This window comes from Lathyrus oleraceus, chromosome 3 (assembly GCF_024323335.1).
Source record: "Lathyrus oleraceus cultivar Zhongwan6 chromosome 3, CAAS_Psat_ZW6_1.0, whole genome shotgun sequence".
NCBI classification, from domain to species: Eukaryota; Viridiplantae; Streptophyta; class Magnoliopsida; order Fabales; family Fabaceae; genus Lathyrus; species Lathyrus oleraceus.
Genome location: NC_066581.1, coordinates 425,774,591 through 425,846,679, shown reverse-complemented (window position 1 = coordinate 425,846,679; position 72,089 = coordinate 425,774,591). Strand labels below are relative to the sequence as shown.

Below are 72,089 nucleotides of genomic sequence, written 5' to 3'. Positions count from 1 at the left end.
CTACGTATCTCATCGGGAATGAGAATCAGAGCAAAACGTAGTTCAGCTAACTACGGGAACAAAAGTCTCGATTGCAACTAGGGCAAGAGAAAGGGAAGGTCTCGATCGCAACGAGGGCGAGAGAAAGGATCGCAACGAGGGCGAAAGCAAACAAGGATTAGTTGTTAGTTGTTAGTCAAACTCGGCAAGACATCGCATCTTGTGCCTACGTATCTCATCTGAACATGAGAATCAGAGTTGCCGTAGTTCGGCTAACACGCACACAAACAAACACTGGCAAAGGCAAACGTGGAGCCTGACTGCCAATCACTGGACTTACATCAGCATCCGAACCAAACACACACAAAAGGGGCAAACGTGGAGCCCGACTGCCAATCACTGGACTTACATCAGCATCCGAACCAAACACACACAAAAGGGGCAAACGTGGAGCCCGACTGCCAATCACTGGACTTACATCAGCATCCGAACCAAACAAACACAAAGGCAAACGTGGAGCCCGAATGCCAATCACTGGACTTACATCAGCATCCGAACCAAACAAACTCACACTGGAACCCGAATGCCACTTGATGGACTTACATCAGCTTCCAAGCACACAACAACCAAACAAGTTAATAGGGAGTCGGGAACTCGAGCCTATAACTGTCAAGCACACACAAAAAGAAAAAAAGAAAGGTGCCCGGAGTGGTCTCGCACGACCACCTGCCTACATACCTCGTCTGGAACAAGGATCAGGGCGATGTAGTTCCCCTACATAGGGGTTGCCATCTGAATATGGACTTAGAAAGGAAGACACCAGTTGTGTCAAAAGAGAGTGGGCAATGTGTTCACATCCTAGCAGTAGGTGTCGCAGCTCGCTGAATCGAGTCTTAGGCAGTTACCTCTTTGCAATAGAACGGACTACATGCCACAAGATCGGAGACGCTAGGAAAGGTCTAGAAGTGGGGGAAGCTCTGCCCTAAAGTTGTCATGCAATATGTACTTAAGTGTTAGGATTTACAAATGGGAATATCTACCTAATGTTAGCATGCAAAGAATATGGGAATTCTACCTATGTTATCATACAAAAGGATATGGGAAACCTACCTATGTTATCATGTAAAAGGATATGGGAATCCTACCTATGTTATCATGCAAAGGGTTCTATCTAATGGGTGCTACCTAATCGGAACAAGAATCGACGAATGGAGCAAGGAGAAGTGTTAGGGATGAAGGTAGATGGCGATGCATGAAGCAATCGACTTACAAGGTTGATGGCGATGCATAAAGCAATCGACTTACAAAAGGGTGGATGAATACGTGCTGGTTCTGTTAGGTTTTGAAAAATGATTACTCGACGTTGGATCGAGGTTTTGGTCTTGTTTTGAAATGGTTATCGGGTGTTCATTTTATTTCTTGTATTAACAGATGAATAAAGAATGAAAGAATATTATACATTTCATGGGAGAGGGACACATTTGTTATGAATGGGGGTTGTCATGGCAATCAAACAATATAAATACATGCCTCATACACCATACAAGTAGGCTACAGTTAATCAAACAATTAAGATATAAACAAGTATATAATCGAATCAAACGATCGAAGAATGAAATAATGAAGCATTAAACAATGTATGAGTGTAAGTGCAAGGGACATGTCTCATTGTAAGAAAGCCCAAGAGTAAGCTATGTGAGGTTGATGGCGATGCTTAAAAAGCAATCGACTTACAAGGGTGTAAAAATGGGCTCGATATTAAATCGAGAAAAGTGTGATTTTTATAGTTTGAAAAAAGATTTTGAACTAAACTAAAATACAACAACTATACATTATCAACAAAATGAACATATGAGTGTAATAAACATAAAAAGATATTAATCAACATACTAAAAGAATAAAAAATGCTAAAGGAAGATAAAATCAAATAAAAAGCAAAAAAAAGTTCCACACATGAGTATCGAACCCTCTCCATTTAATACTATGAAACTAGCTTCTTTCCACTAGACCACTCAACAATATTTGCTACTGATATACTATGCTAAATATATGAACCGGGCTAAAAAAGATTTAAAATAAAAAAAACAAAATAAACATTTTTATGGGTTTTTTATTATCTCTGTTAAAAACAAAATAAACTAAATAAATAAAAGGTAAATAATAATAATAAAAGAAAATAAAAGCATATACTTTTTTTGATTTTTGTGTTAAAAATGAAATAAATTAAATAATAAAAGAAAAATTAAAAAAAAGAAAAAAGAAAAAAAAAGAAAATGGAAACACAGAGGTTCGTCTTCCTCCCTCTCTCTCGCATCGCTCCTCTCACTGGAGACATTCATCTCCCTCCACACTCGAAACAGAGACAAACTCAAAGAGAAAACCAATACCCCTAACCTAAACTAAAATGACCAACATTCGTCTCATCCTATCATCTCCTTCACAACGAAACCGAAACGCAACGACAACAACGACTAAGAAAAACGCTGAACCTTTCCTAGAGCAAAATCAAAAGATGCAAACAAAAGGTCACATGTTATGAGGATGTCGAGAGAAATGTGATGATTACCTCCTCAAACGAAGCTCGGCGCGGTTATGATAGTGGTGCGAAGAACTGGTGCGCTCTCTTCAGGTAACTTCCTTCGCCGTCGAATCCGATCCTAGGGTTTCTCTCGCTTCTGCCTTTTTGCAATCTTGTATTGAAAAAGTTATCTTTAGGGTTTTTGATTCAATTCCGCCTCCAGGGTTTTGTTGTGCTCTAGGGTTTTTTGTTGTCCTCTTTTACTGATTCTACCTTGCTCTTTATACTTCTGTGAAGTAGGGTTACAAATTGGTGCCCTTGTGTTCAAAAGTAACTCTGCAAAGCACTTTGGATGCTCAGAAATTGCATTGCCCTATCCATGTTAGATTCAAGAAAAGGTACCCTTCACAAACTTTCCTCTCTGCTTTGACCTCATACCAATTTGGGATGTTTTTGGACTTTGCCCTCTGACTGTTGGTTAATGGTTTTGCACTGTAGGTTTTGCAAATTGACTGATTAATGTGTGCCTTTTTACCACAGTAAAAATGGTGAGCTTGGTTTGACTTGGGATAATGGATATTTTGAAGAGTGATGGTTTTAATGCATAGACTGGCTGCAGTAGGTGACATGATAAATTGGAATTAGGAGATGAGGTTATCAGATCAAAAGTAATCTGCTGAAATGGTAAGTGTGCTTGTGCTTTGGTTTTCTTTGAATTGTTATGGCTAAAGTTAGTGGTTGAAGAATGATGAATGAAATTGTGGCAGATGGTTTTGTTGTAGGTTTAATGTTGCTCAATTCTGCAGCAAACCTTATCCATGCATTTCCACTCGCCTAAGTTCAACTTTGGTCTGGTTTTACACAGCAGTATTCCCCCAGGTATGTTACTAGGTTGTGGTCAGTCAATTAGCATTGGGTCAGTCTTTGGAATAACACCTGTCCTGGTTTGATAACAGGTTCTAATATAACCGGTCTGGAAGCTATGTAACACTGTCTAAAAGCATAGGCAGAAGCCATTTTAAAGGCAAATTTACTGGAATCAACAACATGAGCAGCACCATCTGTCAAGACAACTCGGAGATTTTCAACTGGATGTCCAATTAATGCACATGAGTTGGCAGCTTTCTCAATTGCAAGGACAAAATTTGATGGAACAGCTTGGCCAACACGCATGCTTTCAAATTCAAGCTTAGTTCCCGACTCAGTAAGAAGTGGTTCAACATACCCAATCACACGTCCATATTGTCCTCGCCCTCCAGATTGCTTCTTATGTAAATAATCCAAATCAGCATGTTGAGTAACAGTTTCTCTGAATTTTACACGGGGCTTTCCATTTGCATCAACCTTGTATTCCCTCACACTGCGTTCATCATAGATATCTAAGTGTGGTTCTCCCATTCCAGAAATGATTGTCTGCCCATTCTCTGGGTCCAAGCCAACACGGAATGTAGGGTCCTCTCTTCGGAAGTAGTTCAAAGCTTTCGGAAATTGCTCTCCAGAATCTTTTGAGACAGGTTGTACAGCTAAAGACATCGCAGGTTTAGGTACATCATAGAAGTCATTGTGTATTTAAACAACCCATCAGTAAAAGTATCTCCTCGGCTTGCTGTTTGTATTAATGTGGAGCTTCTGCGGTTTTTGCAGGTTGCAGTTTTGGGTTTATGTTATACACGTTTGGATTTGGCTTGCAGCAGATACTAGACTTATAGCAGGTGGCGACAACAGAAACGAACCATGTATTCAATGGCATTTCCCTGGCGCACATGGACTCTTGTTCACACTGACGGCACGGTACTGCTGGCTCTTGGATTTGCAGGTCAGAGACTTTGGAAATTTCCTGGTTTGTTGCAAGTTGATATTCCTGCAGATGGTGACTCACATTGGTGTTTGCTTCCTGCTTGTTGTCATGTTGGATGAATGCATGTCGCGTATCCAACCAAAACAGCACCAACAACCGTAAGGATATCTGTGCTGGAAATTGAACTAGATTGGTAATCACAGTCGTCCTGGTCAAGAATAATTTGTCGAAGAGCAGCATTTCCTCTATCAATGACCAACAAGGAACAGGTTGGCCGAACATATACCACATCAAAATCATTCAAGAACTTAGCATCCTCACTAGGCCCGTCCCTGTAGCCAGCTACGTTTGACTTTCCTCCAGCGGTGGTTGTAACACCAGCATCTCCAATCTTTCTAATTGCAAGATTCTGAGTATTAGCAACATAAACATTCCCTTTATCATCCATAGTAATGCCTTTGGGATGATTAAACCGAGCATCACTAGGTTTTACATCAACATGATCAGTGTAGCCCTGAAACGACCCAGCTACCAATCTTCCTCTACTATACTGAGATAATGGTGGGGTAATTCGAACAATGTTGCTATTAGTTTCATCAACAGCAAAGAGTTCACCGTCCTCTGCAAAGACGCGGACCCGATAAGGGATAACCCCAATTTCATTTCCTTCCACAACAGTCTCAACTACATAACCATTCTCAAATTGAAGAACATTCCCATCTGATTGTGGCATCTTGGTGGCAGACCTTGTCCATTTGATAAGTGAAGCAAATGCTTAAACAATGGACCGGCGGGAGCAGCGTGAGCTTGAAAATGGAGAGAGAAAGTGGAAGCAAGTAGAATGAGAGCATAGAAGAGTAGAGAGTGAGTTGTCATGATGAAGAAGCTATGGCAAGTGAACCCTTCTTCTTCTTCTTCAATTGCCACAAACACAGTTGCAAAACACTCTTTGCATCTCTCTCTCTAAAAAGTGCTTATTCTGTGAGTAACTTTTTTTTAACTTTGTTTTAGCATTTACGCGGAAAGTGAGCTTTTCTTTTCTGCAGGATTTATACATGTTGGACTCAGTTGTGCAGGCTGATTCTGTTGATGGATTGCTGCAAGCAAATTTTTCCCTGGCTTGGATAAGTACCATCTATATCTTTCCTCATGGCCTGCCTTCATTTGGGATTCATAACAATGCTGCCAACTGGTTTTGCAGGCTTGGTTATAGTTTCTACAACAAGAGGAATGAACTTGAGGTGCTTTGTAAGGCATCTCTCCTTGCAGCTAATGGATTTGTAACCGATAAATGACGAGAAACAGCAGCTCCTAAAAGTACAGAAGCCATAACAGCATAACTGATACAGTGCCCCCAAATACCAGTATTGCACTCCAAAGCAAATAAGAAACACTCGTGATGTTCCAGCAATGAACAATACGGCAACACGACTATTAAGAAGTTGAAAACCATACAGGCAAGCTCCCATATTCCAGTCAAGAATAATAACAGCAACAGATGTGATTGCACCCAGCCAATTTCCTCCTTTGCCGTCAGACCATACAAGATGGAGCCAACTAACAGAACAGATAGTGAGCCAAGATAGAGAAGAACAAGATGGGAAGCCCTTCTAGATTGCCGAGGATCTAGTTCATTTGGGTCTGGTGGTTCGGGTAAACATGCCACAGGGCCCACCTCAACACCCTCAGAATAAGCAAATTTGTAAGCCTTTCGCACATATTCATCCACATCTAGGCCATTTCCATTAAATACCATTCTGCAAATAAATAGCAAGTTGATTGCTAAAGCAACTGCTGAAACTCCAAAAAAGAAACCAGAAGGAGAATATCGGTCAGATGCCCGTGATCCCGTTGTAACATATACTGCACAAAGCTCATATGCACAAAGGAGAGCAACAGCCAGAAGAAGCAGGATTGCAACAGCGCTTGAACTTTGCCACTGGGTTCTCCACCACAGCATAATTGAATAAAATGCCAATAAGAGAGCCGTTCCAGCCATAATTACAGCCAAACCAATCAGGTGTCGATCCAGTATTACAACCAACCAGGATCCCCAAATGATAAGCACGATAATTGGAGAAACTACAACAGACCATGCTGAAAGATTCAGAAAACCACAGAGTAAATGGAGTTGAGGACCTATTACATTGTGTACTGTTTTTCTTGAACATGTGAATGATTGGCTTTGTAGGTTTTGAACACAAATGGCTTGGAAATGGTATGGCCTTGTCATGTGGTTATGGTCTGCTGCAGGCACTGCAGACTTGGCAAGATTTTTGTAGGGTGTTAGCTGCAATGTTTGAGTAGGGCCATGATGCAAGATTTGCTACGTGCTTGGTGTGTTGTAAGTGGTTTGCATCTGGCTCAATGCAGGTTGATTTTATGGCACTGTCTTATGGTTGCAACCTTGTTTGGTTTAAATTTGACACAGGTTTATGTTTTTTTTTTTTTGCAACTTGGTTATGACATTCAATTGGTTTGGCAGCAGGTACATTGCATGAAGCTGGTTGCACTAGCTTAGAGTATGCTTCATGTGTGTGGTTTATGGCTCCTAGTTCATGGCATGATGGCGTTGAAGATCCTGTGCAAATGGCCAAAACAAGATCAAGATGGAGTTGTAAAATGGGATTAGGACTAGGATTGGACAATTGGTGGTTTAGGGTAGAAAAGAATTCAAGTTGACTTTGGTCAAAGTTGACCAAAAAGTCAATTGTTGACCAAAGTCAACAATTGGTCAAAGTGTCAATTTTTGTATATTTTTGTATGGAATCAAATGTAATGGTTTAAAATTGAAATGGATTAATAAAACGGTTTGAAGTTGGTTTCACAATTGGTTTAATCATAACTTGAATGTTTGACTCTTGAAAAGAAAATAACTTGACTGGTAGTGAACGGAACCATGAAATGAGACCATAAGGTTAGGGTTTTGGCAAAGTGTCCATGCACCAATGGCATGACCAACAAGTGGCTAGAAACACAAGAAACTTGGTTGTTCAGATGACCCAGACCATAGATGTATCCACACTCACAACACCATGACTTTGAATCAAAACCAAACCTCATATAAAACCAAAGCAAGGTTAGGCCAAGCATGCCAAACAAACATGAAAAATTCAGGACCAAAATCGGGGTATGACAGTTGCCCCTATTTAAGCGTCTTCAACTAGAGAATGTGAAGCAAGACGTTCTTCATATGATCATAGTGGGAGATGATTAAATACTAAGAAGACCCGGATTTTGATCCTGAATCCCCATGAAATAGTTAACAATGTCTGTCAGAATCGGCAAAGGAGCAATCTCGAAAGAAGAGTCCGTCCGGTACGGTGAAAATCGGCCTGAGTACCGAAACAGAAAGTTGACCTGGATACCAAAATAAATGGTAACACAGGAATACCCATGGCCTGAACGCCACACATTAGTCTGAACACTAAGCATTGGAATATGAGAGTATCAATGTTGGTCTGATCACCGGAAATCTGGTCTGAACTCCACTTCGATCTGGAAATCGGAAACTGGCTTGAATGCCACTTCGGTCTGGATACCGGGAACTGGCCTGGACGCCACTTCGGTCTGGATACCGGGAAAACTGGCTTGAATGCCACTTCGGTCTGGATACCGGGAACTGGCCTGGACGCCACTTCGGTCTGGATACCGGGAAAACTGGCCTGAATGCCACAAGCTCTTCGTCCTGACTGTTGAGAACTTCTTCGATCTGGAAATCGGGAAAACTGGCTTGAATGCCACTTCGGTCTGGATACCGGGAAAACTGGTCTGAATACCATAAGTTCTTCGTCCTGATTGTTGAGAACTTCTTCGATCTGGAAATCGGGAAAACTGGCTTGAATGCCACTTCGGTCTGGATACCGGGAAAACTGGTCTGAATACCATAAGTTCTTCGTCCTGATTGTTGAGAACTTCTTCGATCTGGAAATCGGAAACTGGCCTGAATGCCACTTCGGTCTGGATACCGGGAACTGGCCTGAATGCCACTTCGGTCTGGATACCGGGAACTGGCCTGGATGCCACTTCGGTCTGAACACCGGAATACTGGCCTGAATACCATAAGTTCTTCGTCCTGATTGTTGAGAACTTCTTCGATCTGGAAATCGGAAACTGGCCTGAATGCCACTTCGGTCTGGATACCGGGAACTGGCCTGAACGCCACTTCGGTCTGGATACCGGGAAAACTGGTCTGAACACCACAAGTTCTTCGTCCTGACTGTTGAGAACTTCTTCGATCTAGAAATCGGAAACTGGCCTGCATGCCACTTCGATCTGGATACCGGGAACTGGCCTGAATGCCACTTCGGTCTGGATACCGCCTCGGTCTGAACACCGGAATACTGGTCTGAATACCATAAGTTCTTCGTCCTGATTGTTGAGAACTTCTTCGATCTGGAAATCGGAAACTGGCCTGCATGCCACTTCGGTCTGGATACCGGGAACTGGCCTGAATGCCACTTCGGTCTGGATACCGCCTCGGTCTGAACACCGGAATACTGGTCTGAATACCATAAGTTCTTCGTCCTGATTGTTGAGAACTTCTTCGATCTGGAAATCGGAAACTGGCCTGCATGCCACTTCGGTCTGGATACCGGGAACTGGCCTGAATGCCACTTCGGTCTGGATACCGGGAAAACTGGCCTGAATGCCACAAGTTCTTCGTCCTGACTGTTGAGAACTTCTTCGATCTGGAAATCGGAAACTGGCCTGAACGCCACTTCGGTCTGAATACCGCCTTGGTCTGAACACCGGAAAATTCTTCATGTCTATCAGCATCGGCGAAGATAACAAAACAGTGATACGTGAGCCGGCACGCATGCCAAGGACCTATGCTGGGGATAACAATCGAAAGATTGACCAAAGAGTGCATGAGATATATTATCTATAGCCGTCAAAACGTAGATAATACACTCGCATGGAAGATTATCCATAACCGGGTTGCAGGTTGTTAAATGAATAATCGACCGAAAAGAAAAACATCAGGGTACCAGGACTAGGCATGCAAAAGATGACCAATCAAAAGAGGATAAAGTTGCTAACTCGGAGCAAATACCCAAAAGGAAGGGGAAGACCCACTGGGGACAATACTGCTTGATCAAGGCAAGTATCCAAAGGGGACAAGACTATCAATACCACAAAGAGGGGATTACATCTACCGGTTTGTAGGCAGAAAACCACAGAAAAGTAACCAGTCCTCGACCAGGATGAGCACAAAGGGTTAACTCTGCTAGGGGATGAAAGTGGGATTTTACAACTACCAGTTAGTAGGTAGAAAACCACAAAGATAGGACTTACAAATACCGGTTTGTAGGTAGAAGCCACAGAAAAGTAACCAGTCATCAATAGGATGAGCACAAAGGGTTAACTCTGCTAGGGAAGGAAAGTGGGATTTTACAACTACCAGCTAGTAGGTAGAAAACCACAAAGATAGGACTTACAACTACCGGTTTGTAGGTAGAAGCCACAAATTCTGCCGAGGATAAGATGAATGAGAGCCGGTTAATGAGCGACTATTCATTTATGCCCCAGGGAAGCACGGGCGACAGCCAACAGGAAGCCAGTTTAGGATCGATCCAAAAAGGCAGACTGAATCAGGACTCATCCTAATGAGGAAAGAACTCAATAGGGAAAACCCATCCCATTAGGGAGGGAACGGAAACAACCGTCATCCACGAGGATGTAACTCAGTGGGGAGCGCAGAAGGAAATGGTAGACACTTTCTGCTTAAGGGGTAGGCTCTACATGGAGAGATCAGACTCACCCACTTCTGCTAGAGGAGGATCTACTGGAGAGATCTGTATCAACAAATAGCAGGAGACAACCATCAACAGATACACGGCAACAGCTGCATCATGAGTATCCGAATGCTATGATTATGCATGTATGCATTATATCTAAAAACAATGTATGATGAATGCTGACAAACAGACATGCTCAACACACAGGTCCGGGAATCAACCATCCGGCACCACTCTTTCAGAGGGAAAACCAAAGTCACCAGAGAGCCAAGAAAATCCACTGGAGACTGGGATATCAGGGAGCAACACCATCCTGCTGGGGAGGAAGGCCACCAGAGGTTTCCGGAGGGATCGTCAGTCATAACCGGAGAAAAGAGTTCAACATACTAGCGGACGCGCCACAACAACTCGTGCTGGAAATCAGAGATACTCAGAAGCAACCAGATCTCTGATGAAGATAGATAGGCCTTAATAAAGCTCCTCATGCTAACAACTCCGCTGGGGATCTATCTGAGGACATGATGGAGTATTGGATGTCAATCCACCAAATACTGAATCTTCCAAGAATAGCACCCATGCTGGGGGAGGGAGGAAGACTGCTCTGCTGGAGAGAGGAAAGTTGAAGTCTTCAATAAACACTCTGCTTGGGAACTGCCCCATAAAAGTGTTCCAACAGCCACCTTGCTGGGAATGCCCCACGGTAGGGCTCAAACAAACCTCTACTAGAGATGCCCCACAATAGGGCTAACAGGGACTTGGAGGAAGGATGTTGTACTGCCGGGAACATGAAGATAAACAACTTCAACTAACACTGCACTGAGCAACCTCACTGAGGAGAAACCAAAAGAGGTTCGACAGGAAAAAGATACAGTTATGCTCGAGATACGAACAAATGTCTTACCTGTTGGTAATCATACCACCCTCGGGAGAGCACTGCGGATCTCCTAAGTATCCTTCCATCATTGTGAATGTTCACTTTGTTTAAGAACAATTTTTTTTGTGAAAGATTTGTTTATTTTGAAAACAATGATACTTTATCAATTAAACATGCAAAACATTTGTTGAGTCGAAACAAATAAGAGTGCAAATAATTGGATAAAAGCTCAAATTGATGTGATGGAATGGTAGTCTGCAAAGGACAAGACTCCATAGATCTGTACAAGTTTGAAATCGGTGATGTATATTGGAGAGGGCTACATTGAACATAATGACCTTTCCTCTACCATTCTGAATTTTCGATGTATTCAAAGCTTCAGTCGACGACGAATCGAGAATCCCTGACGGATGACAGATATAGAGCACAGTCTTGTCAAGATGCAGTTACTTGCCAAATCCCTAATTTTTGCCTAGATTGCCCCAGTGTGAGGTGCTCAATCTAGCGGGATGCAAATTCTTTTTTCAATGTCTCTAACTTTTGCCTGGATCGCCCTTTCGGGTTTTCAATCCACCGAGACGCTCCTTTTTGCCTAAGTCACCCTTTGGGGTGTTCGACTTAGCGAGCTATTCTGCTTTTTTCTTTTAGGCGAAGTATTTCTTGACTGCATCGGAATTCACAGGACGAGTGAACTTCTCCATCCATTGTTGTAAGTGTCAAAGCACCGCCTGAAAAGGCTCCCTTGACAACATATGGACATTCATAGCTTGGAGTTCACTTGCCCCTGGAATCGAGCACGAAAGACAAGACTTTCTTGAGCACAAGGTCACCTTCTCGGAACACACGAGGCTTGACCTTCTTGTTGAATGCTTTTTCACTCTCTGCTGATATGACTGACCATGACACATGGCAGTTGATCTCTTCCTTTCGATCGGATTCACTTGGTCGTAGTGACTCTGAATCCATTCAGCAGCAGTCAACTTGGGACTTTGAGGGTGCTATTTCTCTTTTGTTTCTTTCTTTCTTTTTCTTTCTTTTGATTTGGATTTCTTTTGATTTTGCACCCTCCTCTTTTTTTTTTTTTTTATGTGCCCCAGTTGGCTGTTCTGCTGATTCTCGAGATACAGCTGAGTGATCTTCTTTTCTTGCTCAAGAAGTCGGAAAATCTCGTCAGGAATCCCTTCAACATCATCTTCTTCCGCTTCGAATACAGGGAATTCACAATTGAGAGATGACGTCAGATCATTGTGTTCAATGGGTTTAAGAAACAACCTGCATAATGATTTTGATATGAAAAGCTTTTTGGAAATCAAACAAGACAATCGTTATGCAGATGAAAAGATTGTTTTTATTCCTGTTTTTAGGGTTTTTTGTGATCACCAATTTCATGTAAAAAGTGAAAAAGGAAAACAATTGGAAAAAACAAATGTTTAACATGCATTTATTTGAATGAAAATATCATTGCACAAAATGTTGCCAACAATGTCATCACTTCTCCTTTTGGCATGGGAGAAGGGTTTTTAAACAAAGTGATTATTACTCTGACTTCTGAACAACTGTAGGAACACCCACAGTGACCCATTTGTGATAGATCCCACCAGGGATAACAACTGTCAGTATCCTTTGCATCAGCAACTTCTGCTTTTTAGCAAACCTCTTCGTTGAAGACCTCAGAAGAACAACCATCGCCAACCCGGGACTTGCCGTCTTCAAGCTTGATTAACACGGGGACCTAAGTCTTCAAAGCTCAGAATCCCTGACCTCACAAGGTCTTGAACCTTCATCTTCAGCTGGAAACAACTATCCACATCATGACCAGGAGCACCCGAATGATACACACAATGCTGTTCAGGCCTATACCACCACCGAGGGTTGACGGGTATAGCCGGCGGGTCTCTGGGAGTAATCAAGTTCCGCTCTATCAAAGAGGGATACAACTCTGCATAGGACATAGGGATCGGATCAAAAATGATCTTCTTCCTCTCATTACTCGTACTGGCTTGATTACCATTGGGAGGCCGGTAAGCCTGCTGCTGAGGACGATGTTGTTGATGCTGATATTGCTGAGTTAGTCTTCTCTGTTGTTGTTGAGTTTGAGTGGCTGGAATAGTCACAGCAGCAACTTGACGATACTGTCCTCTGTTCACACTCCTCCGACGGTGCACAGCATTTGTTTCACTTTCTCCCCTTTTGGGTGCCCCAGAGGATGGCTTTTTAGAACTTGAAGGATTTGAAGAGCCAGGATGGCGAACTGGAGCAAGAGTTGCTCTGACATTAACAGTCTCTGTAGCAAGGGGCTGTCCACTGATTATAATACCCCTCAAATCTTCACCCACGGCATAGTTGTTGACGGGAATAGTGACAGCAGTAATTTGATCATTGACAAGGACCCCCTCTGGTGAAGCACGACTGGGCGGCAGAGTCACAGCTTCCTGTCTCTGGGCTAAGGCACGCAGCTCCTCTTGCCCCTGAACAACTCCTTGCATCATGGTCATGAACTGGGCCATGTTCTGCCCTCATCTCAGCCAACTCAGCTTGGACTTGATCCATACTCCTCTGATGATTCAATCTGGTTGCGGTGCGGACGATGATCAACAATCCCGTCTCAGTCAAAACCCAGAGTGAGAAGTCTCTCCCAAGCATGTCCGCAATGCAAGGATGATATGTGCATGATATGCATATGATGCGGATGCTATTTTATCATGAATGATCCTGAAAAGGATATGCACATGCGAGTTAACTTTTTTCATGCATTATTGTTTTTTTTTGGAAAATAAACATGCTATGATGCAAATGATGGAGCCAAGACTGGCAGGCTGTGCATCTCGGCACACAGGATCCGAAACTTCGGCTTGAACTCTGATCACAACCATCTGAAACCCAAAGTCAATCTGATCAACTGGCATCTGAACCCATGTCTGGAGAACTGAGTCACCATCTGAGTGAGCACCCACAAATTCAGCCCAGGGATCCGAAATAAACGGAACCCGCTGATAAACCACGGGCAGAACTCCGGCGTCCCAGAAATAAACGTCCATAAATTTGGCTGAACCAAAGTCACCATCACAGCACCAGCGGCAGAAACCGTATCTGTAGAGATCAAACCCTCCCCTCACTGGTAGGTTCTAAGAACAGAAGTTTGTCAGCTTCAGCCCTTCAGTCGAGAATAATACGTTTACCACTGAAGGTTTGGCATTATTACGGGATAAAAGACCTCTGCTGACTCCCCTCAACAGGATATCCTAAAGCAAGTTCCCAATCTCGGGGTCCTCGGATTGAGCAGCGGGAATGCGCCCACCAGAGCTAACATAAACGCGTCTCGGAGGAGAGGCCTCGACTGAGTTCTCGGGAAATGGTCACCAGAGTCGACAATTTCTAGAGGAACATCATGTCGTTACGGAACATCCGTAGGACATAATATATCCAAGAGAAACCTCGTCTGGGTGTGGTTCTTCACGAACGACTTAACGTAGCAACATGCCACGCAAGCCTCATGAACATCCACTCTAAAACTTATGTGTATGCTCAAGCCTGGGTAGTGGGCTTATCTCTCATAGAACATCCCCCCTCAACAAACAAACAATCCACGGAACCCACAGATACAACAAACATATGTACATGAATGCAATAAGATAAAGCAGGTAAATGCGGAAAATAAATAACTGTACAAAAGAAAAAAACACCCAACAAACAAGAAACCTACAAAAGCTAGGAGGGACCCGCTTAGGGAAACCAGTTCCCCAGCAGAGTCGCCAGCTGTCGCAACCCGAAAAATACGGAAGTGCGAAAAAACAACCGGCGAGAAAGAAATGACAGAAGAGTCGCCACCGTGCGTTATTTATCCCAAAGGAGGGAAAGGGAACGCTCGAAGTAAACCAGGAGAAAGGAAAGGAAAAGACAAGGTCTCGCAACCAAATCTTGGGTTCGGGAGTCGATTATGCGAAGGGAAGGTATTAGCACCCCTACGCATCCGTAGTACTCTACGGGATCCACTCTTGTTTGTTTCTTGTCTAAAGGGTGTATGTTTATCTAATGTACTATTTACTAGAAGAAAGGGTTAAAAGAAAATGACTCGCGCGGATGTCGCATCCACTGCATACGTATCTCATCTGAATATGAGAATCAGAGTCTTCGTAGCTCGGGTACCTATGGGTTGGGGGGATGTGTGCTCGCTAAGACGTCGCGTCTTATGCCTACGTATCTCATCGGGAATGAGAATCAGAGCAAAACGTAGTTCAGCTAACTACGGGAACAAAAGTCTCGATTGCAACTAGGGCAAGAGAAAGGGAAGGTCTCGATCGCAACGAGGGCGAGAGAAAGGATCGCAACGAGGGCGAAAGCAAACAAGGATTAGTTGTTAGTTGTTAGTCAAACTCGGCAAGACATCGCATCTTGTGCCTACGTATCTCATCTGAACATGAGAATCAGAGTTGCCGTAGTTCGGCTAACACGCACACAAACAAACACTGGCAAAGGCAAACGTGGAGCCTGACTGCCAATCACTGGACTTACATCAGCATCCGAACCAAACACACACAAAAGGGGCAAACGTGGAGCCCGACTGCCAATCACTGGACTTACATCAGCATCCGAACCAAACACACACAAAAGGGGCAAACGTGGAGCCCGACTGCCAATCACTGGACTTACATCAGCATCCGAACCAAACAAACACAAAGGCAAATGTGGAGCCCGAATGCCAATCACTGGACTTACATCAGCATCCGAACCAAACAAACTCACACTGGAACCCGAATGCCACTTGATGGACTTACATCAGCTTCCAAGCACACAACAACCAAACAAGTTAATAGGGAGTCGGGAACTCGAGCCTATAACTGTCAAGCACACACAAAAAGAAAAAAAAGAAAGGTGCCCGGAGTGGTCTCGCACGACCACCTGCCTACATACCTCGTCTGGAACAAGGATCAGGGCGATGTAGTTCCCCTACATAGGGGTTGCCATCTGAATATGGACTTAGAAAGGAAGACACCAGTTGTGTCAAAAGAGAGTGGGCAATGTGTTCACATCCTAGCAGTAGGTGTCGCAGCTCGCTGAATCGAGTCTTAGGCAGTTACCTCTTTGCAATAGAACGGACTACATGCCACAAGATCGGAGACGCTAGGAAAGGTCTAGAAGTGGGGGAAGCTCTGCCCTAAAGTTGTCATGCAATATGTACTTAAGTGTTAGGATTTACAAATGGGAATATCTACCTAATGTTAGCATGCAAAGAATATGGGAATTCTACCTATGTTATCATACAAAAGGATATGGGAAACCTACCTATGTTATCATGTAAAAGGATATGGGAATCCTACCTATGTTATCATGCAAAGGGTTCTATCTAATGGGTGCTACCTAATCGGAACAAGAATCGACGAATGGAGCAAGGAGAAGTGTTAGGGATGAAGGTAGATGGCGATGCATGAAGCAATCGACTTACAAGGTTGATGGCGATGCATAAAGCAATCGACTTACAAAAGGGTGGATGAATACGTGCTGGTTCTGTTAGGTTTTGAAAAATGATTACTCGACGTTGGATCGAGGTTTTGGTCTTGTTTTGAAATGGTTATCGGGTGTTCATTTTATTTCTTGTATTAACAGATGAATAAAGAATGAAAGAATATTATACATTTCATGGGAGAGGGACACATTTGTTATGAATGGGGGTTGTCATGGCAATCAAACAATATAAATACATGCCTCATACACCATACAAGTAGGCTACAGTTAATCAAACAATTAAGATATAAACAAGTATATAATCGAATCAAACGATCGAAGAATGAAATAATGAAGCATTAAACAATGTATGAGTGTAAGTGCAAGGGACATGTCTCATTGTAAGAAAGCCCAAGAGTAAGCTATGTGAGGTTGATGGCGATGCTTAAAAAGCAATCGACTTACAAGGGTGTAAAAATGGGCTCGATATTAAATCGAGAAAAGTGTGATTTTTATAGTTTGAAAAAAGATTTTGAACTAAACTAAAATACAACAACTATACATTATCAACAAAATGAACATATGAGTGTAATAAACATAAAAAGATATTAATCAACATACTAAAAGAATAAAAAATGCTAAAGGAAGATAAAATCAAATAAAAAGCAAAAAAAAGTTCCACACATGAGTATCGAACCCTCTCCATTTAATACTATGAAACTAGCTTCTTTCCACTAGACCACTCAACAATATTTGCTACTGATATACTATGCTAAATATATGAACCGGGCTAAAAAAGATTTAAAATAAAAAAAACAAAATAAACATTTTTATGGGTTTTTTATTATCTCTGTTAAAAAACAAAATAAACTAAATAAATAAAAGGTAAATAATAATAATAAAAGAAAATAAAAGCATATACTTTTTTTGATTTTTGTGTTAAAAATGAAATAAATTAAATAATAAAAGAAAAATTAAAAAAAAGAAAAAAGAAAAAAAAAGAAAATGGAAACACAGAGGTTCGTCTTCCTCCCTCTCTCTCGCATCGCTCCTCTCACTGGAGACATTCATCTCCCTCCACACTCGAAACAGAGACAAACTCAAAGAGAAAACCAATACCCCTAACCTAAACTAAAATGACCAACATTCGTCTCATCCTATCATCTCCTTCACAACGAAACCGAAACGCAACGACAACAACGACTAAGAAAAACGCTGAACCTTTCCTAGAGCAAAATCAAAAGATGCAAACAAAAGGTCACATGTTATGAGGATGTCGAGAGAAATGTGATGATTACCTCCTCAAACGAAGCTCGGCGCGGTTATGATAGTGGTGCGAAGAACTGGTGCGCTCTCTTCAGGTAACTTCCTTCGCCGTCGAATCCGATCCTAGGGTTTCTCTCGCTTCTGCCTTTTTGCAATCTTGTATTGAAAAAGTTATCTTTAGGGTTTTTGATTCAATTCCGCCTCCAGGGTTTTGTTGTGCTCTAGGGTTTTTTGTTGTCCTCTTTTACTGATTCTACCTTGCTCTTTATACTTCTGTGAAGTAGGGTTACAAATTGGTGCCCTTGTGTTCAAAAGTAACTCTGCAAAGCACTTTGGATGCTCAGAAATTGCATTGCCCTATCCATGTTAGATTCAAGAAAAGGTACCCTTCACAAACTTTCCTCTCTGCTTTGACCTCATACCAATTTGGGATGTTTTTGGACTTTGCCCTCTGACTGTTGGTTAATGGTTTTGCACTGTAGGTTTTGCAAATTGACTGATTAATGTGTGCCTTTTTACCACAGTAAAAATGGTGAGCTTGGTTTGACTTGGGATAATGGATATTTTGAAGAGTGATGGTTTTAATGCATAGACTGGCTGCAGTAGGTGACATGATAAATTGGAATTAGGAGATGAGGTTATCAGATCAAAAGTAATCTGCTGAAATGGTAAGTGTGCTTGTGCTTTGGTTTTCTTTGAATTGTTATGGCTAAAGTTAGTGGTTGAAGAATGATGAATGAAATTGTGGCAGATGGTTTTGTTGTAGGTTTAATGTTGCTCAATTCTGCAGCAAACCTTATCCATGCATTTCCACTCGCCTAAGTTCAACTTTGGTCTGGTTTTACACAGCAGTATTCCCCCAGGTATGTTACTAGGTTGTGGTCAGTCAATTAGCATTGGGTCAGTCTTTGGAATAACACCTGTCCTGGTTTGATAACAGGTTCTAATATAACCGGTCTGGAAGCTATGTAACACTGTCTAAAAGCATAGGCAGAAGCCATTTTAAAGGCAAATTTACTGGAATCAACAACATGAGCAGCACCATCTGTCAAGACAACTCGGAGATTTTCAACTGGATGTCCAATTAATGCACATGAGTTGGCAGCTTTCTCAATTGCAAGGACAAAATTTGATGGAACAGCTTGGCCAACACGCATGCTTTCAAATTCAAGCTTAGTTCCCGACTCAGTAAGAAGTGGTTCAACATACCCAATCACACGTCCATATTGTCCTCGCCCTCCAGATTGCTTCTTATGTAAATAATCCAAATCAGCATGTTGAGTAACAGTTTCTCTGAATTTTACACGGGGCTTTCCATTTGCATCAACCTTGTATTCCCTCACACTGCGTTCATCATAGATATCTAAGTGTGGTTCTCCCATTCCAGAAATGATTGTCTGCCCATTCTCTGGGTCCAAGCCAACACGGAATGTAGGGTCCTCTCTTCGGAAGTAGTTCAAAGCTTTCGGAAATTGCTCTCCAGAATCTTTTGAGACAGGTTGTACAGCTAAAGACATCGCAGGTTTAGGTACATCATAGAAGTCATTGTGTATTTAAACAACCCATCAGTAAAAGTATCTCCTCGGCTTGCTGTTTGTATTAATGTGGAGCTTCTGCGGTTTTTGCAGGTTGCAGTTTTGGGTTTATGTTATACACGTTTGGATTTGGCTTGCAGCAGATACTAGACTTATAGCAGGTGGCGACAACAGAAACGAACCATGTATTCAATGGCATTTCCCTGGCGCACATGGACTCTTGTTCACACTGACGGCACGGTACTGCTGGCTCTTGGATTTGCAGGTCAGAGACTTTGGAAATTTCCTGGTTTGTTGCAAGTTGATATTCCTGCAGATGGTGACTCACATTGGTGTTTGCTTCCTGCTTGTTGTCATGTTGGATGAATGCATGTCGCGTATCCAACCAAAACAGCACCAACAACCGTAAGGATATCTGTGCTGGAAATTGAACTAGATTGGTAATCACAGTCGTCCTGGTCAAGAATAATTTGTCGAAGAGCAGCATTTCCTCTATCAATGACCAACAAGGAACAGGTTGGCCGAACATATACCACATCAAAATCATTCAAGAACTTAGCATCCTCACTAGGCCCGTCCCTGTAATCAGCTACGTTTGACTTTCCTCCAGCGGTGGTTGTAACACCAGCATCTCCAATCTTTCTAATTGCAAATTCTGAGTATTAGCAACATAAACATTCCCTTTATCATCCATAGTAATGCCTTTGGGATGATTAAACCGAGCATCACTAGGTTTTACATCAACATGATCAGTGTAGCCCTGAAACGACCCAGCTACCAATCTTCCTCTACTATACTGAGATAATGGTGGGGTAATTCGAACAATGTTGCTATTAGTTTCATCAACAGCAAAGAGTTCACCGTCCTCTGCAAAGACGCGGACCCGATAAGGGATAACCCCAATTTCATTTCCTTCCACAACAGTCTCAACTACATAACCATTCTCAAATTGAAGAACATTCCCATCTGATTGTGGCATCTTGGTGGCAGACCTTGTCCATTTGATAAGTGAAGCAAATGCTTAAACAATGGACCGGCGGGAGCAGCGTGAGCTTGAAAATGGAGAGAGAAAGTGGAAGCAAGTAGAATGAGAGCATAGAAGAGTAGAGAGTGAGTTGTCATGATGAAGAAGCTATGGCAAGTGAACCCTTCTTCTTCTTCTTCAATTGCCACAAACACAGTTGCAAAACACTCTTTGCATCTCTCTCTCTAAAAAGTGCTTATTCTGTGAGTAACTTTTTTTTAACTTTGTTTTAGCATTTACGCGGAAAGTGAGCTTTTCTTTTCTGCAGGATTTATACATGTTGGACTCAGTTGTGCAGGCTGATTCTGTTGATGGATTGCTGCAAGCAAATTTTTCCCTGGCTTGGATAAGTACCATCTATATCTTTCCTCATGGCCTGCCTTCATTTGGGATTCATAACAATGCTGCCAACTGGTTTTGCAGGCTTGGTTATAGTTTCTACAACAAGAGGAATGAACTTGAGGTGCTTTGTAAGGCATCTCTCCTTGCAGCTAATGGATTTGTAACCGATAAATGACGAGAAACAGCAGCTCCTAAAAGTACAGAAGCCATAACAGCATAACTGATACAGTGCCCCCAAATACCAGTATTGCACTCCAAAGCAAATAAGAAACACTCGTGATGTTCCAGCAATGAACAATACGGCAACACGACTATTAAGAAGTTGAAAACCATACAGGCAAGCTCCCATATTCCAGTCAAGAATAATAACAGCAACAGATGTGATTGCACCCAGCCAATTTCCTCCTTTGCCGTCAGACCATACAAGATGGAGCCAACTAACAGAACAGATAGTGAGCCAAGATAGAGAAGAACAAGATGGGAAGCCCTTCTAGATTGCCGAGGATCTAGTTCATTTGGGTCTGGTGGTTCGGGTAAACATGCCACAGGGCCCACCTCAACACCCTCAGAATAAGCAAATTTGTAAGCCTTTCGCACATATTCATCCACATCTAGGCCATTTCCATTAAATACCATTCTGCAAATAAATAGCAAGTTGATTGCTAAAGCAACTGCTGAAACTCCAAAAAAGAAACCAGAAGGAGAATATCGGTCAGATGCCCGTGATCCCGTTGTAACATATACTGCACAAAGCTCATATGCACAAAGGAGAGCAACAGCCAGAAGAAGCAGGATTGCAACAGCGCTTGAACTTTGCCACTGGGTTCTCCACCACAGCATAATTGAATAAAATGCCAATAAGAGAGCCGTTCCAGCCATAATTACAGCCAAACCAATCAGGTGTCGATCCAGTATTACAACCAACCAGGATCCCCAAATGATAAGCACGATAATTGGAGAAACTACAACAGACCATGCTGAAAGATTCAGAAAACCACAGAGTAAATGGAGTTGAGGACCTATTACATTGTGTACTGTTTTTCTTGAACATGTGAATGATTGGCTTTGTAGGTTTTGAACACAAATGGCTTGGAAATGGTATGGCCTTGTCATGTGGTTATGGTCTGCTGCAGGCACTGCAGACTTGGCAAGATTTTTGTAGGGTGTTAGCTGCAATGTTTGAGTAGGGCCATGATGCAAGATTTGCTACGTGGTTGGTGTGTTGTAAGTGGTTTGCATCTGGCTCAATGCAGGTTGATTTTATGGCACTGTCTTATGGTTGCAACCTTGTTTGGTTTAAATTTGACACAGGTTTATGTTTTTTTTTTTTGCAACTTGGTTATGACATTCAATTGGTTTGGCAGCAGGTACATTGCATGAAGCTGGTTGCACTAGCTTAGAGTATGCTTCATGTGTGTGGTTTATGGCTCCTAGTTCATGGCATGATGGCGTTGAAGATCCTGTGCAAATGGCCAAAACAAGATCAAGATGGAGTTGTAAAATGGGATTAGGACTAGGATTGGACAATTGGTGGTTTAGGGTAGAAAAGAATTCAAGTTGACTTTGGTCAAAGTTGACCAAAAAGTCAACTGTTGACCAAAGTCAACAATTGGTCAAAGTGTCAATTTTTGTATATTTTTGTATGGAATCAAATGTAATGGTTTAAAATTGAAATGGATTAATAAAACGGTTTGAAGTTGGTTTCACAATTGGTTTAATCATAACTTGAATGTTTGACTCTTGAAAAGAAAATAACTTGACTGGTAGTGAACGGAACCATGAAATGAGACCATAAGGTTAGGGTTTTGGCAAAGTGTCCATGCACCAATGGCATGACCAACAAGTGGCTAGAAACACAAGAAACTTGGTTGTTCAGATGACCCAGACCATAGATGTATCCACACTCACAACACCATGACTTTGAATCAAAACCAAACCTCATATAAAACCAAAGCAAGGTTAGGCCAAGCATGCCAAACAAACATGAAAAATTCAGGACCAAAATCGGGGTATGACACACCTGAGTGGTCAGAAGAGGAAGAAGCTTCCCGAAACGAGCCTTGAAACCCAAGGGATCTAATACATAAGATGTCAAATTCCTTAACTCTTTCAAGTCTGGTTGTCTGAAACTGTACTTCTTTGTATTCCTTCTTTGTCTTTCCATGTCTGAAAATTTTGCAAATAAACCCCCTTAAGTTCCTTGAAAATTTTCTTATTATTTTGATGATATGAATGCAAATGGGTGCATGAATGGATGAATGCAACAATCACACTCAAGGATCAAGCAAAGCACACCAAACAAAGGTCATGGGATGGATCATGTTATCCTTAATATCAATCATCCCTTTTGGTGGATTATGGTTTACATCTTATCAACACCCAAGTTCCATTGATATCAAGGATTCATGAACGAATCAACCATGAATCAAGGGTTTGTTGCAAGTCACGAGCATGGAGTTTAGGTTAAGAACCACCCAAAAGGGAGTGTACTAAGGTTTAAACCTGCCAAACATGTTTTACAAGAGGTTCCCATAGTCATCATCCCATCTTTTGGATATTATTGGAGAAATGACTACTCGTATTCCGAAAATATTCTCAAGAGAGACTCTCATGAGTGTAGTATCGCGTAACAATCGTATCAAATCTTACACTTGAACGACTTTCGCACTACATCCTAAGAATAGGCCAAGATGGGCTTGGTAAACTAAGGTCCTTGGCTTCTAAGGTCTATATTGGAAAAGTAATGTCTAACCACAACTTACTTGTGTGACATTATTGATCCCAACATAACCTCCACCAAGTGAATGGACTTGCAAGTCAACTTGCTAAGGAATAACTCCACACAAGTCGACAAGACTATGCCATTCTCCTATCCTAAGTGCACTCGATTTTGGGTATAGAACTCATCTCACGAAGATCACCAAGCATACAAGGAATTAATATTCAAACAATTCAATCATTACATACAATACAGTAATTCCAAATTGCACAAAAATATGTCACAAAAAAATATACAATACAATACAACAAATATGAAAAGTAGGCAAAACCCACTAGGCAAATTATTTCTCCCCAGTGGAGTCGCCATTTTTCTGTAGCGGGGTATTCGTTACCATTAGAGATATTGACTAAATCCAAGGTAAATCATACAAGTCGAGTCGCCACCGCACTTCTATTTATCCAAAGGAATGGTTAGAAAGCGAATAAAAACCTAAAAGTTTTATCGAATCAAAAACTAGTAAAAATGTCAGAGATCTGGGTAAGGGGGTTGGTTATGCAATGGGAAGGTGTTAGGCACCCAAAGCATCCTAGGTACTCCTAGGAAGCCCTTTTCACATTTGTTGTAAGGTTGTTGTTTATTTTTTGTGAAAATTTATTTGTGCAAACATGATTGAAGGGATGAGAAAAGAATATATAAATTTATTTACATTTTGTGTTTGAATGGATGAACCCATTGCCTACGTACCATCTTAAAAAAATATTAGGATCAAAACCTCGTAGTTCGGGGTAAAAAAATTCAAAAAAAAGTTGGTGAATTGATTGGTCCAAAAACCTTAAGGTCTTTTGTTATCAAAGGGAGATAACTCAACCTAAAACCACAAATCCACCATGTGAGGATAGCTTCAACATGCTAGTGAGGGGTTAACCCTATAATAAGCATGGAAGACTCATTGTCCATCACTAAGGATAAAGGTGAGTATTATATCTACCTCAAGGATAATTCAAACCTAATAGCTAATGGTTATAAAAAAAGGGTTTGATTAAGAAGGTGGCCATTGAAACCATAAAAAGTATTTGAATGGGTTATATTTACAAATTAAAAGTATTTACAAAAATGTGGTTAAAGTGGATTAAAAGGTTCAATTCAGAATAAGTGTTATGAAAAATAAGTTTTGAAAATCAAAAGCATAAGGCTTAGGTTTCTAAAGTTGAAAACAAAAGTTATTGTTTGCACAAAAAGTTTTGGCTTGGGTTAGAATGGGGAAAAAAAGGGTTAAATTCCTAAACATACAAGAGATAAGGGAAAAGAAAATAAAACCACATTAGGAGTTTCCCTCTTGAGATCATATTGATGATCCAAATAGCTCCCATCCTTTGGAATAAGCAGTCACAAACAAGTATCTCAAGCCATTAAGCACAGGTAATCGGAATAAACCTCCAGGGGGTATCCCACAAATAAAGTGGAACACCAGGCCATCTCTGCAAGAGTCATGTGAACTCTCACAAAAAAACTCAACAAACGGGTTAGAGAAACAAGATAGGGTAATCAAGAGTTGCCCCCAAATCAAAATGTAACCACATGAATCATGCCATTAAAATTCACAAAAAAGCTCACAAAAAGCAACCAAGGGCATGAGGCCTAAACCTCTTGTCAAACACATACATTAAAAGGGTATCAAAAAATTTCAGGTTGAAAGTATACAGTAGTGGAAATAGGGCATACCTGATTGGGGAGGATCGATTGAAATTGAGTTGCACCCGTGAGGTTTGCAGAGCAATCTGAGGGTTTATATGAGAGGGAATTGGTTCTTTGCCGATGAGTTCCCTTCAGCTTCTGGAGGTTGCTCTGAACTCCGTTAGCTCTTCTCTCACTTTCTTTTTCCTGCCAGGGTAATAGGAATGGCATGTCCTTTTGTTTCACTGAAACTCTGAATTTATAACCTGGTTTTTGTGGACCTGTGGGCTCAAATGAGAGAGGCCCAAGTCCAAAAAAAAATTGTTATATTTTATTTATTTATATATATATATATATATATATATATATATATATATATATATATATATATATATATATATATATATATATATATATATATATATATATATATATATATATATATATATATATATATATATATATATATATATATATATATATATATATATATATATATATTCTTTATTTTTTTCGTTTTTTTTTCTTTTTTCGTTTTTTTTTTAGTAAACAAAAGTAAGCGAAACAATGATGTATAATTCAAGCATGATTGGTGATCTCAAACCAATCACAAGGAGTCCCACCCAAAGGCAAAGGGAACCAAGATGCTCATGATCCTTGAGGCTATGCAAATGCAATGTTATGATGCCATGAGGGATCTTAGGGTCAAAATTGGGGTCTTAGAACTCTACATCTAGGGTCCATAGTGGTTTCAGGTCGAAGGGTGGTATACACCATTATCACCATGAGAATAACTTATGACACTTTGCATAACATTCTATATATTATTCTCATAGCGGGTCAATCCAGTATAAATATTACTCTTAATATTCATACCTATGTTTAAGACTTGATAACTCCTTATCCATGATCCATGGGATGTGATCATCAGTCTATAAACATAATAGTCTCCATGCTTTAATGTTATCCCACTTCACAATAAAGCTCGACTACGGATACTTTAAGAATAATGTCCTTATGTTTAATGTGATCTCATGATTAAGTCATACTTGATACATTAAACGGACTAGCTATTCTAAGGACTTTATTAAACAGACATAATAAAGAAAAAGCCTTTTATTATTAATAAATAATTCGATACAAGTACCAAAAGTATTAGCCTCTAGGGCTTACACCAACAATCTCCCACTAGCACTAGAGCCAATCAGGCATTCCTCTAATGCCCATAGATATAGTATGGCCATCATGCTTCTGCTGCACAAGAGGCTTTGTCAGTGGGTCAACAATATTGTCAAGTGTAGGTACTCTGCATATTTTCACATCTCCTCTATCTATTATCTCTCGAATGAGGTGATAACGCCTAAGTATGTGTTTGGATCGTTGGTGAGATTTAGGCTTCTTAGCTTGTGCGATAGCACCATTGTTATCACAATAGAGACCAATGGGATCCACAATGCTAGGAACTATGCCAAGTTCACTAATGAACTTTTTGATCCAAACAACTTCCTTTGTTGCACTTGAGGCAGCAATATACTCGGCCTCGGTTGTATAATCAGCAACTGTATCTTGCTTTGAACTTTTCCAGCTCACAGCGCTACCGTTTAAGCAAAACACATAACCAGATTGCAATCTAAAGTCATCCTTATCTGTTTGGAAGCTAGCATCGGTGTATCCAATTACAACCAACTCTTCCTGACCTCCATATATCAGGAATGAGTCCTTAGTCCTTCTCAAATACTTAAGGATATTCTTGACAGTTACCCAATGAGCATCACCAAGATCAGATTGGTACCTACTCGTTGCACTTAAAGCATACGAGACATCTGGTCGAGTACATAACATGGAATACATGATAGATCTTATTGCAGATGCATATGGAATCTTATTCATGCGATCCCTTTCTTCCTTAGTTGAAGGGGATTGTGTTTTTTATAGACACATGCCATGTTGCATATGTATGAATCCTTTCTTGGAATCATGCATATTAAAGTATCTCAGCACTTTATCTATGTACGTACTCTGACTTAGGCCAAGCAGTTTTCGTGATCTATCTCTATAGATTCTGATTCCTAATATATAGGCTGCTTCACCTAGGTCCTTCATGGAAAAGCATTTCCCCAACCAAGACTTTACTTGTTGCAGGGTAGGGACATTGTTTCCAATGAGTAATATGCCATCTACATATAATACCAGGGAAACGATCATGCTCCCACTAATCTTCTTGTAGACACAAGGCTCATCTTCGTTCTTGATGAATCCATATTGTTTTACCGTTTCATCAAAACGAAGATTCCAGCTTCTGGAAGCTTACTTCAATCCATAGATCGATCTTTGTAACTTACATATCTTTTGGGATTCTTCTGGTATGTCAAATCCTTCAGGCTGTGTCATGTACACATCCTCAAGAAGATTCCCATTAAGGAAAGCAGTTTTGACATCCATCTGCCATATTTCATAATCATGATATGCAGCGATAGCAAGTAAAATCCGAACAGATTTAAGCATTGCAACTGGTGAAAAGGTTTCATCATAGTCAACCCCATGAATTTGTTTATATCCTTTTGCAACCAGTCTTGCCTTATAGGTATGTACCTTACCATCCATGTCAGTCTTCTTTTTGAAGACCCACTTGCATCCTATAGGGTTAACTCCTACAGGAGGCTCTACCAAGGTCCAAACTTGGTTTGTGTACATGGAATCCATTTCAGATTTCATGGCTTCTAGCCACTTCTCAGACTCGGGACCGGTTATGGCCTCTTGGTAGGTCACATGCTCATCTTGATCCATGAGTAATACATCACCTTGATCAGTTATGAGATATCCATATCTCTCAGGTATGTGACGTATCCTGCTTGACCTACGCTGGTCTTGTTCTACTTGAGCAGGTTGCTCTTCCACAACTACTTGTGTTTCCTGCTCTAATTCCTCCATATGTGTGTCGATGCTTTATGATTCTTGAATTTCTTCAAGCTCTGCTTTCCTCCCACTGATTCCTTTGGAAATAAAATCCTTTTCTAGGAAAACTCCAGTTCGAGCGACAAACACTTTGCCCTTAGAAGGATTGTAGAAGTAATACCCTCTTGTTTCTTTAGGATACCCCACAAATAAGCATTTGTCAGATTTGGGCTCAAGCTTATTTGAAATTTGTCGTTTCACATAAACTTCGCAACCCCAAATCTTCATGTAAGACATATGTGGTTTCTTACCACTCCATATCTCATATGATGTCTTCTCAGCCTTTTTGGATGGAACACGGTTAAGTGTGTAAGCTACTGTCAATAGTGAATGTCCCCAAAAGGAGTTTAGAAGATCGGCGTGACTCATCATGGATCGGACCATGTCTAACAGGGTTCGATTTCTTCTCTCAGATACACCATTCCATTGGGGTGTTCCAGGAGGAGTAAGTTGGGATATGATCCCACACTCTTTCAGATGGTCATCAAACTCTAGGCTTAAATACTCACCACCTCGATCTGATCGAAAAGTTTTAATATTCTTTCCTAGTTGGTTTTGTACTTCATTCTTGAATTCCTTGAACTTTTCAAAGGACTCTGATTTGTGTTTCATTAAATACACATAACCATATCTATTGAAATCATCAGTAAATATGATGAAGTATTGAAAACCTCCTCTAGCTGGCATGTTCAGTGATCCACATACATCAATATGTATGAGGGCCAAAAGACCATTAGCTCTTTCACCTTTTCCTGTGAATGGAGACTTTGTCATCTTTCCAATTAAACAAAATCTGCATGTCTCATATGATTCATAATCAAAAGAGTCCAAGAGTCCATCTTTATGGAGTTTGGAAATGCGTTTCTCATTTATGTGGCCTAATCGACAATGCCAAAGGTAAGTTGGATTTAACTCATTAGGTTTCATCCTTTTAGTATTAATGTTATAAATAGGCATTTCAAGATCAAGGACATATAGTCCATTGTTCATTTGTGCAGTAGCATACAATATATCATTCAAATAAATTGAGCAACAATTGTTCTTTATTATAAATGAAAAACCAAACTTGTCCAAACAAGAAACGAAAATAATATTCCTGCTAATTGCAGGTACATAATAACAGTTCTCTAACTGAATTATTAAACCACTAGGTAAAGTCAATACATAAGTTCCTACGGCTAAAGAAGCAACCTTTGCTCCATTGCCAACTCGTAGGTTAACTTTACCTTTTGCCAAATCTCTACTCCTTTTTAGTCCCTGCACATTGGTACAAATGTGAGAACCTCATCCAGTATCTAATACCCATGATGCAGAAGTAGATAAATTAATTTCAATAACAAAAATACCTGAAGTTGAAGTCTCTACTCCATTCTTCTTATCTTCCAGGTACTTTGGGCAGTTTCTCTTCTAGTGTCCGGTCTTACCGCAATGGAAGCAGGTGCCTTCTTTTGCTATGCCTCCACTAGGATTCAAAGCAGCAACAGTGGGTTTGGGTTTGGCAACTTTCTTGCCTTTCCCTTTATCACCCTGCTTGGTGGGTCTTTTGTTCTGTCTCTTTCCATTTCCGATCATCAGAATGGAATTCCCTTTTGACTTCAGATTCTGCTCAACAGTTCTTAACATGGCTAGCAGTTCAGGAAGAGATTTGTCCATATCATTCATATTGAAATTTAGGATAAATTGACTGAATCTATCTGGCAACGATTGCAAGATCAAATCAGTCGCAAGTTCCTTTCTGAGGGGAAAACCCAACCTCTCAAGGTTTTCCACACACCCAATCATCTTGAGCACATGGGGACCTACAGGGGCTCCCTCATCTAACTTGCCTTGAAAAAGGGCTTTTGAAACTTCAAACCTTTCATGCCTTGCTTGCTCTTGATAGAGCATCTTCAGGTGTTCGATCATATCGAACGCTGCCATGTTCTCATGTTGCTTTTGCAACTCTGAGTTCATGGTAACTAGCATGAGACAAGCAGTTTCATTGGCATCATCGACATGCTTCTTATAAGCATCTCTTTCTGCCTTAGGTGCAGAACTAGGAGGTTCCTCTTCAGGAACAGGTTTCTCCAAGACATACAACTTTCTATCATGTTTGAGGACAATCCTCAGATTTCGGTGCCAATCCAGAAAATTTGTCCCAGACAATTTTTCCTTGTCAAGGATTGATCGCAAAATGTTGTTAGAGGTGTTTGTTGTCATGGTAATCTACATGAAAATAATGAAAATATAAGTATCAATAACATATTTAATTAGGCCTTTAATTAAATATGATCCCACTATTTTACTAAAAACAAATGACCCTCACCATTTGATTCGGAAAATCCCGTTGGAAGATTTTCTAGTGGGTTGAGATCCATATTTCACTTTGTTTTAAGTCCGCGTAGGCGGATTACACAAAACTAGGTTATTTAGGTAGGAACTCCTTCCAATTGTATCTAATACAACTCTCAAATATTTTAGTTGGGTGAATAACTCCTTATTCCAATCCATCACATGGATCATTTACAACTCTTGCTTCTAAACATATATAATCTTATTATAATTTGTTTAGTTAAGTTTGACCCATTGTTTTAACAATTGGATATTACAATTATCCCATCGCACCTTACTAATATAGAACATGCACCTCGCGTAGGCGAAACCTACATTATCCGATACTAGTCTTGATGAGTGTTAAAACTTGGAAAGCATAAACTTAATATTTAATTTAAGGGAATTTGCAATTATATTGATCTCACTGGCTTATTTATCATATAAATCGTCTCTCACATGCATCAACATGCATCAACATACATTCACATGCATCAACATACATACATAATGAAACAGTTATGGCCCCTAGCGCAATTGTTCTCCCAAGCCAATGAGAGAACTTAAGCTAACCTAATAACGATCTAAGCTTCTCCAAGCAAGATCTTCAAGGTTGTCCTCCTTTGGTATTGAATTCTTCTCTTTCTTCATAACATTACATTACATAAAAGAAACTCGTTTTACATACGAGGGAGTGAGATGAGAAAAGAAGTTACATTAAGAGATTAAAAGAGAAGCACGACACGCAGGTCGTATTTTAAAACCCAAAACAAAATAAAGGAAAACTAAGGCCATAACCGATCACCACAAGACAATAATAATAAACACATTATTATTATTAATTTTAATTCTTTTAATTAATTAAAACCAAATTAAATTTCGGCGACCGATCACACTACGCAGAGTTAGCCGGGGGTCCGCTGCCCGGTCAGCGGGAACGGGTGTTCAAGGGGGCAGCGCCCCTGGCCGAAATTTTAATGAACAATTCATTTGAAATCGACGTCGTTTTTCGCATAAAGACTTGATACTTTAAAGCACAACTCTTACGCAGTCACAACCCTAATCGCATAAGTCTTTGACAACACAACCCTTGTGCTGTCATTAACCCTAATGCATAACTCTTTGACAACACAACCCTTGTGCCGTCATTAACCCTAATGCATAACTCTTTGACAACACAACCCTTGTTCCGTCATTAACCATAATGCACCGATTTCAGACCGTCAAACACATCTCGATTGTTGATTCAGTATGATTGATCAATACGTCATTACTTCACCATACTAATGTCGGATCAAGAAGCAAACGACCATTGATCGCTCAAAGGAAAACAACCATTAAGGGTTTGAATGAACGAAACAGAAACAGTATATCATATATACCGTATTTTGCATCAGGATTACTTATATCATATATATAACTTGATCGATCTCAATTTAATTACTCGTTTATTCTTTGATTCATTCTGTCTTTTAATCGTATTAATACAGAAAATACAGAAAATAAATAGCTATCAGATGCATGGTTTTGTAAGTGGCTCTGATACCACTGAAGGAGAAGGGCGATCCAAAACGCAACGGAATTTAAAATTTCTCCTTTAATGATCCTTACGAATGGGCATGATCAATGATAGAATCGTTACCTCTTGTGGCGATTGTAACCTTTGATGCAGATCTACGGAGCGATCACGAATGTTGAACGATGACAACGCCTCTACTCAGTCCACACGAACAGATTCCTTCAATCTCAGTGCTAGCTACTACGAATGAAGGCTTTGAGTGAGTGAGAGAGAGAGAGAGAGAGAGAGAGAGAGAGAGAGAGAGAGAGAGAAACTAAATTGCAACTACTAAATGCTTCTACACAAGGGTTCTATTTATAGAACCACTTGTGTGGGCTTCAAGCTAAAAAGCCCACTTAAGTGTATGTGACCCATATCTTATAATATGCCAAATTCACTTAAGCGCGTGGTACCTTACCATATTTCGTATTCTACTTAAGTACACCGTACCTTACGATGTTCTACAATTCACTTAAGTGCACCGTACCTTACGGTGTTCCTTAGTTACTTTATCTCTCATCAATCCGTCCTTTGTGTGTGACCCTGTAGGTTTTCGCGGCATTGGCAATTATATTAAATCACGTATTTAACATAATAAACAGTGAGCGGTATCTAGCAACACATCACTGCTACCCAAGACACGAAAATGTCATGTGATCTGACAAATCCTTTTGTGATAATACTAATGTGCACAATTACCCTTTTGCCCTTATGTCTATATTGAACACAAGGCATAGACCGTGTCATCCTTGTCCAGTTCAATATTGGGCCCATAGACATTTATCCTGTTACGCAGGATGGGCAAATTCCATCTAGGTCACTCATGTCCCTTAGCATGCTTCGTGGAGTACCCGTCAACTGTCTTTATGGTCATCCAATTACGGACAACATTTGATCAACAATAAGGCACTCGACTCTACATCTAGGGTCCATAGTGGTTTCAGGTCGAAGGGTGGTATACACCATTATCACCATGAGAATAACTTATGACACTTTGCATAACATTCTATATAGTATTCTCATAACGGGTCAATCCAATATAAATATTACTCTTAATATTCATACCTATGTTTAAAACTTGATAACTCCTTATCCATGATCCATGAGATGTGATCATCAGTCTATAAACATAATAGTCTTCATGCTTTAATGTTATCCCACTTCACAATAAAGCTTGACTACGGATACTTTAAGAATAGTGTCCTTATGTTTAATGTGATCTCATAATTAAGTCATACTTGATACATTAAACGGACTAGCTATTCTAGGGACTTTATTAAACAGACATAATAAAGAAAAAGCCTTTTATTATTAATAAATAATTCGATACAAGTACCAAAAGTATTGGCCTCTAGGGCTTACACCAACATGTTCATCATCAGACTCACCATCAACCTAGACCCAAACATCACAGGCCTGTCAACAAAAAGCAATGGGTTCCTAAGACTAATGTTACAAGTCTAATAGCTCACACTTCCTTCAGAGTTTCAGCCAAAGAAGATTGGTATTTTGATAGTGGGTGCTCCAGACTTATGACCGGAAACAAAGACCTGCTAACTGGCCTTCATCCTCATGCCACGAGCTATGTAACCTTTGGTGATGGAGCAAAGGGTGAAATAAAGGGGATTGGTAAGCTTGATTGCCCTGGAGTTCCTGATCTTGACAAGGTCCTACTTGTTAAGGGATTGACTGCAAATCTAATAAGCATCAGTCAACTGTGTGACCAAGGTCTAAATGTTAACTTCACTAAAACTGAATGTCTGATTACTAAAAGAAAGTGAAGTGATCATGAAAGGAGTCAGGACCAAAGACAACTGTTACATGTGGAGTTCTCAAATTGGTTATTCTTCAAAGGGTACCTAGTCAAAGAAGAAGGAGTGAAGACATGGCATCAAAGATTGAGCCATCTGCATCTTAAAGGTATGAAGATGATTATATCTGCTAAAGCTGTTAGAGGAATTCCCAACTTGAAGATTGATGAAAGAAAAGTCTATGGGAAATGTCAGACAAGGATGTCACACCAGAAACTCAGACATGACACCACTTCTAAAGGTTTGGAACTCCTCCATATGGAGTTGATGGGACCCATACAGGTGGAAAGCCTTGGTGGGAAGAAGTTTGCATATGTATTGGTGGATGACTTCTCTAGATACACCTGGATCAACTTTATAAGAAACAAATCTGATGTGTTTGAAGTCTTCAAAGATCTTTGTCTAAAACTTCAAGGAGAAAAGGAAAGTCAAGTTATCAAAATTAGAAGTGAACAAAGAAGGAAGATGGATCCCAAAAGATTATTTTTGGGCTACATCAGAGCATATAGAGTCCTTAATTCCAAAATCAAAATAATGATGGAATCTATTATTGATGTGGTTGATGACCAACAGACTGATGTCTCAGACGATGTTAAGACATCTCTGAATGATTCCCCAGTTGATTGCTCAGACAAGGTGAATGAACCTCCTCAAGCTGAACCTGACAAAGTCAACAAAGGACCCTCCTTTAGAGTTCAGAAGGATCATCCCAAAGATCTCATTCGAAGAGATCCAAGTAAAAGGGTCACAACTAGATCAAGGGAAGTGATCTCAAATGGCTAATTGAAAGAGGAAGTATTTGTTGAACAACCTAAAAGGCATGTGTACAGATTGAAGAAAGCCCTCTATGGTTTGAAGCAAGCTCCCAGGGCTTGGTATGAGAGACTCATAATGTTCCTCACTCACAATGGTTACAAGAGGAGGGGTATTGACAAGATCCTATATGTGAAAAATGAAAGAGAAAAGCTCATGGTGACTCAAATAGATGTGGATAATATTGGGTTTGGTGGGAGGTCAGATCAAATGGTAGAACATGTTGTTAGACAAATGCAGTTTAAGGTTGAGATGAACCTTGTTGGACTTGGGCTACAAGTCAAGCAGATAGAAGAGTCTATTTTTCTATCTCAAAGCAAATATTCCAAGAACAAGGTTAAGAAGGTTGGCATGGAGAATGCAGATCATAAAAGGACACCTGCTCCTACACATTTGAAAGATGAAAATGGTGTCTGTGCTAGATATCAAGCTGAATACATAGCAGCTGGAAGTAGCTGTTCTCAACTAGTTTTGAGAAACAAATGTTGACAGAATACAATGTCACACAAGATGTCATGACAGTGTACTGTGACAACCCGAGTGCTATAAATATTTCTAAAAATCCTATTCAGCACAGCAGGACAAAGCACATTGATATTCGTCATCACTTCATTAGAGAACTTATGGAAGAGAAAATCATAGCACTGAAGCATGAAATGCAATTAGCTGACATATTTACAAAGGCTTTGGATGTTAATCAATTTGAATGTTTAAGAGGGAAATTGGGGATTTGTATCCATGGGAATTTATAGCAATTAATGTGGAGTGGAAAAAGCTCAGATAAGGAAGATGACACTGCTGAGAAGGTAATTGATTTGGAAGAAGAAAACTCAGACGAGGAAGATGACACCTTGGTTCATCATTTGAAACCAAGTGTTGCAGAGAAAATGAAGACCAATAAAGGCAAGTATGTGGCTGATTTGATGACAGCCAGAACAGGTAAGAAGGCTGCTGCTGTAGGTCCTTCTAAATCATGGAGTAAAGTGGAAGTCAAGAAAAGAAAGGTCAGAGAAAGTTCTGACTCCGAAGATGATGTCGAAGACGATGTCCTAGACATCTCTACTGCTAAAAGGCAATCTGTTAGAAAATCTCCTGTTAAGGTTGTAGTTGTGCATTTGGACAACATTTCCTTTCATCTGGGAGATGGTGCAGCCAAGTGGAAATTTGTTATATAGAGGAAAGTTGTTATGAAAAGAGGAACAGAAGGAGCTGTTGAATTAGAAGCCACAGACAATGAAGTCTGTAGGACAACCACTGTTGGACAAGCCAAAGAAACAGATGCCCATACCTCAAGTGAGAGGTCTGATTCTCAAGACAATTCTAGTGGCAGTTTTGGATCTGAAGTCTTGGTTGATGCCATGCTGTAATTTTTGGGCTCTTTATGAGTTCTATGGATTTCTAATTATCTCAGCTATCACAGCTGTGTATAATTATGGTTTGTATCTCCTAACATGTATGTTTTAACATTTTATATGTTATAACATCTCTTATGACATTCTCTGCTAAGCTGATTGACATTTATTTTGTCTAATTGGTCACCTTTGGTCTATTTTGACTAAAAAAGGGGAGAAGTGATTATGTGGAGCAGTTAAATATGTGGAGTTGTGTGGAGATGTATGTGTTGGTGTAGCTGAACAGATGAACAACTATTATTGAAGAAGATGTGATTACTGTTCTGTTTACTGATATTGAAGGAGATGTTTGATGTTTGAACAGAATAAAGTTTTGTTTTGTTCTTTGATGTTGAAGGAGATTTCAGAAGGAAATTCTGAATGTTAACATGTTAAAGCAGATGTTAGAGGGTGACTCTGATTGTTACAGGTGTTGCTGTTATAGGTGTTGTTATTACAGGTGTTGTTATTGTTAAAGGAGATGTCTGTGTTGTACATACTTAGGGGGAGAAGAAGTACCCTTGCGCATTTGTGTGTTTTACTAGTTGCTTCTATAACTAGTAATTCTGTTTGCTTCTGCTGCTGCTTAAACTGTTGTTTAACTGCTGATAGTTTTTCTTGTGAACAAAAAGGACAGATATATGTTTTAGCCAAAATTTGCCAAAGGGGGAGTTTGTTGGTTCTAAGTGTTGACAACAATTTTGGTAAAATAAAGAGTGTTCACAAGATGTTGCATGTGATGTCTTAACTTAAGATATTTATGTACCTGCTGGAGTTTTAAAATATAATTATGCAGGATTGTTTCAGGATGTCATACACGATGTCATGGCATCTGATATTATGTGCCTGCTGGAAATTATAAATGGAATTATGCAAGATTGTTCCAGGATGTCAGACCCGATGTCATGACATCCTGTACACAGAACATTCAGGGTGAATGTTATGTGTTTTGTGATTGCGCATTTAATGGCAATCTTTGTATGATTGAAGATCTGATTTGCAGGCGCATTCAATCATTAATTACAACCTGATTTACTTATTTTCCAAGGAGATCTAACCAACTGTCATGAGAATATTTAATTGGAAAATAGTTTTAGGGTTTTCAAGATGTCCAAGCCCAGCTGAATGCTTCTATAAATAGGATATGGAAAACCTGATTTGATACACAACCAATACAGAGCGAAATACTGAGAGAGAGCAAGGGTTTGTGTCTTGTTTAGTCGTGAGACTTGTAAGCCATTCAATTCATCCATAGATGATTGAATTGGTCTGATTTGTGAGTTGTAATTTGTCACTCTAAGCTTTTAAGCATGAGTGTGTGTCTACTTGATTGAAGTTGTTAAGTAAGATCAAGTGCGTGTCTACTTGGTTGAAGATCAAGTGTGTGTCTACTTGGTTGAAGATTAAGTGTGTGTCTACTTGATTGAAGATCAAGTGTGTGTCTTGGAAGAGTGTCTTCTTTTCATAAGTAATTGTTGTTTAGAATCACAGGTGTGATTGAGGGGGGGTGAGTGGGTTCTCATATCTAAGAGTTCTTAGGTAGAAGTCGCACGTGTAGAGATTAAGTGAAAAAGACTGTAACTTGTGGAGTGTACTGAGAGTCTTTGAACTGATTCTATTTAGTGGATTTCCTTCCTGGCTTGGTAGCCCCCATATGTAGGTTAGTTGGACCGAACTGGGTTAACAATTGCTTGTGTCTCTTGCATTACTATTCTTTATCTTTATCCTGTTTGCATTATTCAGATATTAGTGTCGTGACATTACCTTCAACATCTCATATCTGATACCAGAATTTCACAAAGGATCATATTTTTCGAGATGCAACAATCACATCAAACATGCTAAAACTGATCTTGCTAACTATTAAAGATCAAACATAAATGTGATGGTACAATTGAGAGGCACAAGGCCAAATTGGTTGCTAAGGGATACAACAAAGTAGAGAGATTTGTTTTCTTTAACACTTTTTCATATGTTGTCAAATTATCCACCGTCATAGTTTTCCCTGCAATTACTTCAATTAAGAATTGGAACTTGCATCAATTATATGTTTACAATGCATTTTTTCATGGAGAATTGCAAAAGGATATCTTAATGGCCATATATGAAGGTTTCACGTACACTAAGCCTAACCAAGCATGTAAACTCCTCAAAAGTCTATATCATCTTAAACAAACTAGTAGAAAATAGTATGAAAAACCAACTTCTTTGCTCTTCAACAAAATTATAGTCAATCATCATTATACTATTAACTTGTTACCCTTAAACTGAGCATGGGTTTAATGCATTCCTGATATATATTAAATACATAATATTGGATGACATATTTTTAAAATAATTATTGAGAATTAAGATGACATTGGATGCTAATTTTAAGATTAAAGAATTAGTGTTCTTATGTACTCCCTTGGACTAAAAATGACTCACTTGTAAGGTAGAAATTATAATATGCCAAATAAAATGTCTGGATTTGCGACATGAATCAAATTTACTAGGTTCTAAACTTGTCCATATACCATTAGATCCTTCAATTAAACTACACAAAGATAATGATAAGTCATTTGAAGATATAACTTCATATAAAATACTCACAGAAAGACGATTGTACTTTACAAATTCAAGACCAAATATTAGTTTTGCCACTTAACAATTGAGTTAGTTCTTCCACAATCCCACCACCACACACAATCATACATCATGTAGAGTTGTCAAATACCTTAAGAACAACCCAAATAAAGGCTTAATATTTTCTAAAAATTCAGACTTGTGCATATCCTATGCTATTCAAATGTTGATTGGGCTAGATGCAATGATAGTAGAAAATCAATCCCAAAATATTATTTATTTATAGGAACTTCACTCACATCATTGAAAAAAAGAAACCATTAACAATTTCTAGGCACTCAACTAAAGTAGAGTATAAAGCACTCTTAAATGCAATTTGTGATATAATTTTATTATTATTCCGCTAAAGGATTTTAGTGTACCATGCGTGAGGCTTTATGTTTTATGTTGTGATAATCAAAATGCCTCGAACATAACATCTTATCCAATGTTATGTGATATAATCAAACATTTAGAAATATATAACATAACATATTATCCAATGTTATGTGATATAATCAAACATTTAGAAATATATTGCATTTGGTTATTGAAAAGCTACAACAAAGTTGCCAAGATTAGTCCCCATTTTATCGGAAGAACAACTACCTTATTTTCTTACTAAAACCTTGTCAACTTTCAAGTTCAAACACTTTCATATTCAACATGGTATGCTTGACATATAACATGCCAAACTATGAAAGATTAAGAATAGTAAGCAAGAAGAGAGATGTAAGGTGAATTACACATGGACTAACAATTTTCTATTTTTAACATATTCTATTATAACATTTGGTTGCTTCCATTATAACAATTACTTAACTAACAGCTTGTAATCATGTGGAGTGATAATTAAACTCTTATATAAAAGGATGATTCCCATCTATCAGTGAATTAAGTGATCATAATTTAATCTATCTTCAATTTTATAATGATTTCTTTTACAATATTTAGTAACTTTTAATACTAATGAGACGAGAGTGACGATGATAATTTTTATGTTTAAAAATTACAAAAAAGATAATTTATGATGATTGAATATAATAAATAATCTCAATAAATTTAATTTTTATTTATATTAAAATAAACCAATTTTAAATTTAATTAATTGATCCTCACAAATGTTTTTTCTCAAATTAAACTTTTTTTAAAATTACAATAGGAATAGAAAAAAAAACTTTGTATAAGAATTAAAATCAAATTATCATCCATTTACATAATACTTTTGCATTTTTTTAATTATTTGGACTAAAACCACAGCGACTAACAAACTTCATCTCTGCTTTTCTTCCTGTCCACGATATCGTCGCGAAGTGAAAACCTCTCTCCTTCTTCCCTCCATTCTACTCTCACATTCATCCGCATCGCATTACTTGTAACAATCTCTCTCTCTCTCTCTCTCTCTCTCTCTCTCTCAAACACTTCATTTTCAAATCACCGAAATCAAGGGTTTTGTATTATGATTTTATTTTTTGACGATGCGTATCTTTTTGGTATCGGTTTATTTTCAGGTTCAATTCGAGTTTAGAGTATGACTAAATCATTGGATCTTCCTCCTAAGGGTGGGTTCAGTTTCGATCTCTGCAGAAGAAATGATATGCTTGAAAAGAAGGGTCTTAAACCCCCTTCTTATTTGAAGACTGGAACCACTATTGTTGGTTTAGTTTTTCAGGTTTGAATAATAATAATGGCTTTTCAGTTACTATTAATTTGTTGTTTATGTGGTTTATTAAAAATTCACTTGTTAGGTCAACCTTGAATTGATGATCCAAAGAGTTAGGTCATGTTTGTATAAACAACTTAATTAAGCACTTATCATATTAGTGTTTATGTGTAAGCTATATTTATAAGAAATGATAAAATAAAGTTAACTATTCTTGTATAATCTGTTTTCATTAGCTATCACGGTGAGCTTGTGAAAGTAAGCTGCCACAACTTATGGATATGTTATACGTTGTTTTCATAAGCTTTTCTAAATAGTCTATAAGTGCTTATGTAAATAGATAAACTCAAATAAATTAATCCAAACAAACATGCCCTGAGTGTGACGCTAAGTCTCAAATTGTACTCTAGAGCGACTTGAAATGTGCTTTTGGTATTCTCAGGATTCTTTGTGTATATGTTAAGCATAGTCAATGTTGTAAGTTAAATGGGGTATTATCAGTAAAACGGATTTGTTTAGGATGTGTTGTTGTATATTTAGATATTATTCTGATTATGCCATGTTTGGTTCTAACATTACATGTTATTATGGTTAAGGGGGTTAGAGAGAGAGGGTATGTTGAAAATCTTTCACTACAGCTTTTTGGACTCAGTTATTAATTATTACTAGCTGTGGAGTAGGATTACTCGCTGTCTCTAACAAATTTGCTTGATGTTTGTCTCTTAATAATCACGCCATATGTTATACTTTTGTCTCTAAATATAGCACTCCGTTTGCCTGCCTTGCATCATCAAGCTGGGGAACATTCAATTTGGTTGTGCTGCTGTGTTTATAAACTTATGATGTTAAAGCTGATGTTTGATGTACTTTTTGCTGCATAAGTTTGAAACTTAATTCCTATGTTTACTGATTCTTATTTTACAAAATGGTCAACAAATACAAAATTGTACCATTTGACGTCTGTGCTCTTCATGACTTTCAGTGGAACCGTCAACCGTTCTGCATGATTTTGTGTAACTGTTTGTGTTTATGTTCAATTTGTATAATTTAATTAAGTGTTAACGTTTCCCACAAATAAACTTGTCTCAGGATGGTATCATTCTTGGAGCAGATACCAGGGCAACTGAAGGACCCATTGTCGCTGATAAAAATTGTGAGAAAATTCATTATATGGCACCTAACATTTATTGTTGCGGAGCAGGCACTGCTGCTGATACAGAGGCCGTAACAGGTATTTTTCGTAATGCATATTTCATTTTTCAAATTTTCATTTCATTCTTTATGAAATATTGCATTTAGCCGCTCTTTAGGTTTTGATTTTATTGATATTGTTAAACCATTAAAAATGAGATGTTTGTTATTTATGGTAGACATGGTTAGCTCACAGCTGCAACTACATCGCTACCATACTGGTCGAGAATCGAGGGTTGTTACAGCACTGACTCTTCTTAAGAGACACCTTTTCAAGTTGAGTATCAGAAGTTCTGTCTGCTTTAAGTAATTTTGCTCCTTGTTTCAACCACCGATTCTGACACTTTAAATAATGTGCAGCTACCAAGGTCATGTCTCAGCTGCATTAGTTCTTGGCGGGGTTGACATCACTGGACCGCATTTACATACTGTTAGTTCAATGTTTAAACTTTTCTTTGATACTTTTGAAGTTTTCTTGTTTGGAATGGATATAGTTGGACTTCTCATAACTATTTGAGTTCATGTTTTGCAGATCTATCCACATGGGTCGACTGACACCCTTCCGTTTGCTACAATGGGATCTGGTTCACTTGCTGCGATGTCTGTATTTGAGTCTAAATACAAGGAAAGTTTGAGTGTAAGTATTCATATTAAAGCAAAGAATTCATGCCTGCTTAAAATTAGCTCTTTATTAAAATAACTAGACTGGATATAAACCACAACAACCAAACATAGAAGGCAAAAACCTAACAAACTGGAAATTCAAAAATTGAAAAAAGTACTTTTTTTTAATGGACTAGATCATTTTTTTGTTACTATGATGCTAACCAGTCGAATCCAAACCCAGATATTATACTGTTTAATATCCGCTCCTTTAGTATTTACGCACATTTATCACACAACATGATTGGTTATTAAAGTTTATTTGAACTTTTATATCTTTGACTAAGGCATGTGTTCACAATCTATTGTCTACTATGCTTGTTGTAAGCATTTTATATGATGATAAAAAAAACTATTCTAAAAAAATATAAATCAAAATACTGTAGTCAATAACCAAAACTGAAAACCAATTCAAACTGAATAAATGGGATCTGGTCATATTAATTTTAAAATCAAACTAATTGTATGATCCAATAGCAAAATCAAAGGGACACAAGGATGAAAACAAATCATTGCTGAAAAGAAACAAATAATGTGTGGGTTAAGTTAGTGGAGTGATTCTCACACACGTGTAGTCTCTTGGAAAACTTTATAATATTCTGTCAAATGTTATTGTATTTACATTAAATTCCTTTTAAAAAATGATTAAATGAAATTAATATCAATTCACTCTTTAGATATAAGATGTACTCACCAAACTCGAATATAAACAATAAAAAGACCTGAATTTGTTGGACTTAATTATGAGCTAATATTTCATAGTTCTTGACCTATTTGATGTCATTATTTTAAAACTACACTTCACATAATTCAAGAAAAGTGAAATATGAGGATTTTCTACCATTAGTACCATTAAGGGTTGTTTAAGAAATGTATTTCATTTTTATATGAATTCGAGAAATTAAATGAACTTAACTAACATCCTCAATATGTGTATAGGTAGTTAGTTTTGCTTATAATTTAGTACGATGAGAATATAATATAATTGTTTCATTGATGCTGATGGTGGTTGTAACTTCAATCATCTCTTGATTTTGTGATTGGATAGATATTTTAATTTGCTATAAACATTTAATCTGGTGCAGAGAGATGAAGGAATTAAGATAGTTGTTGAGGCGATATGTGCTGGTATATTTAATGACTTGGGAAGTGGAAGTAATGTTGATGTTTGTGTCATAACCAAGGTTAGTGCCTTGATGCCCAATCCTACATATTGTTTGAGGGGATACATATAAATCTAACTTATGTACTAATTCTTTGTTAATGCTGCACAGGGACATAAGGAATATCTAAGGAATCATCTCCAACCAAATCCTCGTACTTTTGTTAATCCAAAAGGCTTTACTTTTTCCAAAAAGACAGGTTTGTTGCGAACTTGACTTATTTTTTTTACACTTGAGACTGCCATAAAATTATATTGTTTTGGTTATCATTGTGCGTCTATATTTTGCAATCATATTAGTATGACATATTATGTCACCCTTCAGGGAATATTATGATGATTCAACGAATATGGTGCTATGAATTAAATAATTGTTGAAGTTATCGAATCTATTATCAAATCTAAGATAGTGGAATGCAGGGAACAACCCCAAAAACACTATAGCTGGATAGCATAATGCATGATGATGGCTGCTATTATAATTTTTTTTTAATACAATTTATATACTTAGTATGTAAAAACTCAACAACTAGGTTTGACTGACTAGCAAGGGTGAAAATGGCAGCAAGAGTGAAACAGGAGAGGCCCTAATGCTGTTTTAGTGTTTTAAAACTGCGAAGTTCCTAAAACACCCAATCAAAAACCCTCGTAACTTTTAAACTTTAAGGGCTTTTCTGGAAGTTTCAATTTCATTAAAAAGTGTGTTGCTATATGCTACATCAAACCTCTCTACTCCTGCTTGTCTTATAGTGGCAAGGGGCCACTGCGCGTTCTTGAATATGCTGTTTTAACCTTTCAGTATCTTTGTCATATTGTCTGGATATCATATATTGCAACTTTTGTTTTACTAGTAGAATAAATAAATACCGATGCCTATATTAGAAAGACAGGAAAGGGAAGCAGAGATTTAGGGTATAGTGTAAAGTTTAGATACATGATACAACTTGAATAAGATACGACTCAGATAGAGGGTTGTGAGAAATAATTGTTCAGCTAAAAAAAGAAAATAAGCATTATAAGACACCTAGATACACTGACTCAAGTCGTCAAGTTTACAATTGACAACTGTTAAACTGAACCAATTACGGAGATAGCAGTCAATAGTGAAATTCTGGTATCAGATATGAGATGTCGAAGGTAATGTCACGACACTAATATCTGAGTAAAACAAACAGGATAAAGAAAAAGAATAGTAATTCAAGAGACACAAGCAATTGTTAACCCAGTTCGGTCCAACTCACCTACATCTGGGGCTACCAAGTCAGGAAGGAAATCCACTAAATAGAATAAGTTCAAAGACTCTCAGTACACTTCAACAAGTTACAATCTTTCTCACCTAATCTCTACCCGTGCGACTTCTACCTAAGCACTCTTAGATATGAGAACCCACTCACTCCCCCTCAATCACACCTGTGATTTTAAACAACAATTACTCTGAAAAGAAGACATTTTTCAATAACACACACTTGATCTTACTTAGCAGTTTCAATCAAGTAGACACACACTTGATCTTCAATCAAGTAGACACACACTTGATCTTGCTTAACAACTTTGATCAAGTAGACACACACTCTTGCTTACAAGCTTAGAGTGACAATTTACAACCCACAAATCAGACCAATTCAATCATCTATGGATGAACTGAATGGCTTACAAGTCTTACGACTAAACAAGACACAAAACCTTATCTTCTCTCAATATTTTGCTCAGTATTGGTTGTGTATCAAATCAGGTTTTCCATGTCCTATTTATAGAAGCATTCAGCTGGACTTGGACATCTTGAAAACCCTAAAACTATTTTCCAATTAAATCTTCTCATGACAGCTGGTTAGATCTCCTTGGAAAATAAGTAAATCAGGTTGTAATTAATGATTGAATGTGCCTGCAAATCAGATCTTCAATCATACATAGATTGCCATTAAATGCGCAATCACAAAACACATAACATTCTCCCTGAATGTTCTGTGTACACGATGTCATGACATCGGGTCTGACATCCTGGAACAATCCTGCATAATTTCATTTATAATTTTCAGCAGGTACATAATATCAGATGTCATGACATTGTGTATGACATCCTGAAACAATCCTGCATAATTATATTTTTTTAAAACTCCAGCAGGTACATAGATATCTTATGTTAAGACATCACATGCAACATCTTTTGAACACTCTTTGTTTTACCAAAATTGTTGCCAAGACTTAGAACCAATAAATAGCCACCTTTAAATAACCGAGGGGAATACAGTGTTTGCCGCCTTATATATCCGTTATGGTATTCTCTAACATATTCCCCTTAGGCTTTGTTTGTGATTTTGGAGGGGAAGGGAGGGGAAGACTTTGAAAAAAGGGAAGGAAGGAGTGAAAAGAGTTGAGAGTTTTGGGTGGAGAGGGTTTTAAAGAGTTTATTTTTACTCGTAATACTAAATCACTCTAGTTTAGGGAACTCAAAAATTGCATTGGAGGAGGAGGAGTTTGAAGGGTTTATATAAATTCTTCAAATATAATGTTATTATAATATTCTAAAAATAAAAAATATGTTATTGATACACACATTTATTTATCATTCTATTCAAAAACGCCATTTCAAAAAATGCTAAGATTTCTCTATTTTTTCTTCAAATCATCTTCCCTCGAAACCCTCTCTTCCCCTTTTCGACAAACTTGCAAACAAAACCTTAAGGTTAAAGTGGTTGACCAGTAGAGTGAAAATCAAGTAGAAATCTTGTTGGAGACAAGGCTTTAATTAACAGAGCTAACGATGCCTTTACAATGGAATGCGGAACACCTTCAAACTCTTTAGATGATCTGTTCTCAAACAAAGAAAAGATTCTATATGTTTTCTGATTGCTTGTAGAATATGTTTATGTAACAGAGCCACAGTATATGTAATCAAACCTATGTTGGTGAAACTCCTAGTTCCTTGCCACTAAGCGTTTTGCTATTTATCATCTTAATCTTATACTAACTATCATTTTCATCTCCCACATTCTCATTATTCTCTTTATCTAAAAATGCTTAGCTTCTAAGTCTAGTATCATGACACAACTTTGCCAATTCAAGAAGTCCACTGTCACTATCAAGGAGATTGCGCACAGCTCATTTAGTATATCCTCTGTGAGTCCTAGACAAAAGACAAGGCTGCACTAACCAAATTCCTTTAAGAGCTGTTTTGTTTCTCCAAATAAAATGAATAAAGGAGAATATACTCAAATTCAGCTTATAAAGGACGATGATGTTTAAGAAAATTTAAAACAAGTTTTTGGAGTTATATTTGAAATATAATTTTATGCCTAAGATACTTCTTGGGTTAATACACCAACAACCAATCCTTATTTCACCAAGTGGGGTCGGTTACATAGATCAACTTCCGCCATAATGTTTTATCCAGGACCATGTTTCTATATATTCTTTGGGTTAATAGTTTTACAAAAATAAATGACGATACTCTGTGGATACATATCTATATTATATATGCGTGTGAATATTGAATTCAAGTACAACACTAAAACTTTAGCAATTTTGGAGTATCAGGCTTCATAGAAGAGAAAATGTGGATGACAACAAATACCTATGCAGTTTTCTCATTCAGTTTCATTCACGATAAAATAGCGTAGTACAATATACATGGCTAATTGGCATGTTTATGCTCGATTTTGTGATGTCACTTAAACAATTTCATTAACTATTTAAATCAAACATAATAACAATAATTGCAGGTATGACATGTTCAATCCTATATTTTGTGAGTCTTGTATAGTTTAAGCCTAGATGATATATATGCATGACATTATTTAAAACAAAGTAAATTTTACTCAGACTTTGAGAAGGTAATCAGACATTGATATAGTTTGCCCCTTCTGCATCTTAACTTATTCTGCCTCCCTGTTTTTGCCGATTAAACAGAATGGAGTGCATTCCTTTTAATTTTTTTTTTATATATTTTTTTTATATATGATATCTAATATTTATATTTATATCTGTTACAGAGGTTCTCTCAACAAAAGTTACAACATTGAAGGAGAAGGTTGATGTAATTGAAGGAGATGATATGGAAGAGTAGCAGAATTGTTTGAGTCTGAAACTTGAGTGGTGCAATGTTTGTCATATCGAAAATTGTAATTTCAGTAGTTTGGTTGAATCTGAATCTTGGTTTTCTTTTGCCACCAAGTTCATAAAAATTTGATTTTTATTTACCTAAAACGATTTGGATTTCATTAAACTGTTGCAAGTTTTTTTATGATAAAATATTGTTACAAGTTATTTACTACAGAGTAGGTCTATTTGTTTCCAGTTTTGGCTAATTGGCATCTCAAAGTTTTGGAGGACTAGTATAGATTAGCTAACAGTTTAACCATATAAAATAATATTTAACCACAATTTAGTCGTGATAAATATTTAAGAGTGATAAACTTTAAGTCATGTGCAATAATTTACATATTACACGATCTCATGACAACCTGATAATATTTTAACATGGTATAAGATAGAAGAAAGAAATTAACAAATTATCTGTAGTAATATGATTGAATTGTGTGATTCAAAAAAGCCACTTTCAATATATTAAAGCAAGGTTGTTCTTACAAACAGTTAACCGACCCATATTACCACAAAAAATCTTATCAACGACAAATAAATTGAATTGCTTATTTTAAACAATTTAGTTAGTTAAATTGAAAGAAAAAATGATAAAATTTGGAAAAGAAATATTTCATTTTAAGATTTTAAAAACAATTTTCATATTAATTTTTTATAATAAAATAAAAGCACAAGAAGTACTCTGGATGAGATAATAAAATATAAAATAATATTTAACCACAATTTAAATAAAAGAGAACAACTGAAATCATGTATTATTATCATCCATAACAAATTAATATCTTTTTCCATTACAACCAATTAATTAATTTTGACTTAAATTTACTTTTAGTTTTTTTAATTTAATAAATTTTAATTTTTAATCTCTTCATTTTAAAAATCAATTTTTCATCCCTAAATTTATTTTTCTTTGGATTTTATTAATCCCCATTTAATTTTGCAGACGTGATAGTGATAATTAAAATTAAAATAAAAATCTTTAGTGAGTTGTCAACCATGATTATCTTATTTTATTATTTTATATTTTTAAAAGAACAAATTAATTTATTTAATTGAGTTTTTTAATAAATATATATTTAGAAATTAATTAATACAAGTTTTAATTTTTTTTCTAGACTTAAGGTCCAAAATTTGAGTTTTTAAAAAAAAAAATCAGTATTTTCGAATTAAATATCAAAATAATCATATTTTTAAATTATTTTATCAAAATAATCACTTTTCAAGAGAAATAGTCAGGACAAATGGCATATGCATTTCAGGTTTGCACTAAGACGTTAATGGTGGTGGCGACTGCATTCACCACATGCCACTGCAAGTGGCGCATACATACATCCATTAAGAGCATGCGTCATTGCACGTGGCTACTCTTTTATTTTTATTATTTTTTTAACTTTTTAAGTTGTAATTAAAAAAATGGAAATAAAAAATAAAAATAAAAATAATTCATAATATGATCTTATAAAATTCAAATACACAACAATTGATAAGAAAATCAATGACTCGCCAGATCAAAACTCTGTTCCATATCGCGGTGCATTAGCCTGCCTTCGAGGTTTCCCACGATTTTTCTGAGATGTTTGGAGTCTTTGAGTGTTGGCCTGAAGAAAAGGTGGTTGATGCGAGTGTCCTGATGTATTTGACATATTTGTCATTATTTCTTCCCAATAACTGAGGGTTTACCGTCAACGACGCTTCCGTAATTGAGTTCGGTGTCCATGTTGTCGTAGTTGAGTCGTTGTGGTTGGGTTATGAGTGGACGATATTGTTTGCTGAATTGAGACATTGAATCACTTTGGAAACAAAGCAATGATTCTTGTGGTGTAAGAAAGTCATACTATGGTTGAGTGCTTTGGCAGTGAGATATTTAAGTGTTAATTGGTGGGGGCTATGGTGAGATGGTGTGGAATTGTATGAATCATCATAGCTATAATAAGATGTGGTAGGGGTATGTGATTGTTGTTGGTGTCCACCTCATCACATGACAAGAGCATGACCCATACCACCAACAACCACATGTCCCAACTACATCTTATTAAAACCCATATGATTCATACAATTCCACATCATTCCACCACAACCCTCTTAAATGAACACTCAAACATCCCACCGCGAAAGCATCCAACCATAATATGACTTTCTTACACCACAAGAACCATTGTTTCATTTCCAAAACGATTTAATGTCCCAATTCAACCAACCATACTGTCCACTCATAACCCAACCACAATGACCCAACTACGACAACATGAGTACCGAACTCAATTACGGCAGTACCGTTGGCGATATCCCCCAACCATTAGGAAGAAATGATGACAAATATGTCAAAGAGATTAATTACTATGCACTGCCAGTGTAAAAAGATTTACACAGTCGATTCATCACCATCACCCATTTGCATTACTTTATAGGTTTTTAAAATAAAAGTCAAACTTATTTCAATATCCAACGTATAAGATTAACTGACGATGTAAAATCCTTTTACACTGTCAGTGTATTTCAATTAAATCCTATGTCAAATACCATAGGACCCTCGCACAAACTACCTTTTTCTCAGGCCAACACTCAAAGACCCAAACACCTCAAAGAAATCGTGGAAGACCTCGAATGCATACTAATGCAGTGTGATGTGGAATATGGGGAAGTTTCGATCAGGAGGATCATTAATTTTCTTGTCAATTGTTGTGTATTTGGATTTTATAAGATAATATTCTAAATTATTTTTATTTCAATTTTTTAAAATTATAATTTAAAAAATTTAAAAATAAAAAAAAAAATAAAATTGTCACAGTGTCATATAGCCATGGCACGTGGCGACATCACCATTGACTCTTCGATGCAAATCTGAAATGCATGTGTTCTTTGTTAAGACTATTTCTCTTAAAAAATTATTATTTTAATAAATAATTTAAAAATGTAATTATTTTGATATTTAATTTAAAAATAATAATTATCTTAAATCTTTGTAATGCAAAGTGCTCTTTTTTTTGTTGTCTTTTTTTAACTTATGTAAAAACTAAAATATTTAGTACAGAAAACCATGCGGGACTCTATCCTTTTTTTTTTTAATTCTACTCATTACTTGCTGTTAATAATATCCACCGGCTTTCTTGATAATCCATAGCAAAAACATCATATCCAGCACATGTCACTTTTCTTGCTATTCCTGCAGATGATTTAATGAAACGATCAAGTCAGTAATTTTATACCATACGGTTTGCTTCTTTTTTTTATTGTTTATTACTATGTGCATGCTTTGACACTGGATTGGAATGTTTGATTGATCCATATCCGTTGAGGCCACCTTATGAGCAGAAACTTGAATATCTTAGTCCTTATATATAGGGCTGGACAACGGGCCGGATTGGACGGTTTCGGACCCAAAAGCCTCACCAATCCCAACCCGCGGTTAAGCCATATAAGCCCATTTTCGCCCATTTTTGTAATCGGTTTGGACGGGTTGGGTTAGGACGGGTTGCGGGTTATGCAATCGGTTTAATCGGTTTTATTTGGTTGATATTATTTTGAGCCCAATAATACATTTTGATAATATTTTGAGCTACAAATTACTACAATTTAGATTCAAAATAAATTCAAAGTATTAAAAACTTCAATCCAAAATAACAACTGTTATGCTACTTACACACAGACCTTAAAAAGAAATTAATAAATTACAACCACTGTATCATATACAAAAACTCAAAATACATGAGAAACAAGAGAACTTTTAAAAGTATATCAAACAGTTGATTGCCCATATTACATCTGCACATGGTTGGTTCATTCAGATGTCTCATTGAAAAAGTAAAAGAGGACGAAGCATCCATTGACACTTGACGAAAGAGTTCTTCAATAGCTCGAGGAATAATCCCTAACTGCTCATTTGTACCATCCTAAAATTAATCATATACAATCAGAAACCACAACATACATTGGATAACATTAATTAGCAGATGAACACAATTTTGACATCACTGACCATGGTGAATGTCTTGCCTGTGCCGGTTTGACCATAAGCGAAAATGCACACATTGTGCCCGTCCATTGCAGATCTTAGAATTGGCTCCATTTCAACAAAAACACTTTCTGCAGATGTTCATACAATGGTAAACACAGTAAAATTATCAATAATCTTTGAAACAACCTGCTTAAATTTATCAATAATTGCAGTTGTGCATAGGGTAATAACTAACAAATTAATTCCAAAGAGATATCAGTAACTCTAGTAAATTTATCAATAATTTCATGGGGACAGCTTATGAAGGAAAAAACACAAGAACCTCTAGTAAAACTCATGAAGACATATCATACTTGAGATCTTGGAACCTTTTGATCAAGCTCGACATGAATTTCTCAACATCTGCATCCTCAAGTGAACTTGGAGCAGACCTAATAATTGGAATGGCCCCAGCACGATGCAGGGATGCAAGAACTTCATCTATAACAAATGAAATAGTTTATGTCAATAGAAAACAGAAAAGAAGACTAGTGTTAGCCGCACTGCATGGTACAACTACATATCTTTCGACATTGTAATATTGTATGAGCTGGTTTCTTATTCAATATGTTCACAGGATAAGATACAGGTGTTGATTATTTATAAGGACTGATAAGGTGGTTTGGTAGTTTTGGAGAGGAAAGTAAGGGTTCAACTCCCCCGCTAAAATATACACGAGGTCTCATACCATGCAAATATTGTCCCGAAATCAATTGATAAATATTGATGTTCCTTTTCAATTTTATATGCGCATATGGTTTGAATAAAAAAGACAAACAGTTGAAACAAGTAATAATTTTCTGAAGTTCTTATCCTTTGATCTTTCAGTTAGTTTGCAGCTAGAATATTATAAAAATAAATTACAATGGGTGAACATTTCTGGTTTACTATTTAGGACCACAAAGTTACTACTTACTACTATTGGGCTAAAAAGAAATGGTTTTCTTAGAAGCAAAAATCTGGCAAGTAATATGCAAAGGATATTTAAAGGAAGACTTCAAAGTTCAACCTGATTGTGACAGCTCAGCCAGAGCATTCAGTGCTGCTTTCCGTGTACGGTCGTCTTTAGCCGTGCTTAACATATTTATGAGCTCTTTGTCTCCACCCAACTCAACTATCTTCATCCTGCTTTCATCTTTGAGATAAAGGAAATTGAACAATTTTAATATACCCTGATGCAAGCATGGAAGGTAGCTTTACCTTACATTAAAAAACTATGGACGTATAATTACAAATTTGTGAGCATAGAAAATATAACCGAATGCTCAAACTAGCTAAGACCAAAAAGAGGTTATTTGCTGGTTATAAAACACAATGTTCGATAACTGCTACATCAGTGATTAGTCATACAAAAAAGGTCATAACTGCATACAGGGCACCTCTTTTAGCAGACGATTCAATAAACTCAATTTGCAGGTCAATAAAAATCTCAGTAACTGTATGCATTCATGCATTAGGAGTTTAACACATAAGATGCATCAGAACAGATGTGTGCATTCATGCATTAGGAGTTCAACACATAAGATGCATCAGAAGACAGATGTGCATTCATGAATTAGGAGTTTAACACATAAGATGCAATAACTAAGATGTGCATCTGCCAGAGACAGTGTGCACATTATCAACTAAGTTGCTTGCAGAATGAACTCATAACAGAAGCAACACCATCTGAGAAAACAAATGTGCAGCAACCAAAAGAGAATTAAGCACCCTTCAACAGCATTAAGAACCAAAAAAAATAGATTTGGCGTGAATGACTAAGCGAACCTGTAATGTGAATGGTTTTATTAAGTTCTGTTTCCTTAGCTTTCTGAATTGCAATTTCTTCCCTTAGCTTAGCCATTCTTTCTCTTTTTCTCACGGGACAAAATATATATTATTTGACCATTGAGTAGTCACAAAATATAAGTCACATATGACTTCAAAAAACATAGTTGAACTGAAAAATTAAACAAGAAAAATATTAAGCTTTAAAAAGGAATAAAGTAATAAATAAATCAAATTAATAAAGTAAATATACCTCCATATTTTTCAAGCACAACCAGAAGGTTGTGGCTGAGACGATAAAGATCCTCTTCTTGCTGTAGAAGAAATTTCTTCAAATTCTAAAATAATGAAATAAACATTTTTTTTAGAAATATATAACAATTATGAAATAAAGATATAACATTTTTAAAAATAATTTTACCTGCTATAATATCTTCAGAAAGCTCAAAATCTTCCATGAGGTTCAAGTCTTTGAAATAGGTAAAAGACGGCTTTAACCAATTCTGGGTGCAAATTAATGCCTCTGCCATTTCAGGTTTTAGGGAGCTCCTATAAGTTTCTAAGACTCTCCCTCCCGTACTAAAGGCACTTTCTGATGCAACCGTAGACACTGGTGTGGCAAAAATATCTTTAGCTATTGTAGATAAAATAGGATATTGTGTTGAATTGTGTTTCCACCACACAAGAAGGTCAAATTTAGGATCCCTTTTGACACACTTACTAGAGTAAAAACCCTCAAGCTCATTTTGTTGATCAATCGAGTCTTGTTCCTCTAAATGTTGCTCAAAAGCATCGGCTCTAGCCATTAGTGAAGGACGGCCAACTGTTGTTTCATCATTGGAAACATTGTTTTCACCATTACCAAGAGGTTGTCTATTATGATTTTGGTCATAAGCTTGCTTATACCAATCATACAATTTTTGTAAGCTCTCTTTTATAGATTTGATCAACCCGGTAGCAAACACAGATCCGACTCCATACATATCCTTAAAAGTCCACTCAATATAACTCAACTTGTATCTTGGATGATTCCAAAATAAATCAACTTGTTCATCTTAGTAGCACACCCCCAATATCTATTATACTTTTCCATCATGTCCCCACCCACACTTGCAAAAACATCATTTAAGTTCATAGTAGCTTGCTTCAGCTCACAATAGATCGCAGACACTTGGTGAAAAGCACTATGCAAACTCACACTTTGAGAGGTGGAAAAAACATTAGTTGCTTCATAGAATAACTTTAAAAAAGAGATGAAAGCTCTAACAATGTCCCAATCATCACTACTAGGAGGACTACCTTTTCCAAAGAACTCCCTATAGCTCGACTCTTCATACTCAAGCTTATCAAAAGCAGCTTGAAATTTCTCTGCAGCCTCAAGCATCAAATATGTCGCGTTCCAACGAGTTGAAACATCGAGACATACTAGTTTTTTACAAGTTATTCCAGCAAATTCAATGCACTCTTTAAACTTGGCTGCCCTATGAGGCAAGGACTTGACAAATCTAACAGCATCCCTAACACTAGTAATAGACAAATGCTTATCTTTCAAACCCTCATTTACCACCAAATTCAATATGTGAGCAGCGCACCTCATATGAAAACATTTTCCATCCCCCATCATCCCATTCATAGTTGATATTTTTCTATGCAAATATGCTACAGCTACATCATTTGAAGTTGCATTATCAACAGTTATGGTAGACACATTCCTAATTCCCCAATCCCTTAACACCTCTTCAATCTTCCTACCTACCGTATCACCCTTGTGGTTTGGAATAACTGTGAAGCTTATAATTCTCTTTTGATAGTTCCATTCGTTATCCACAAAGTGTGCCGTAAGGGTTAAGTAGTTTTGATTTTGGATAGAAGTCCAACAATCAGTAGTAAGTGCTACTCTATTGCAGTCAGACTTAAAGAAGGCTTTTAGTTTTTGTTTCTCATCCAAGTGTAGCTGAAAACAGTCTCTAGCTACTGTACGCCTAGATGGGAGAGTAAACTGGGGCTGCATTACTTTAGAATAGTACTTAAAACCTTCCCCCTCAACTGCACTAAATGGTTGTTCATCTAGAACCACAAAAATTGACAAAGCTTTTCTACAAGCTTGCTTGTCAAATTTGGAGCTAACATGACCCAAACTAGATCCTTCTGCAGAGGGGTATGTCAAAATAGTTTGGGTGGGATCAATGGTTCTAGGCTTCTTTGCACATTTTAGAATGTGATGGTTCATGTTGGTGGTGCCATGAGTCCTAGGGTCACATAGGTATTTTTTGTGGCAGTGTTTACAAGCTGCAGTTGGTGTATCAACTAAGTCATCTGGTAATCTAATAAAGTGCTCCCAACAAGCAGATGATTGCCTAGAACCACTTGCACTAGCTTTCCTCTTCTTTGTAGGTTGGGTATTAACTAATTCTGCTCCAACAACTTCAGTTGTTGTTGTTGAACCAACTTCATTCATGACATATTCAGTAGGTATAGTTTGATTAGGCTGACCCATCACTGAAAAATGACGGAGCCATAATCAACATAATTGAAGGAAAAGCAGGTTGCAAAATTTAAAATAGAAATCAAGTAAAAATTGGCTATTTGAAAAAAGTCATTAACAGATAAAATAACATGAAAATAGATGATAGCTATTTGAGTTGAAAATGAAATGCACTGAATTTCTACAATGACTTAAGAATGTTTGGATAACTTACTTCAGCTTATTAACCAACATAATTTACTTTTAATTATAAGTTCAACAAGATAATTTGTAAAAACAATTTGAAAGGTCCTAAGAAAAGCACTTAAAGTATGAAAAAAAGCAATAAATGGTGCAATCTCTTACTTGTTTTCTGCTTTAGACAAGTCATAATCAGAAACAACACCAACCTGCAGAGAATAAAGAACAATTCAGAATAATGCGTATAAAACTCCAAAAATCCAATCAAAACTGTTGAAGACTAAATCCAATCAAAATAATGCGTATAAAACTCCAAAAATCATCAACCACATGAAATTCATAGGTACGTTACGGTGCGTTTCCGAGCATCATCCGAAAAACCTCATACTCCACCGTATATAAAAACCTAGGCTGGTTAAAGTGCTTTAAATTCGGTGTGCCATTAAAGTTTTGGAAAATTTCACCACTAAGCCGATTCTCCGACAAATCAAGATAAACTAAATGATACCAATTGTAGTAGTTTACCTGAGAAATGTGACCTTGAAATTGGTTTCTGCTAAGGTCCAAAACCTCCAACTTTAACACAAAAACATCTGTAACAGAACCCTGAAATAAATTTCCTGATATGTTAAGACTCACAATAGATTTCAACCCTGAAAAATCTGAGACACCACCAAAGATATCATTCTCTGCAAGGTTCAATGTCCTAAGATTAGGAAAAGCATCACCAAAACCATGTGGAAGTGTTCCATTCAACTGATTTGCCGAAAGATCAATTGAAACTAAAGCGGAACGGTGATTGAATACATAAAAATTGAATACATACTCCATCGTATATAAAAACCTAGGCTGGTGAACGGTGATTGAATACATACCGGAACAGAATTAGCGGTGAGTGTGTTGGCGGAAAAGAGCGGCGATCCACGAAGCGTTGGAAGATGAGCTGAGGTGTGGAAGCAGCGGAAACCGAAAGCGCGCGTGGATTGAAAATTGGACGGTGAGTGGTGAGAGTTGAAGGTGGTGGGTGGTGAATGACGGTGAGTGAGAGAACAGGTGAGTGAGAGGTGAGTGGTGAGAGTTGAAGGTGGTGGGTGGTGAATGATGGTGAGTGAGAGAACAGGTGAGTGAGAGGTGAGTGGTGAGAGTTGAAGGTGGTGGGTGGTGAATGACGGTGAGTGAGAGAACAGGTGAGTGAGAGAACAGAATGAACTTTGGCTGCTGGAAAAGCCTAGGAGGGTATCTCAATTGGGCGGGTTTGGGTATCCGCGGTTCAGAATTTTGAACCCGACCCGCCCATATAAACCCAATTGAAACTGCTATATTTTAATCACTGACCCGGTAGACCGTTTGAACCCGCCCATTTCGGTTTTCTTTTTCGGTTACCCGCGGATTTGGCCGGGTGAACGGTTCTTGTCCACCCCTACTTATATACTTAAAAGAGTGTGGTTAAAGAGAAAGAAGTACCATTTTGTTTTTTCTGCTAAATATTTTAGACTTTATATAAGTTAAAAAACAAATGAGCACATATGCGTTGAAGGGAGCTTACAAAGATTTGGGCCTAAATCCAAAAAAATATCTTTTTTAATTTGTATTAAATAATTTCTAAATATATATTTATAAAAGAAATTAAAAGAATAAATTAATTTATTCTTAAAATAATATTAAATGATAAAATAACTTAATTATCATTGGTAGCTCATTAGAAATATTTTTTTGTTCTAATCATCATTGTCACGTCTGCAAATTTGAAGGAGAATCAGCAAAATCTCAAGGGAGATAAAGTTGAAAGACCAAAAAATCAATTTTTAAAATAGAATGATTAAAATTTAAAATTCATCAAACTAGAGAGATCAAAAGTGCATTTAAACCAATACCTTTTTTTTATTTTAAAAATGACTTTAATTTATAACATCATAATTTATGTATTAAAAAGTTACTCACAATCTATTTATAATTTATTACATCAGGAGTACACATCCTCACATTAACACTTAAATACTCTTTGTGCCATATCACCCATATCTCTACGTGACATCTCTCAAAACTCATATTCACTTTTCAAATGATAAAAACACATATTTGTTAGTTATTAGAGATCATGAGTTCAATTCATGACAGATACGAAAATATATTAATTTAACAAATGATCAAATAAGATTAGACAAATATGGAAAGAAATATTCAAAATGTGCGATATCCATTCAGTGTAAACTGGCTTCTGCGTTAGGTAGAATGTCTCACAATCTGTAGAACATCTTGCTCCACATGTTGCTTTCTGGTTTGAGCTTATAGAGACAAAATATCTCACAGAATGTAATGACATCTTCCTCTACATGTTGCTTGTTAAAATGACGTTAATCAGATGTAACAACAATCTACCCCTTTACCAATTTTTAAATAAATACACTAATGAAAGATGTGCAACATAATGCTATAGACATTCGTTATGACATTTATCAGAGAGTAGCGAAAACATACACAACATACAGATATAACTAAAGCTTACAAATGCATAAGAGAATGACCAACACACATTTTGTGAAGATTGCATTGCTTAAACTTATCTTGCATGATATCACCATCATCATTAAACTATTCTCCCCTTTATTGCCCGAAAATAGGTAATGGATAATATGATAAGAGTAATAAAAAAAATAAACAGTCCAAGATGGTAGCCTGATCAGTGCATTTTAATGCACATTCTCCTATACATGTTCTTAAGTATTTCTTTGATTTCCTTTGCTTATTTTTATGTTTTATAATGTTTTTATATTTTAGTTTATTTTTACTATTATTTGATTTTCGTATTTAATTTTCAGCTTTAACAGTCTGCACTAAAACGATCATAACTGGAGCTCCGGAAATCCGATTGACGCGTTCTAATAATCTCCGGAATGATAAGAGAAAGAGCTACAACTTTCATGTTGGAGTCGAAGTCAGATTCAGAGCGCTTATTTTCCAGAATTTCGTTTGAAGCTGCAACATTAGTTTTATTTTAGTTTTGGGTCGTTAGTTTTGGGCCTGAGTTATGTATTTGACCCAGTTGGGTTGTAAACGAATTGCCTTGGTTTTCCCCTAATACCTAGCAGCCGAAAACACTATTCACGTTTTTTACTATTCATGAGTTACTTTTCTTATGCTTGAAAGAACCGTAATGGAGAACTAATCTATCTGGACGGATTTGCTGTATTCAGGTTCACTACTTTGAGATTGTTATAATTGCAATTAGAATTCTATTCCTTTCAATAATATTATATGATTGTTGTTTGCTTAATCCGATTTCCATGTAATATTGTTGGTTAAATTTGAATGATATATGTTCTTGACTTTTGATCGCAATTCAACTCTGCTTAACCGTTAAATTTACGATATCTATAACCGTATGCTTAATCCGGCAATAAGAATATATACCTTACAGTGTCGATCACGCTTGTTGAATGATATTGTGTTCAAATAGGATAGAAGCCATAGTTGTAGCAATCAATGATAAGTTGAACCTGACACAGTGAATCCTTTTGTTTTATAATCACCTATTTCATAACAGCTTATTTCAATAATCACTTATTTAATAATCGTTTTTTCCCTTATCGATCCTGAATCCACCCCCCCAAATCGATTTACCTTTGGTTAGTAATAATCAAGAATCCTTGAGAGACGATTCGAGTCATTGCCGCTATACTACGTTTTCAAAATAACTCGGTTTTGATCCGCGCACGACAGCGGATCATAGCGCACCTGTTCAAAATATAAACAACAGTAGTAACTGCTTCACTCCATAAGGATTTTGGCAAGTTTTGTTTCAACATGCATCTTTCCATATCCAATACAACTCAGTTTCTTCTTTATGCTATTCCATTATGTTGAAGTGTGTAAGGAGCAGTTACCTCATGATCGATACCATGTTCTGTATAAAATTCTTCAAATATCTTGGACGTGTATTCACCACCTTCATCTGTTTGCAGAACCTTGATCTTCTTTTCACTTTGATTTTTGACAAGCATTTTGAATCTCTTAAAGATTGAAAATACTTCGTCTTTACGCATGATCACATAGATCCAAAGCTTTCGACTAAACTAATCAACAACTGAGACAAAACAATCGTTTCCACCAATAGTATGGTGCTCAAACGGACCACATATATATGAATGTACTACTTCTAGTATGCAAGAGGATCTTATTGGCATATTTGAAACGAAAGACTTCCAGGATTGCTTCCATACTAAGCAACCTTCACGGAGTTCGTCGGGCATCACAAGACTTGGTATACCAGTTACCATGTCTTGAGTAATCAGTTGATTAAGTGACCTAAAAATCAAATGGCCAAACCTAAAATGCCACAACTAGCTATGCTTGTGGTCGACCACTATTTTTAGACATTATACGTCAGTCGAATTGATCATGGTCTTAAATGTCATATTCGTCGATAGAGGAGATTTTAAGACCAAGTTGTTTTGGGTGTCAAACAATTATAAGACTCCATCTTTCATAACCACTGAGAAACCTTTTTTGACCAGTTGTCCAACACTTAGCAGATTGCACTTCATTCCAGGTACATAGAGTACATCTTTGATCATAGATTTTGCTCCATTACTCCTTTAAATAACTATGTTGCTAGTACTTTCTGCTTGAAATGAGCTATTATCTGCAAGCCCGACCTTGCTCTTCTTCAACTTGTCTAAATTTTCTGACCACACTCTTCGACCAATCATATGATTCGAGCATCCTGTATCGAGGAACCAAGTCTTGGAGTCTACATGCTCATATACAATTGCAACCATAAGCACCATACCATCATAATCATCTGAGTCTTGACGTGCAAAGTTTTCTCTTTCATCATCCTTGCCTTTTGTCGGCCCCTTGTCTTTTTGTACCAACAATTCTTGGCCAAGTGACCCTATTTTCACACGCTTTTCTTCTCCTTTTTATCTTTATGATATGATGTTCCTTCCTTTTTTTGAGGATTCAGAAGTCCTATCATCAACCTTATGCTTTTGAGCATTCACCCAAGACTTCTTGCTCTGAGTCTTGTCTCTTTTGCCCTTGAACTTGTTGGAACCACTATGCTTCTTCCATGTCTGGGCATGCGGTGCTTGTGTCGAATCTTGAACTTATTTCCTCTCGACAATCCTTAACTTATGTGCCTAAAAAAACCAAGCAAATCTTCAAATTTCAAGGTTTCAAGATTGTTGGATTCTTGAATGGCTATGATAACGTGATCAAAGTGAGAGGTCAATGTACGCATTACCTTCTCAACTATCATCTTATCAGCTAGGACTTCACCACAACCTTTCATGAGATGAACAAAATTATTCACCTTCGAGACATAGCCTGCAATCTTTTCATCTTCTCCCATATGCAGTAACTCATACTGCCTACGCAGTGACTGCAATTTGATAGCTGTAACGTTCTCACCACCTTCATAATACTTGACAAGAATATCCCATGCCTCTTTCGTTGATTCAACATGAGAAATTTCAGTCAAAATTTTCCATATCTACTGCAGATTGAATTTAAAATGCAGACTATCTTTCTTCTTGCCTTCCTTGTGAGTGATTTTTTGAGCATTATTTGCATTGTTAGCAAGCTCATGAATAGTAACCACTTCTAGGGTTTCATGAAAACCAAACAATGACTGCATCTGTTTTCTACATAGGGTCCAATATTTTCCATCAAGAATTGGAAGAGATTTGAGAGTACCATTACTATCTTTCATCTTTGTATAAAACGCGATTCATGATTCCTGGAAACATGACCATCAACATGCAGTTCTTGAATTAACGATCAAGAAAATGAATCAGAAGCTATAAATACCAATTTGTTAGTGCTGATGCAATTTGGGTGGAGAAGCAAAAGAGAGAAAATAGAGAGAGAATGAAAGTTGTTATTGAAAAAATTATTATTTCTATATTGCTCTATGTGAATTACATTATATACATGTATATATACAAGTAACTAACTTTCAATCTAAATAACTAACTTGGGTTTGGGTTGGATTTGGGTTATATCACAACACTCACCTCCCTCAAAAAAATATAAATTGCAAATTGTACCAGGAGTATATGGTGGGAGAAAAACTCCCTACTTCTCTAACATAACTTTAAATTTGTGAATCTCCTCAGCTGGAAGAACAACGTTACAGGAAATACACACGAATTTGGCTCAAAATTTCACACATCCAACGTATAAAGGCTAACAGAAATTGGATTTTTCAAGTGTGCACAAGGCTTATGAATAGAAAATATCGTTTTTGATTATGTTGGGAATATCAAACATGCTGGCTTTGGTTTGTACAACCATATGTCTTCTTGAACTGCCCTTCTAATGCATTAGAGATTAGAATTTTTCACTGGTACACTTCGTGTATACAAGTATATAACCACACTTTCTCTAAACTGATTATTTACATCTTTTGGCACACATATATTCTTTTTGATATATGCGTCATGCTTATGCATGGTAATCACTACTCATAATTAGGGGTGTGCAAAATAACCAATAACCATGAACCAAATTCCTATTCAAATTAATCTAAACTTTAAAACCCAACCCAAAATTATATTTTGAAATTGGTGATCCATTTATCAAATTAAAAAAAAAACGGTAACCATTGTTACAAACCGAATCAAGTAAACGGTTACCATTTTTCAATAATCATTTCAAATCAACCCAAAACACAAATTTTAGAATCCCTAATTCTCAAAAATTCAAACTTTTTTCATCTTTTTTTCTCTTCATCATTCTTCAAATTTCAAACCTGCATCATATGATTTTTCAAAAGCTGAAACAAAGATTGTCCGGTGTATCTTCTACCAAATCCCTACCCTAACCCTTTCTTCTCAAACCCTTCAACTTGCAACTCAGAATTAGGATTTTAGGGTTTCATGGAATCATCTCAATCAAAGCTTTGAAGTAAGTCTCTCGACGACATTGATTCCCCTAAGAGCTACAATGTGAGTATCATCTTACTTTCCAACACAATGCCTTTATTCTTTCTGTGTTATCGTATTGATTTTGGAAATACCAAATTCAATATTATCAATTGTTGAGTGCATATAAGGATGAGTATAATGCAATTGTTGAATGATTTTTTGTTTCTACAGACATGTGTCTTTTGTGTCATTGCAGACAATCTCATCAAGGGAGAGGTTTACAGTAGCTATATTCAAGTATTCATCTGTATCTTCTATTTGCTTAGCCCAGAATTTGTTATATCATTACTTTGTCACTCATAATTTTTTTGCTCCCACTTTACAATCTCTAACATGCCCCAATTCAAAAAATTGCAGGAACACTTGGCTCCTTGTGGATATCTTAAATTACATTGTGAACGAAAATTCTAATATAAAGGATTTTTCACTTCAAGCTGTGTATGATTCGTCGTCGCCCCGATAAGAGTTTCCTTTAACTTTCTTACAATCTCTCCTTTAAATTTCATTCAGTATTGTTATTCACTTTTAAAATGGGTTATTTTACTCTAGTTTATGAATTCACTATTGATTGTGATCTTTGGAACTTTATCTTCCCATGTGAGTTTCATGTTAGGATTAGCAACACTGCCACAATTTCTCCCCAAAATGGGCACTTGAGGTATTGGATGCTGTCTTTGAACGTAAAAACGGTGTTACAGTTAGTGTAAATATGCCACTGACAGATTGCACTATGCCACTGAGGCTGCCATAGTGAATGACAAACTAGGTGTAAATATCTTGACAATATTTTTATTGTTGTTTGGTGTAACTAAAACATTTGGATGAACTTGTGCTATAAAGTTCAGTCCAAATGCAGGCATCCCAAGCGCTTTTGGCGGACGTCCCTGACGTGGCTTAATTAGCTGTTCATTATGGCTTGGACCAATTGTTGATAAGACTTTTACTATATCAATACTTTTGCTTTAAACAAAACTAAAAGCACATTTCACTACATTTAGAATTTTGACTTAGACACTTAAGCTAATTCCCTACAATTATAGAGATGATTTTTACATGACATGGTAAGAGCTAACAACTCTTATCATCATCTTTTTATACAGATTTGAAAGCTAGTTTGTTACCAACTCCAACTTTTTTCCCTCTCATTCATACTTTTTTGCTTTTGGTTTTCTATCACATTGATATTCTTATCTATAAATACTATCATTTCCATAATGGTGTTCATTCAATCTACTTGAAAGCACTTCTTTAACTACTCTTTCATAATAACTTTTGTTCCTTGAAGTAATCCCGAAAGAGAAATAATGGTCAATTCTATAAACTTTTTCTTGCTTTTTTCTCTTTTAGTCTTTGCTCCTTTCTGTCACTGTAAAACTAAAGTAGGAGATTGTGTTGTAGTATCTTTAGAAAAAATGCAGATGTATGACTATTGGTTAACATTTTGTGTTGCTTAATAAAAGTGTAGAAGGTAATAGTTTTCATTACAATATTCAACTTACAATCTACTGTTACATTGAAAAACAGTTTGAAATCCTTTACTGCGTGTTCACACCAAAAGATATGCTATGTACCGTTACATTGAACTTTGTTAAAATTTTAAGTAGTAATTTTGATGCAGTATGTTTGTGTCCAATGCGAGTTGCTTGATGCAGTTACCATGTGATGTAGTAAGTTGTTTGCAATGTGTTGTCATGCAGTAGGTTTGTTGACAGAAAAATAGACCACAAAAATCGAAAGCATGTCAAATGGTGTGAATGTTCATGCCTTTTTAGGATATTTGTTCATGGATCTCACACCATAAAGATTGATGTCAATAACATTGTGACTGATCATTAAAAAGACCATGAGGTGGTTCACAAACTTTACTATAAAACATAAATTGGAGTTGTGGATAAATGTAAATGTTTGTTTTAAAATAAAGTCAATTGTGTGTTTTTTTATTGTGGTTTTTTCATCATAATTTGTTTTCCTATTTTTAACAGAATCAAGATGACTAATGTTGGTACAACTTATGCAACATCCGAGAATATAGTTTCAACCCCTCCACCTACAATCTCTAATGAAATGCCACCTCCTCACACTAAAAAGCGAAGGAATCGTTCAGAGGTTTGGAAGCATTTCATTGTATCGTCGGAAGAAGAACAAAAGGCTTCGTGCAAATACTGTGACACAAAAATTAAGTATAATAATGGAACTAGTTCCATGCATGCTCATGTATCAAGATGCCTTGTTTACAAGAGGCAAAGGACATTATCTTCTACGACAAGTGTTGAAGAACATGTTGGCTCTCCTTTAATTGTCAAGTTTGACCAAGAAGCCATTAGAAGAGCAATGGTTAAGATGTTCATAAACATTGAGATTCCTTTTCGGAAGGTTGAACATGAGTCTTTTCATGAGTCTCGCATCACCAAGATTTCAGATTTGTTCACGCACAACACTAGCGCGTGATGTCTTGAAACTATGGGATAGTGAAAGAATGATTTTGAAATTTTTTCTCTCTCTGAATTGGCGAAGAGTTTGTCTCACTACTGATATGTGGACTTCTTCTTGTCAAAAGTTGAGTTATATGTGTGTGACAACCCATTTCATTGACAATAATTGACACTTACAGAAGAAGATTTTAACTTTTTGTCAAGTCACAAGTCATACAAGGGATGCTATTTGTGCAACAATGGAGATGTGCTTGAACAGTTGGGGGTTAAACCGTGTGCTTAGTTTGACAGTTGATAATTCTTCATCTAATGATGTTGGGGTTGATCGTCTCAAGAGGAGGCTTTTGTCTAGGAATAGTTTAGTTATGAGTGGAAACCATTTTCATATGCGGTGTTGTGCCATATATTGAATTTAGTTGTGAAAGAAGGTTTGAAAGACATTGATGGCTCTATTGGTAGAATCCGTCATGCTGTGTGGTATGCTAGATCTTCTCCTGCGAGGCTTGCTAAATCCAAGGCATGTATTGATGAGGAAAGCCTGGATTATAAAGGTTAAGTTTGGCTAGACGTTGAGACTCGTTGGAACTCAACATACTTGATGTTAGTATCCACATCAAAACATGAGAGGACCTTTGAAGAATTAAGTTTTCGAGATAAAAAATATGTGAATGAGTTGACAAAGAAGGGGAAAGGTGTTCCGACAGAAGAAGATTGGAAGCATATTAACTTAATCATCCCATTCTTGAAGTTATTTTATGATGCTACCTTACACATATCGGGGTCATCTTATTTGACAAGCAATATTTATATGTTTGAGATCCTGGGTATTGGAAAGAGCATTGTGGATATGTGTGCGTCTGAAGATGAGCATCTACGTTCAGTAGCTCAAAAAATGAAGAAGAAATATGATAAATATTGGGGAAATCATGAGAAGCTTAACATGTTGTTGTTGATTGCTCTAGTATTCGACCCTAGACGCAAGATTAGATTGGTCGATTGGATGGTAAGGCGATATTATAATAAGGATGATGATGACGCCTTGAAAGAAAATTTAGACTCTAGCTTGAAATCTATTTATGAGGAATATTGTGTTGGATTTATGCCTCCTCAAGGTGATTCAGATGAGTTGCAAGTTTTTGGTGGTGTTAGTGATCCTTATGGAACTACTGAGTTCTATATTTCAGAAGGGTGTGACAATGCGGATAATGAGTTAACTACTTATCTTGGAGAAAAGTTAGAGCATAACATGGAGATAAATGTTCTAGAGTGGTGGAAAGTGAACTCTGGCCGATATCCCATCCTTTCAAACATTGCAAGAGACATGCTGGCTATACCTATAGGCACAGTGGCTTCTGAATCTGCATTCAGTACGGGAGAAAGGGTGCTTGATCCATATCGCAGCTCATTAACACCTACAACAGTCGAAGCTTTGATATGCACCCACGATTGGCTCAAAGGAACATTTTCCTCCTTGATTACAAATGAAGATTTTGATATTCTTGAGAGATTTGAGCAAGGTATGATACCTAAGTATATTCGCTAATGTATTATTATTTATTATACTTGAGGCATAATGAAATCTCTTTATATGTTTTGTAGAATTACTTTATACGGAAGATGGTGCTAGCTGTTCAACCTCTTCAACTTCTGTTACACTCGAAGATGATTTAACGGTAAAGAATTCTGTCATACCCCAAAATTTGCCCATTAATATTTCAAGACACTTTTCAAGGCATTCCGAATCATTTTTATGATACTAATCTCAAAGGAACGAAGGCCCAGCTCACGAATGAAAATGGCCCAAACTGGCCTGTTCGCTACACGCTCGCCTAGTGATAACATGAAATTATATCATATTTTAAGGCTTAATTCAATTAAATTTTATCATCATTTATTTCAGGTCACTTTATATTATTGGATATTACGCGGTATTTTCTTCCTATTTGTCTCAGGTGGCTTATTTGGAAACACAAGTAGAATTGGAGGAAAAGAGGTGCAAAAAGGAGGAAAAACGAACCAAATAGCAAGGCCCAGCCCAAAATACAAGAACTCGGGTATTGCACCTGTGACGAGCGTCACGCCTTGCGCATCCCTGTGACGGACGTCACACATGGTGTGACGAACGTCACACCATTCCCCTCCTCTCTCCCTTTTTCCTTGAGGGATGTTGGGCCTTATATCCACGCGCGTTGAAGACTTTTTTTTGGGCAGCAGGCATGACCTAACGACACCAATATAAATAGCCACCTTGAAAACCTAAAAGGAGGAGGCTTTTCCACATTTTTTTCTTTTTGCCGTTTTTTGCTTTTGCATAGTTTCTTTTCCAGTAGCTTAGTCATTGTTTATTACGAGTTCTACACTGCTCCCCTTGCAATTTCCCATTTCCTTTTTAGAATTTAGTTAATTCTTTTCGCACAATAGTTTCTGCAACGGAAACTATTGTGCACCTTTTTACCGAATCTAACCTTACGTTAGGATCTAGTTTATTTCCTTCGTTTTAATTTGTTGTTTAAAGGAAGCCCTGAAGGAAAAGCCGGCGGCACCGCTCAACTCAATCCGGCATCAACCCTAAGAGTGCCAATTCAAGGTTACAATTCAATTGCAAACAGGTTTGCGTTACTATCACCGCTTTACGTTCCGAATTCCCATGTGATATTATAATTGAATTCATAAATATATTTGAGGTTCTGTATGCAGACTTAAGTATGCCTGGATACCTTGAATTGTTGTAATGGATGCCGCTGTTTTTCGTTCTGTTTTGATCTTTGACCTTCTGACCTGTTTTATTATAACCATGCTTTGTTTACCTGATACTATTACTGCTTTGGTGCAACTCCTCGATTACACCCTGCTTTGGTATGCTAACCCGTTTGTTGAATTTTGCAAAGGTTCATATGGCCCAGGAAAAGATTGCCGTTAGGTCTTCCACTTTATTTGTGGGATACCATTGTGGAGGCTCACCCTAAATTGCCTAATTAATTTTAATGTGTTAATTTTAATAATTAATTTTAATGTGTTAATTTTAATAATTAATTTTAATGTATTGATTTTAATGTGGAGGCTCATCCTAATTACCTACTTAACTTTAAAATATGGCCTTTAAATATGTGATCTTGGACCTCTCTTTTGCCTTACGACATTACGGTATAACGGTCATGTCCCGCGAATGTAGGGATACACTCAGCAAAGACCCTTCGGTTAAATCATCATAAAATAAATCATGGTCCCTCAGATGTTGCCTTCGAAAATACGATTTTGTCCCTCGATGACCCTTCGGTGTAGCCTACGGTTAAATGATGATTGTCCCTTCGAATGCTAAGGTATCCTTACAACTGTGGCCTTCAATGACCTATCGATGACCCTACGATGACCCTTTTACATCCAAAGGATAAAACTACTTATTTCTCAATAATAAGGACAGTTTTACCCTCATAAGGATAGGAAATACTCATAAAGACCTTGGGTCGGTATAACTCTTAATTGCTGGCTCACAACCTAAAACATTTTTTCACACCTCACACCTTTCAAAATACCTTCAGAAAATCACCACTTGGTATACATTCATACTAGAATCATTACCGAGTTATATTTTTCTAAACAATTTTCAAAACTAAACGAGATAATCACTTTGTATACATTCATACAAGAATCATTACAAAGTTAAATTCTCTTTTCAAAACAATTTTTCTAAACAATTCACAAACACTTTTTTAGACAAAAATAATATAAGTGATCGAGCAATTAAGAGCCCATGGATAACCATGGATACAAAGGGTGCTAACACCTTCCCTTTGTATAATGTACCTCCCGAACCCAAAATCTATTGAGGTCTTTCCTGTTCTTTTCCACCTTTCCTTATTGGATAAAAGAAAAGTCGGTGGCGACTCTTGCTAACCGCGACATTGCGATTAAAACCACAAAAAAGTCCAGTTCACCGTATGACAGAACTGGCGACTCTGCTGGGGACTTTAAAAAGAGAGGTTACCTTAAAAACAAGATCACTTATTCCAAATTGTCTGATTTACTTTTAAGGGATTGCTTGGGTATTCTTGAGTGAAAGATCCTACACCCGGATCTAGTGTACCTTAGGTAAGTAGCAATAGATCATCGCGACTATCCGGCGTATACTGGAATGGTTAAAATGATGGCTACGGTTAATGTGACACTTTGGATGTCCTGATGTTCCTCATGTTACTTGAGGAAAAATTTGGCTTCCGCGTGGTGTCATCAAAGCATTAACCAGACCTTTAGAACCCTAATTGACTCATCCTAGCCATTAGAAAGTAGTGAGATAACTGGCTTCGGTTCCGACTGGGGTTGGTTGAGACTCGATACTACACTCTTTGAGATTGGACTTTAGGGAAGCTTCGGTCAACCACTTGGTGTTGCACTGAAATGGACTTAAAGGAAGGTCGGTGATTTGAGATCCTTTTAGAACCCGGTTACTATTCTAGGACAGGTTGAACCAACTAAACTTCAGTGGGGAGGGTACTTACCTTTGGAACTCATGCAAGCCTTAAAACCTAGGAGTGATTGTTGTGTGACTTGCTTGTGCTTGTTATTTACATAACATCATAACATCATGGCATTGTACTAACCATTTCGAGGACTCAGGAATTTAACTTTGCCCTGTTTCGTAAAAAAAAAAAAAAAAAAAAAAAAAAAAAAAAAAGAGTTTTCTTTTGTTGGTTTACGTAAAGTTAAATTCCAAAAGTCCTTGAAAACATTTCATACATTGCATAGCATAACATAGCATAACAGATACTCTAAAGGGATCAGTGTTCTCACGGTTTTCCTCCAAACAGAAAAATGGATCTCGAACAAACTGTCAAAGATCTCCAGACTCAGAATGCTCAATTCAAGGAGATGATGCTAAGCTTATCCAAGGGGCAGGAGGAACTGAAGGCTCTTCTGGTCGAAAAGAAGAAAGACCAGAAAGCTGTGAGTTTCATTAACCCAGGAAGAAGGCGTAAAGGACAGGCTACGGGAATCAAATTTGGAATCCCGAATGGTCCAGAGGAGGGGGCGGAGAATGACTCAGAGGAAGAGAACGCTGATTTCTCCAACCCTGAGGATGACGATGAGAACTATGAAAATGAACAGTACTCTCCAAGAGATGATAAGTACAAATTACTGGAAGAACGCATGCTAGCCATGGAGGGTCAGAAGGCGCCTGGTCTAGATTTCGAAAGTTTGGGCCTGGTCTCCGATGTAACCATTCCCCGCAAATTCAAAATCCCCACTTTCACTAAGTACGATGGTGCATCCTGTCCTCAGATGCATTTAAGGGCTTATGTGAGAAAGATTCAGCCGCACACCACTGATAAGAAACTGTGGATCCATTTCTTCCAAGAAAGTCTGTCTAGCACTCAGTTGGAATGGTATTATCAGCTCGAGAGCTCTGACATCCGCACCTGGACTGATTTAGCAACAACTTTCTATAAGCAGTACCAGTACAATTCTGAATTAGCACCTACTCGGCTACAGTTGCAGAATATGGCCATGGGATCTAAAGAAAGCTTCAAAAAGTATGCTCAGAAATGGAGAGATTTGGCCGGCAGGGTCAAACCCCCTATGACTGACCGAGAATTAGTAGACCTGTTCATGGGTACCCTGACTGGTCCATTCTACAGCCACCTACTGGGGAGTTCCTCATCAGGTTTCACTGAACTTATACTGACAGGTGAACGGGTAGAGAGCGGCATTCGAAGTGGAAAGTTACAGGCAGCTACGTCTACAAGCAGTAAAAAGTCCTATCATGGGAAGAATGAGTCAAATGCTGTGTACGGTCAAAAGAATCATAATAAGAAAAATGGTTACCATGCCGTGGGAGCAGTGACAATCGCAGCCCCGCCAGCTCAAAACTTCCAGCAAAGACCAGACAGACCAAGAAGGCAGTTTACCAAGCTCAATATGACTTTAGCACAAGCACTGCAAAGTATGCTAAAGGTAAACTTAATCACTCTCAGAGGTCCTCCTGCAAATGTCAACACTGCTTCGCCTCGTTATAATCCCAATGCCAGGTGTGCATATCACTCCGATAGCCCCGGGCACGATACAAACGATTGTTGGTTGTTGAAGAACAAAATTCAGGATATGATCGACGCTGGGGAAATTGAGTTCGAGCCTCCGGAGACTCCTAATGTCATCACTGCCCCTCTGCCTAATCATGACAAGACTGTCAATGCTATGGAAGATGCTGATAGCGGTTGCGACCTGGATAGCTGGATTTTCCCAACAATTGGTGACGGACTCAATAATCGGAAGGCTGAAGACATTATCCCGATTTCCTTTAGTCAGGAGTAATTGTTATTGCTATTTTTGCGGTTCAAAGCATTGTGTCTATACCCGGGGCATAATAGCTAATTTTAAGGGTTTGTCATTTTCATAAGCATATTCATATTCAATAAATCAATGGACTTTTTGCATTCAAATATTGCGCTCTTTATCTTTCCTGTCATTTTTCAAACAAGCTATGTTTTCTTGCACACACTCACGTAACAATTTGCCGATCCATATCCACTCTGGATCCTGTTGGTAATGACTCTGCTACTGTTCATTATGACTTTGAAAATCCGATCTACCAAGCCGAGGATGGAAGTGAGGAAGGTTGTAAAGTCCCTGGAGAACTTGCCAGACTGTTACTACAAGAAGAAAAGACCATACGGCCGAAGGAGGAATCAATTGAAATCGCAATGGGTACTGAAATAGACAAGAAAGAAGTCAGAGGTTTCTTGGGGGCACTCGAATTACATTGCCCGATTCATCCCGCACTTGACTGCTACCTGCAAACCCATCTTCAAATTACTAAAAAGGAAAAATCAAGAGATGGTATGGAATGATGAATGACAAAATCAGGAAATATCTCCAAGAACCCCCAATTCCGATGCCACCAGTTGAAGGAAGACCTCTAATCATGTATTTGACCGTGTTAGAAAATTCAATAGGGTGTGCTGGGGCAACATGACGAGTCTGGTCGAAAAGAGCATGTCATACACTGCCTTAGCAAAAGGTACCGACTGTGAAACAAGATACTCACAGCTCGAGAAAGCTTGCTGTGCTTTGGCTTAGGCTGCTCGCCGACTAAGACAGTATATGTTGAATCATACCACTTTATTGATTTCTAAGATGGATCTTATCAAATATACATTCGAGAAACCTGCTGTCT

The 72,089-nt window shown here is 37.6% G+C and overlaps 5 protein-coding genes, 2 long non-coding RNA genes and 1 pseudogene across 7 annotated transcripts; 3 read left to right on the top strand and 5 right to left on the bottom strand.

Annotated features, from left to right (window-relative positions):
• The first annotated feature begins 2,229 nt into the window (after window positions 1–2,229).
• On the top strand, window positions 2,230–3,209 carry LOC127128029 (uncharacterized). Its single transcript, XR_007805627.1, has 3 exons — window positions 2,230–2,608; window positions 2,798–2,895; window positions 2,996–3,209. It is a non-coding gene; the product is annotated as an uncharacterized LOC127128029 (long non-coding RNA).
• A 1,192-nt stretch (window positions 3,210–4,401) lies between these two features.
• On the bottom strand, window positions 4,402–5,028 carry LOC127131540 (uncharacterized). The gene has a single exon (XM_051060457.1). The coding sequence runs from the start codon at window positions 5,026–5,028 to the stop codon at window positions 4,402–4,404; it is 627 nt and encodes a 208-aa protein (XP_050916414.1).
• Window positions 5,029–5,511: 483 nt separating this feature from the next.
• On the bottom strand, window positions 5,512–6,428 carry LOC127131539 (calpain-type cysteine protease DEK1-like). Its single transcript, XM_051060456.1, has one exon. The coding sequence runs from the start codon at window positions 6,292–6,294 to the stop codon at window positions 5,512–5,514; it is 783 nt and encodes a 260-aa protein (XP_050916413.1). The 5' UTR covers window positions 6,295–6,428.
• A 10,908-nt stretch (window positions 6,429–17,336) lies between these two features.
• On the top strand, window positions 17,337–18,388 carry LOC127128030 (uncharacterized). The gene is made up of 4 exons (XR_007805628.1): window positions 17,337–17,713; window positions 17,903–18,000; window positions 18,101–18,286; window positions 18,370–18,388. It is a non-coding gene; the product is annotated as an uncharacterized LOC127128030 (long non-coding RNA).
• A 1,118-nt stretch (window positions 18,389–19,506) lies between these two features.
• On the bottom strand, window positions 19,507–20,132 carry LOC127131538 (uncharacterized). The gene is made up of 2 exons (XM_051060455.1): window positions 19,856–20,132; window positions 19,507–19,808 (listed from the first exon to the last, which is right to left on the bottom strand). Exons 1-2 carry the CDS (start codon window positions 20,130–20,132, stop codon window positions 19,507–19,509), a joined length of 579 nt encoding a protein of 192 aa, XP_050916412.1.
• A 483-nt stretch (window positions 20,133–20,615) lies between these two features.
• Window positions 20,616–21,632, bottom strand: LOC127131537 (calpain-type cysteine protease DEK1-like; annotated as a pseudogene).
• Window positions 21,633–39,565: 17,933 nt separating this feature from the next.
• Window positions 39,566–47,306, top strand: LOC127128028 (proteasome subunit beta type-7-B). The gene is made up of 9 exons (XM_051057289.1): window positions 39,566–39,732; window positions 39,869–40,029; window positions 41,110–41,251; window positions 41,391–41,487; window positions 41,572–41,641; window positions 41,744–41,848; window positions 42,960–43,058; window positions 43,149–43,236; window positions 47,026–47,306. The coding sequence occupies exons 2-9, from the start codon at window positions 39,889–39,891 to the stop codon at window positions 47,097–47,099; spliced, it is 816 nt and encodes a 271-aa protein (XP_050913246.1). The 5' UTR covers window positions 39,566–39,732; window positions 39,869–39,888; the 3' UTR covers window positions 47,100–47,306.
• Window positions 47,307–53,904: 6,598 nt separating this feature from the next.
• LOC127131536 (zinc finger BED domain-containing protein RICESLEEPER 2-like) lies at window positions 53,905–55,392 on the bottom strand. Its single transcript, XM_051060453.1, has one exon. It carries the CDS (start codon window positions 55,390–55,392, stop codon window positions 53,905–53,907), a length of 1,488 nt encoding a protein of 495 aa, XP_050916410.1.
• Window positions 55,393–72,089: the final 16,697 nt, after the last annotated feature.

Bases quoted from the DNA above. Each gene is read 5' to 3' on its own strand.
- LOC127131540 (XM_051060457.1), bottom strand. From the start codon at position 5,028: ATGCCACAATCAGATGGGAATGTTCTTCAATTTGAGAATGGTTATGTA.
- LOC127131539 (XM_051060456.1), bottom strand. From the start codon at position 6,294: ATGGCTGGAACGGCTCTCTTATTGGCATTTTATTCAATTATGCTGTGG.
- LOC127131538 (XM_051060455.1), bottom strand. From the start codon at position 20,132: ATGCCACAATCAGATGGGAATGTTCTTCAATTTGAGAATGGTTATGTA. The intron at 19,809-19,855 runs GCATTACTATGG...GCTAATACTCAG, and splicing joins TCGGTTTAATCATCCCAAAG to AATTTGCAATTAGAAAGATT.
- LOC127128028 (XM_051057289.1), top strand. From the start codon at position 39,889: ATGACTAAATCATTGGATCTTCCTCCTAAGGGTGGGTTCAGTTTCGAT. The intron at 41,642-41,743 runs GTTAGTTCAATG...CATGTTTTGCAG, and splicing joins CTGGACCGCATTTACATACT to ATCTATCCACATGGGTCGAC. The intron at 43,237-47,025 runs GTTTGTTGCGAA...TATCTGTTACAG, and splicing joins TACTTTTTCCAAAAAGACAG to AGGTTCTCTCAACAAAAGTT.
- LOC127131536 (XM_051060453.1), bottom strand. From the start codon at position 55,392: ATGGGTCAGCCTAATCAAACTATACCTACTGAATATGTCATGAATGAA.